This window comes from Cervus elaphus, chromosome 1, assembly GCF_910594005.1.
Source record: "Cervus elaphus chromosome 1, mCerEla1.1, whole genome shotgun sequence".
NCBI lineage: Eukaryota > Metazoa > Chordata > Mammalia > Artiodactyla > Cervidae > Cervus > Cervus elaphus.
In genome coordinates, this window is record NC_057815.1 from 69,824,821 (window position 1) to 69,896,493 (window position 71,673).

General features: G+C 49.6%; 1 protein-coding gene and 1 non-coding gene across 2 annotated transcripts; one reads left to right on the top strand and one right to left on the bottom strand.

Annotated features, from left to right (window-relative positions):
- Nucleotides 1-9,026: 9,026 nt before the first annotated feature.
- On the bottom strand, nt 9,027-50,481 carry LOC122702572 (guanylate cyclase D-like). The gene is given in 22 exon segments (XM_043916143.1): nt 9,027-9,143; nt 13,958-14,043; nt 15,664-15,758; nt 16,817-16,906; nt 16,909-16,914; nt 17,892-18,066; nt 25,281-25,473; nt 25,899-26,062; nt 29,060-29,208; nt 32,924-33,073; nt 33,351-33,525; nt 33,754-33,930; nt 36,406-36,486; nt 37,719-37,847; nt 37,974-38,044; nt 38,716-38,799; nt 42,667-43,021; nt 45,423-45,559; nt 45,562-45,717; nt 49,820-49,846; nt 49,849-49,938; nt 49,941-50,481. Coding segments are annotated over 22 exon segments (3,240 nt in total). The 3' UTR covers nt 9,027-9,034.
- Nucleotides 50,482-69,436: 18,955 nt separating this feature from the next.
- Nucleotides 69,437-69,543, top strand: LOC122703869. Its single transcript, XR_006343636.1, has one exon. It is a non-coding gene; the product is annotated as a U6 spliceosomal RNA (small nuclear RNA).
- The last annotated feature ends 2,130 nt before the right edge of the window (nt 69,544-71,673 follow it).

The following is a 71,673-nucleotide window of genomic DNA, read 5'->3' on the forward strand; positions in this document are numbered from 1 at the left end:
AAAGAGGAACTAAAGAGTCTCTTGATGAGGGTGAAAGAGGAGTGAGAAAAAAGCTGTTCGTGTCAATGTATGACAAAACCCACTGAAAAAATAAATAAATAAATAAATTAAAAAATAAAATAAAATAAAATAACAAACCTCAAAAAAAAATAAAAATAAATAAATAAATAAAACTCAGCAGTCAAAAAACTAAGATCATGGCATCCAGTCCCATCACTTCAGGGCAAATAGAAGGGGAAAAAGTGGAAATAGTGACAGATTTTATTTTCTTGGGCTCCAAAATCACTGCAAACAGTGACTGTAGCTATGAAGTTAAAAGATGCTTGCTCCTTGGAAGAAAAGTTATGACAAACCTAGACAGCATATTAAAAAGCAGAGACATCACTTTGCCGACAAAGGTCCATATAGTCAAAGTTTTGTTTTTTCCAGTCGTCATGTATGCATGTGAGAGTTGGACCATAAAGAAGGTTGATGCTTTTGAACTGTGGTGTTGGCGAAGACTCTTGAGAGTCCCTTGGACAGCAAGGAGATCAAACCAGTCAATACTAAAGGAAATCAACCCTGAATATTCATTGGAAGGACTGGTGATGAAGTTGAATCTCCAATACTTTGGTCACTTGATGCAAAGAACGGACTCTTTAGAAAAGACTCTGATGCTGGGAAGATTGAAGACAGGAGCTGAAGGGGACGACAGAGGATGAGATGGTTGGATGGCATCATCGACTCAGTGGACACGAGTTTGAGCAAACTCCAGTAGATAGTGAAGGACAGGGAAGCCTGGCATGCTGCAGTTCATGGGATGGCAGAGTCGGACTCAACTTAGCAACTAAACGACAACAACTACAGGCCTCCCAGATCCCCGCCAGCCCCTGCCCACCCTTCCTCTAGTCTCCTCCTGGCTGAACCTATCAAGGCTGTTATCTACTCTTGTGACCTCCATTTCCCCCACTCACCTCACTGCTTTCTCCACTGTCTCCAGCCCTATCATTCCACCCAGCTTACCCCCAGCCTCCACATCTGGAACTGATATGGACAGACACTCTTCCATCCCTAGCTCCTTTGGTCACTTGACTTCATTCTTCTCTGCTGCTTGCTGAAGTGGCTCCTTGTAACACCCTCTCCTGGTCCTTTTCCCGCCTCCCCATCACCGCCTCCTGTATCTTTTTGTGGCAACTCATCCCCACCCCCTCCTCCCCCTGGTCTTTAAATGGGTCTCCCTCCTCCTTGGCCTCGCTCATTTCTCTTCTCACCCTTCTCTCAGGAGAGCTTCCTGTCCCAGGGTCTCCTTTTCCTGTTCATCCAGCCAGCGGTTCACCCGCCACATGGTGGCCAGATGGAGTCTCTCTAAAACACAGGTTTGACCAGGTCACTCTGCTGCTTGAAACTCTTTGATGGCCCTGGGGGTCCAAGCATATGTCACATTTCCCGTTTTCCTGTCTCTTTCACTACTCATGAGGCCAGAGTCCCTATCAAGCGGCCACATACATCCTCCGTTGTCCTCTCTCTCCTTTCCGGTTTTCCCAACTGTGTGCAGTCATCCGTCAAACTCACTATCCTCCCCTCTGTCTTCTCCCTTCTCCCTCCCACTTCCATTTCTCCCCTCTGTCTCTGTCTCTATCGAAGAGCTGGCAGAGGGGAGGACTGTAAGAACTAGCTAAGGGGCTCCCATACAAAAAGAAGGGGCTTCCCAGGGGCACAGTGGTAAAGAATCTGCCTGTCAGTAAAGGAGACATGGATTCGATCCCTGGGTTGGGAAGATCCCCTGGAGTAGGAAATGGCAACCCACTCCAGTATTCTCACCTGGAAATTCCATAGACAGAGGAGGAGACTGGCGGGCTACAGTCCATGGGGTCACAAAGAGTCAGGCACGAATGAGCATGCACACGTGCATACAGAAAGAAAAGGGGGGAAAAAAAAGCTAAGCCTGACTGAAAGGGTGCTTCATGTCCGTGAAATACAAGTCCAGGGGCCAAGAGAGGAGATATTGTGGCTGCAGACGTGAGAAACCCATGCTCTCTTGGGTTGCTCACAAGGGGAGCCTTGAAGACAACCTGTCCAGTGCCCAAACTGGCTCTTTAAAAGGCTTCTGGACAGTCAGAGTGAATTCACTCTCCCTCTGCCCCACTCACACTGCAGATTCCAACCTTGACCTCTGTCCACAAAACACTCAGCTCCTCCATCCACCATCCAGACCCCTGGCTGTTGGTCTTGGCTTCACCCGGGTCCCCAACCTCAATGCCTGCCCCTCTGGACCTCACCCCAGGACTCACACCACTTCCTTTGGTTGGTCTCACCCTGCGGCTGGTGACTGAGGCTGTCACTGTGTGTGCGTCACTTTTTTCCATGTAGTGTGTGGCTGCGGCTGACAAGGAAATCAGGATGGCGTGTGTTCCGGGGGCTTTGGAGTTAAGGTCCAGTCCCACCACTGACTTGCTGGGTGACCTTGGGCTGATTTCAGTAGCTTCATTGAAAATATGAGGGGAATGTGTCTACCTTGCATGACTGCCTCAGGTCCTTCTTTACAGTGAAGTATGGCATATTAAAAAGCAGAGACATTACTTTGCCAACAAAGGTCCATCTAGTCAAAGCTATGGTTTTTCTGGTAGTCATGTCTGGATGTGAGAGTTGGACTATAAAGAAAGCTAAGCGCTGAAGAACTGATGCTTTTGAACTGTGGTGTTAGAGAAGACACTTGAGAGTCCCTTGGACAGTAAAGAGATCCAACCAGTCCATTCTAAAGGAAATCAATCCTGAATATTCATTGGAAGGACTGATGCTGAAGCTGAAACTCCAATACTTTGGCCACCTGATGCAAAGAACTGACTCGTTGGAAAAGATCCTGATGCTGGGAAAGATTGAAGGCGGGAGGAGAAGGGGACGACAGAGGATGAGATGGTTGGATGGCATCACTGACTCAATGGACATGAGTTTGAGTAAGCTCTGGGAGTTGGTGATGGACATGGCATGCTACAGTCCATGGGGGTCACAAAGAGTCAGACACTGAGTGACTTAACTGAACTGAGCTGAAAGACCCTCCTATGGGCTGCCTGCAGGGGAGCCTTGAAGACCTGCCCAGTGTTTAGAAGGCCTGAATCAGCCCTTCAAAAAGGCTCCAGGCTCTGGTCCTTTGATTAATCTTGCAGTTGCTCTTTGGGTAATTACCAGTGGAGCAGGAAGCTGAGACTAGGTGCTGGCTGACTGGGAGCAACAGGGAGGGACAGCGGGAAGAGCGGGCAGCTGCCAAGGAGGGGCCTGGGAGAGAGAACTGAGGTTCAGAGGAGTTCATGAAGCTTGGCTGCATGAAGGGTGAGGACATACTCTCTTCTCTGGCTCCCAGGAAATCTCCAGCAAACTCCACATGTCTCATTGCTGCACTGGGAGGTTTGGCCTGATTTTAGGGCTGTATCAAGTACTGAGTGTGGGCTCAAGGTGGACAAGCAGAAGAATAGAGCCTGTGCCCATGACTTAGTTCCCCCCAGGCCAGGCACCTGAAGACAACTCTGGAAATGGGCAAAGTGGTTGTTGTGATGTTCCTCAGACTGGAAGGGTTTTGCCCCTGGACACAGTGGTGACAGGGCAAGGTTACAGAGTTTCCAAACTATTGATCCCCGGTCTTAGGGGCATTATTATAATGACTAATAGGAATGCATTTACAGTAAAGATCCTTTAGGTTGAAACTGGGGGTCTGAGCAGTTTAAGGCGACAAGACAGGACTGGGCATGGGGGTGGGAAAGTCTGGGCATTGGGGGAGATGGTGGGAGGGTCCCCTGGCAGGAGTGCGAGGAAGAGCCCTGGTCATCAGCGGTGGAGGGCATGCTAAGTAGGAAAGCGACATGGTGCAGGCTACAGGGGGTCAACTGGGGTCGGCACGGGCTAGTGGGAATGGAGGCCAGAGGGTGACGGGGAGGCTGCAGCAGTTGCCAAGGACCCAGATGATGGAGCCTAGACTAAGGCAGACTTCATCATGGTAGGTGGGACAGACTTGAGGATTGATTATGAGGGGTGAGGCAAAGGGTCATGGGAAGGACAGGAAAGTGAGGGTGGTCACCTATGGTCCGGGGCAGGGAACAGAGAAGGGTATAGTCAGAGTGATCTGCAGCTCACTGGGGAGCTGCCTGACAGGTGGCCAGGCACTAAGCTGAAGCCCAGAAGGAAGGCCTAAGTCAGCAGTGGAAGAGAACTGGCAGAATTGCCACTCACTCTCATCTGAGGGCGTGGTAGGCTGCATGAGGCCGCGTCCAACAGAGCCCTGGATGAGGTTAGCATCAGCTTTGTGTTATTTAACAAGAAATGCAAATAGCTAGAGACTAGACAAACCTCTGACACATGCCGACTTGGGCCGGGCCTTTCTGATGGTGACAGATGCTGAGATCAGTTGTCCTGTCCATCCGTCATCAGGGAGATCCTCTAGCACGGCTTCTCCGTGTGGTGGGGTCCTGCCCATCACTCCCTCCTGGGCTGGAGGGCTGAGCCTAGGGACCCTGGGCTTGGGGAAGGGCTAGGGATCTTGGGGTTGCAGCAGGGGCTCTGGTTCTTTTGGGAACAGCTTGCCTGCCCCCTAGTGGACTTCTGAAGAGTCTCGAGGACTCAGGGAAACCGGGAAAGGAGTCTACCATCCATGTCTTGACCGGGAGACTGGAGCCCCAAGTAGGAGTGGCTTCTACAAGCAAGTCTGGAGACAGAGCCGGGACAAGAGGCAGCATGGCCGGCCCGCCAGAAAGCACCCGGGCTTTGTCGTCCCACAGTCCCAGATGAACTCAACAGCCACTGTGGTGAAGGCACCCATTTCCTAGGGCTGCAAGGACAGCTCCTTGAGACAGTGCACACACAACATGCCAAGTACACGTGAGGCCCTTCCCTCTGCTCTTGTCACTTCATCCCCCACCCCCTTGTAAGAGTGTAGACTCATCTCTAGTCTTTGAATGAATATGAATTTCCAGGCAGGTGTATTTCCTTAAAGCAATGCTCACCTGCCATCACTGTGGCCTTCTTTACCTCCCCTGCCCTGTTATATCTCTTCTTCCGCTGAAGTCACAGAAAGGGGGCTTCAACCCAGCCCTGCCCTCAGGAAGCCCCCATGTGCAAGGACAGGGCTGGTGACTTGGGGGATGCTAAGAGGGCAGAGGAGGTGCCCTTCCTACAGTACACAGGGGTGGAAGGGAGGGTTTCAGGGAAGGCTTCCTGGAGGAAGTGGCAGAGGAGCAGAGGCATGGAGGGTACAGAGGAGCTGGCCAGACGGGGTGGGAAGCAGAGGGGCTGGGGAAGAGCATTCAGGCCAGAACAGAGGCTGGAGGTAGGGAAGAGAGACAGGGCAGCCAGGGAAGCCACGGGCTGACACACTGCCCATACCTACATAGTGGGGAGGATCCTGCCTAAGCATTAGACTCAGCAAGCCCAGATGCAGACAGAGCAGAGGAGAAACTAGGCAGGAGACTCGGGAGCTGGTATTGCAGGAACAGAGATTGTTCACTGAAACCTCTGGGCTAACTAGTTCATCAGTTTATTCATTCATCGATTCAGCCTCCCAAAGCACACCTCTGCCTGGGCATTAAAGGAAAGCAGTGAACTAGATAAGGTTCCTACTGACGTGAAGGTCAGGCAAGGCAACTACTAATTACACACAGAGGGAAGTTAGGAAAAGGTTCTAGTTCTTTTTTTTGCCAGGCCACGCAGCCTGTGGAAACTTACTTCCCCCACCAGGGTTGAACCTGGACCCTCAACAGTGAGAGCATGGATTCTAACCACTGGATAGCCAGGGGATTCCCCGGAGGTAGCTTTTTAGGTGGACACTGAAGGATGTGTTCACCAAATGTTGAAAAAGAGATAAGGTCATTTAGGTAGAGGAAACAACAAGAGGTGGCATCGTGAAGGGTTTGGGGAAGAGTAAGAGGCCTGACGTGGCCAGAGCATCAGAGTACAGGGAGCTGGTACGGTAAAGACAGCCTGAGGAGAGCCTTGAATGCCAGGCTAAAGCATTTGTTGTTTCCAAGGAGACCATCCCAAATTGTGCCTGCCTGAAGGACCACGAACTGAACCACTCCAGACCAGGCCCCGCAAGGACCTTCCAGAGCCCCGTGGCCCCATCTGTCATATCAAGAACCCCAGTCCCCAGAGAGGCCAGGGGTGTCCCATTGCTGGGAACTGACCCCGAGGGACAGGAGGATGGCCCCAGGGTGGTGGGGGAGAGGAGGGGACTTCAGGGGGACCAGCTGGCACTGATTCATCATGAAAGTCATGACTTGGGGCCCCATCTCTGGGGTTCCATCTGAGCTTATGCACGGAAGCCCCATGCAAATGCTAGGCCAGCTCCTCAAGAGGGGAGGGCCAGCTCTGAGCACCTCCTCAGCCTCACCTCATCCACAGAGAAGACAATTGCTTGCCCCTGAGGCCACCCCTTCTGCATGTTCTCCAGGGACCGTTGCTATCTCTCCTGGCTTCTGTAGCAGCTGTTCTGCCGCCTTGAATCAGGAGACAGAGGTGGCCTGAACAGATCCTTTCACCCCTCTGAGCCTCTGTTTTTACTTCTAGAAAGTGGGTAAACACCTCCTGTCCCAAGAGTGGCTGTGGTTAAGATAATGTGTGTGGAAGCTCCAGGCATAGGGGCTGGCCCACAGCAGGCAGCTCGTGACTGTAAAGTAAATAAGCCCCAAAGCCTCTGGGACAGAGGAAACCAGCCCAGCCCAGGAGGGACCACAGCGCAGGAGCCAGGTGGGTACTGGCTGTCCCCCTGGGTGACCACATCTTCTACTAATGGGGGAGGCTGGGGAGAGATGAGGACCCCAGAGTCACGGGGTCTATTCATAGGCAGTGTGTTGGCTTTAGCACCAGAGTTTCTCCCTGGAGCCCCCAGGTTCTACCCTGGAGCGTCTGAGTAGAGGCCTCCAAGAACAGAGCCACCTTAGCCCTCCTCAGCATGGGCAGCTCTGCTCTTCCCACACTACCATCCTGGAGGGCCCAAGAGCAAGGACACCCACCCAAGGCTGGATCCAGACACCCCCGGACATACACCCACCTACACACAAGGCAACACACACCAGCAGACCCACACATTGTGGGCATGGACACAAATATTGGAAGTTTGGCCGCCATTCCCAGACTTTGGTGCCCAGACAGACAAACGTGGACACGTGATGCACACAGCAAAGGCAGCATGCATGCAGACACACCAAGGCACACACATCATCAGAGTACATGAACACAGATGCACAGCTCACACACACACATCCGTAGACAGGCACACACATGCAGACACAGTCACGTGCATGGAAACACAGTCACCTGCCTGCTCGGGGCCCCCGAGTGCTGACATCCACACAACGTACATGAAGCCACCAGGTCTGTTTGCACAGGTGCACCCTGAGTCACGGCTGCAGCACCCTCCCGGGGACCCCAAGCTTTCACTGCTGCCTCCTTTGACCTTCAGCAGCCTCATAAGGCAGGTGGGGTGATCCCCAATGTGCAGTGAGGAGCTAAGGGCATAGAGGTGCCCACAGACCAGCTTCTGGGAGGAAAGTGGAATGGAATCCTGGTTTGAATTCTGGTCTTGTGTCTCCCCACTGCTAGCCCTCCACTGACCACCTGTGTGCCCATGGGTACGCACAGAGGCTCACACCGAGGGGCCTCATGGCGATTAGGCCAGAAGCTTTTTACATATGAAGAGGCTGAGGCCTGGAGAGAAAACCCACAGGCCTTCTGTGGGCTGTGGAGAGTTCAGTGGAGGAACCCGGCCATGCTTCTGGCCAGGCCACAGGGGCACAGCACGCGGAGACACAGTCATGCACAGAGCCCTGGGCACGTCCCAGGATGGGCACGTGGACACCCTCCCTTCTCAGCCCTCCCGCAGGCTTGCTGGGGCCCAGTTGTGGCATTTCCAGTCCTTTCCATGAATTCTCACAACAACATGGGAGGTGAGGGTGACCCATCCCATCTGGCATTTGAGGAAATTGAGGAGTAAAAAGATTAGGCCCAAAGTCGTGCAGGTCAGGATGGCAGGGGCATCTCCCAAAGCGGAGTCTAATACTTTCCACCACACAGCAGCTCATGGCTCCACACACATCACCCACATCCCTCTCACATCTACACACACACACACACTCACACACACTCGGCACAGCCCCCAGCAGAACATTCTCCCCACTACTCCCAGTTCAGTTTTAGTACCAGCTCCGCCCTCCCAAGGGGTCTCTTGAAGAAGGACGAGTTTGTTCAGGGCTTAACCTGTCCCCTGGCCCCCACCCTCTCCCCTCAGTCAAGGAAATGAATTCCATGTGTGTCTGGTCCGGCTGCTCTGAAATCAGCCTCGGGGGTTTGGAAAGTAACCCTTTGATGTTGGAAGCCAGTTTAATGAGCTAGTTGTGGTTTGGTTTTTTATTTTTTTTTTCCTGTATGACAGAAGTCTCATTTTCCTAAGAGCCCAGGAATTATCACTCTCCTCCTTACCCTTCCCTGAGATCTTGGGAGCCCAAGACCTGGACTCCCAACACAGTGCTCACAGAGGTTAGGCCGGCTAGGGAGGAGAGGCAGGGAAGGAGGCAGCTCGCTCTGAACATTTGCTGTGGACGGAGCCCTGTGTTAGGAACGAGCCTCGTGTGGGCCTTCTCCAAACCCATTTTAGAGATGACAAAGCAGAGGCTCTGAGAAGTGATGTGACAGGAGCAGGATGACCTCCTCTCTCTGGGCCTGGGCACCACGACTGTACGACAGTGACAGCGTTCTCGATGGAAGGAATAGTGAGCTCCATAATGAGCTCTGAGAGTCAGAACCGTTTGTCAAGAACAAGGCACAGCATGAAAGGAAGGGACTATTTCTATTTTTTATTGTTTCTGTGTCAAGAGGCAAGCTTACCCATAGGATTCACAGAGGAAAGCATCAGTGGCTATCGCCCTAGGGCACATATTAGTGAGAACCTGTTAGCTGCCAGAGAACTCAGCAAGGGAGTTCGTTGCAGGGAGTGGAGGAAGGAGAGGGCCTGGGGGTGTCCAAGCACAGGAGTCTCTGGGCTGGTGCTGGCCCCTGCCCATCTCCATCCTGCTCCTCAGGGCCGGGTCAAGGCCCTCCCCGCACCCCAGGGTCCCGCTGTGCTCTGGCGGGCTTTGGCAAAGGCCACCTTGATCTCTTGGTTTATGAGCTCCTGCCAGGCATCCCTAGGGGAAAAGGATAGACAAGAATAGTAAACCCAGCACCCAGAACAACAGTGGTGGGCATTCAGAGCCCACAGCCGATTACAAGGAGCTCCCTCACTGTCCTTGGCATCTCCTGATCCCTGCAGCAGCCCAGCCACAGGCACACCACTGCTGTCCACACTTCAAACTGTAGGGCACGGGGCCCAGGGAGGTGAAGAGCCGCTCACTCATTTACACGTGGGTCCAGAGGCCTCCCAGGAGCTGGGCAGCTCGTCCCAGCCCTGTGCCCTAATGCTTTGGGGTGAGGAGCTCTTTGGCTCTGGGGTTCTAACACAAGTCAGAGCGGGGACACTGGCTCCCCAGCCTGCTCACACTTTCATTTTCTCACCTGCTTCCCACAAATGCCCAGAGGAGTGTGGAATGGGGTCATTGGCTGTGCACAGAGAAGGGAGCAAGGTGGTGAGTGAGAGCCAGGGCCTCACAGCAGCTTGGCAGAGCTAGTTCTGAGCACAGTTGTCAGGGGCAGAGCAGAAAACAGGTCCCGGTATGGAGTGTCTCTGTGGCAGGTGACAGGTGGCCCTTCTGGGGCTCTGCTGCCTAGGTCATGGCTAAACCAAATCATGAGGTGGGGGGTTCCCCATCCCCTGATCTTGACCAGCTTCCCCAAACAGCCCTCAAAATAAAGATAAGTAACTTAAGCCGATACGGCAAATACAGAAAGTAAGGACAAAAGCATTGTTAGAAAACTTGATTTAAAAATCAAACTATTAAAAAAAAATCAAGTTATAGCATACAGTTCAAGCAAAGATTTGGTAACTGCCTCATAAACACAAGTCCAAGACAAGTTCTCACCCAGCTGGTCCTTCCTGCAGAGATTCTGTGTGGCTGTCTAAGCATCTCTCCGTGTGTCTATGGGTCTGTCTGTCTGTGATCTCACCCCCCAGTAAACGGAGGGGCACATGGTGGTGTTTCCGCGTGTATACATGTCTGATGCTCGTGCAGGGTGGAGGGTGTGTGTGCACAGGTGGGTGCACTTGTGTGCTTGAACTCCCGTTCCCCCACCTGCTGTATCCGAATCCGTGGGCCTAAGTGGTGTGGGATTCTTCCCTGCCTCCGAGAGGCCTGGAAGGCTCCCAGGTCAGGTCGAGCTCACTGGGCCTAATCTCTGCTCTCTTTCCTCCCTGAGCCAAGAAGATGAAAACATTGCTGGCACTTTCTAAAGTTTCTGGCCTGGAGTGGAAAAGTCATCAGCTGAGAGAGCTCAGGGTGACACATAGCTGCCAGACATGCTGGCTCCCACTCCCAGGATGAGGCGGCAGGGTCGGGAGAGAGAGATGAGAACTCACCTCCCTGGGAGTCTGTCACCTGCAGACCTGCAGGCGGATCGGCCAGCCAGCCAGACCCTCCTGGGGGAAGTTCCATAAATGCATCAGCAAGGAAAATCAAGGAGTAATAAGTGCTTCAGGGACACAAGTCTGGGAGATGGGGATGGGACGGCAGCAGGGCCCTGATTAGAGTGTGTGATGAGAGCCTCTTCGCGAAGGAGGCAGCAACAGAGCTGAAACCTGCAGTAGAGGAAGGGACCAGGCACAGGGCCCAGCAAGAGTGAAGGCCCTGAGGTGGGAAGCTCAGTCAGTGAGTCTTAAGGGGCATGAGGGAGGCCCCGAGGTGGTAACTCACAGACAAGGTGCTAGAAAACTGAGCCCACGGGGCAGGCCCAGGCCCGACAGAGCAGGGCCTCAGAGGCAGCATGAAAGAATTCAGGTAGGAAGACCCGGAGGGTGTCAAACAGGGAAACGCCACATGTATCATATGTGTGTTGTTATTCAACGATCACTCTGGCTACTGGGCAAAGATGGATAAGGGTGAAAGTTGAGAAGCCCCTGCAGCGGCCAAGAGAGAGGAGGTGATGGAGAAGCCGTCAGCTTAGGGCTGCGATGGAGGCAGGGCGGCGGAACTGGCTGACATCTCCGGGACAGGGTCTGGCTTTCTGACTGTGGATGGCGAGGCCACCCACGAGAAGAGAACTCTGGGGGAGGCCAGGCCTCCGGTGGACCTGGCGGGTCTCAGGTCCTGTGACAGCTCCAGAAGGAACTGTTGAGGGGGCAGCAAGAGCTCCACGGGCCTGGAGCTCAGAGAAGTTTGGGGGCTGAGGCCCAGAGGGAATGGGGGTGTCATCAGTGTCAGGAGAGGAAGGGCCACCTTGAGGAGGAGCTCTGTGCAGCCCTAGCGAGGAAGGGCTGGGGAGAGGAGAGGAGCGGCGGGGAGCCCGGGGAGGAGGAGATGGAGATCGGGGTGCACAGACGGGGCTGCCGAGGAGGCCTTGGAGAACCTTTCTAGGAAGAGGGAGGCGGGGGAAACGCTACTGCGCAGTCAGGTTGGGAACTAAAACTGCCCACGGAGCTAGTGACAGGGGTGCAAGGTCACCAGTGACCTCACAGAGCCTTCTGGGCCGGTGGGTGGAAGTCAGGCTGCGGGGGCCGGGCTGGAGTGGGCGATGAGGAAGTGAGGTCAGCGTCAGCAGACGGGCCTTCTGAGAAAAGTGTCTGCACTTGGAGGCAGAAGCAGGGCTGGCACTGAGGATAGTAAGCTCAGAGGACGGTGGCTCTTGGAGGCTGGAGAGGTGGCTGGAGTAGAGGGCCAGGGGGCTGCAGCCCTTGCCCATGGGAAGGCCCTGGGAAGTCAAGAGCCTACTCCAGGTCCCAGAGCCTGGCTGGGGCCTGGTCCTCACCCAGGAGGCCTCTGCCAGGCTGAAGGACCCAGGGCTCTATGGAGGCTTCTGTGAACTCAAGCTGGTTTTGCACCCAGCAGTCTGGAGTGTCCTCTTTTTTTTTTTTTTTTAAGGTGCACCTGTGTGTGTTCTGGACCCTGAGGGCTTCTCCATAGGTCAGTGTGTGTGTCCCCCTCTTCCTTCCTCGCTGGACCCCAGGGATGGAGATGAATGGGGCACTGCCTGCCCCCGGGCACGGCTCTGCCTGGGCTCTCCGGGGTCCCAAGGCCTGGGGCACCCCAACAGCGGGGGTAGGAAATGGCTACTCTGACTGCCCTCAGCCCCTGTCCACACCAGCCCTTACACTGGAGGATGTGCCGCCGAGGCTGCTTCAGCACTGGTCTTTTTCCAGGAAGCCCGTGTCTGCCCCACATGGGGTTTCTCATCTTCAAGAGATAGCTGGGGGTGGGGGTGGGGGGCACAGCCTGGGGTGGGGCCTGTCCTGGAAATGCTGAGAGGAGCCAATTGGAAGATCTAATGAAGGAAAGGCCCTGCTCAGGAAACTCTAATGTGGTTGTGCTGTGGGCCCCTGATGGGGCTCTGTCCATCCCCAGGCCAGCCGCCCACTGGTGGAATGAGCCCATGGGCCCCTGTGGTCCCTAGGTCCTCCTCATTTCTAGAAAACTAATTCTCAACAAGAGACAGCACCTGTGCCCTCTGGTGTCTGCAGACTGCCTGTGGCTCCAGTGGAAGGGAGTAAGGAACAGCATGTCGCTGTAAAATGTACTTGCTACCCCCCTACCGGGCATCCCCAGTGGCTCAGCAGTAAAGAATCTGCCTGCAATGCAGGAGACTGAAGAGATCCAGGTTCAATCCCTGGGTCAGGAAGATCCCCTGGAGGAGGACATGGCAACCCAATCCAGTATTCTTGCCTGGAGAATCCCATGAACAGAGGAGCCTAGCGGGCTATAGTCCATGGGGTTTCAAAGAGTTGGACATGACTAAAGCAACTTATCACTCACTCACTATCATTTATAGGAAGTGCGGGGGCTTCCCTGTTGGCTCAGATGGCAAAGAATCTGTCTACAATGCAGGAAACCCAGGTTCAATCCTTGGGTGGGAGAGATCCCCTGGAGGAGGGCATGGCAACCCACTCCAGTATTCTTGCCTGGAGAATCGCATGCACAGAGGAGCCTGGTGCAGTCCATAGGGTCGCCAAGAGTCGGACGTGATCGAAGCGACTGAGCACAGCACAGCACAGCACCCTCCTACCTCGCCCGCGTTGCCCTCAGAGAGGGACGTGGGGTCACAGAGGGCAGAGGACAAAGGGGAGAGCCCAACTGCAAGGCAGGCACCAGCTCTCCGAGAATCTGCTTCTTTTGACCTCCTAAAACATGAGGACCTTTGATCTGTAAATTCCTCATCTGCAGAAATAGTCTGAATGGTGACAAACGCCCAGTGATATTTATCAACGTATCACCTCGGGCTTCCTTGGTGGCTCAGATGGTAAAGAGTCTGCCTGCAATGCAGGAGACCCAGGTTCGATCCCTGGGTTGGGAAGATCCTCTGGAAAAGGAAATGGCAACCCACTCCAGTATTCTTGCCTGGAGAATTCCATGGCAGAGGAGCCTGGCTGGCTACAGTCCATGAGGTCGCAAAGAGTGGGACACTGAGCAACTAATACTTTCACTTTCACCTCTAACCGGCTCAGAATGAGAAGAGTCTCCATGCTCAGCGACAAGAGGGAGGTTGAGTCAATCGTGGTGCCCATAGGCTGCAATCCGGATGCTATAAGTAAGAGTGTGTATGTAAAGTGCTCTGAATAATACAGGAGGGCGCTCAGGATGCTCAGCAGAGAACACAGACCAGAATGAGAAGTCATGGAGACAGAATGATCTCATTCATGAAAAACCTCCCAGAAACAGGCTGGCAGGAACCATGCTGAAGTACTAACAGCAGCTGTCTCTCAGGAGCGGAAAGATGGAGATTATTTAGTCATGAAACAATCCTGTATTTTCCAAGTTTGCCACACTAGGCAGGTAATACCTTTATAATTAGAAAAATAACAAGTGTCAAATTTCAAACAAAAGAGACCAAGCTTTGGGGGGAAATTCCTCTTACTCACCCTGGTTTGATGTCCAGAGGTGTGGGGAGGGGTCTGAGGAAGCCAGCCTTCCCCAGCAGCCAGTAGGTCTCCTCGAAGCCCTTCCCCTGGAAGAGAGAGGAAAGGAGCTTAGCAAACCTCCTTAAGCAGAGAGCAAGGACAGAGGCGTGCTCCCCACCACTGGGAGGAGAGCAGCCTAGAGCCTAGAGGCAGACTGGGTCCAAATCCTAGCTCTGCCACTTGCTAGCTGTGTGACTTTGACCAACTTACATCGCCTCTCTGTGCCTCCATTTCCTAAATACTTCAGAGAGTTGTTGTGAGGATTAAATGAATTTATGTTTATCCATTAGAGAAGTAAATAAATAATGAATCTTGAATTCTATGACCAGCAGACATGGAACGCTAAGATCCCAGGATTCTGTGATCTGTGAGTCTCCCAAACAGCCAAAGGTTCCTCTGGTCTTCCCTGGGATGGGGATGCAGCTTCCTGGAGGTTAGGAGCAGAGGGGCCATGAGGGGTACAGGGATCATGGCTGGCTGTCCTAGAAGTTTCATGTCCCACCTGGCCCAGGGATGGGTGTAGCCCCTTGGATCACTCAGGTCAGGCCAAAGAACCTGAGGTTGGCATGCTGCTCTCCCCACTCCCACTCTGCATCCCTGCATGTCATCAGAATCCTCTGTTCCTTGGGACTTCTAGCACCCACTCCCCTGAACAAGACATGCCTGCCCTTACTCCAGCTCACTCTCTCATAACCTCAGCCTCCAGAGCAAAGTGTCCCACCTACACTGGCCCTCTCAGGCTAGGTGACCCTGGGCAAGTTACTGCTCGTCTCTGAGCGGCACTCTCCTGCTCTGACATCACTGTGTGATGAAGTCAGTCCTGTGGGGCACCCGTTGGTGGGGCCCAGTCACAGCCCTGGGCCGTTAAATACCTTGGATGCTTCAGTCACTCTGTAGGCCTGGCTCTACCTGAGGAGCTGGGGAAACGAAAGAGGGTAAGGTAAGAAGAAAAGTCATTCATAGGATAGTCCCATTATTGAATGTGAATATTAAAAAAAAAAAAAAAAGAATACAGAGGTGACAGACCAATCTCTGCCTTTTCAGGACTGAGGGGCAGGGATAACCCAACATCACTCCGTAACAGCAGAGGGTCAGCCATGGGACTGGTGGGTGCACAGAGAAGACAGGATACTTACTGTTGGGGGAAAGGAAGAAGAGTATTCCTGGGTCAGGGCAGGCTTCAGTGAGAGCTGAGGTCTGTGCTAAGGTTCTGAAGGATGAGTAGGAGCCCGACAGTGCTATGGAGAAGGCACAGGCTTTGGAGCCACCAGGTCTAAGATCAACTCTGTGACTTTGGACAACTCTCTTTATATCTCTTATTTAATTTCCTCAACTATACAGTAGGGACATGGATCCTCCTTTCATCATTTCTGTGGTAATAAATATGTTAATATCTGTTGGACATCAGTATGCTGCCCGGGTGGACCATCAGTAGAAGTAACTTCTCTGCCCTGGCACTTTTCCTCATGAGGAGCCAAATGAGGGTGAGTCTCCCAGGAAGAAACGTTTCCGTGGAACTAGGGGAGTAAGGAGGACACGGAAGGTGATCAGCTCCTGGGTCGGCCTTGCTTCAGCGACATCAGTCAGGTGAGAATCTCTCCCACTGCCCACAGAAACTGGACCCCTGGAGACATTTCCAATCAATCCCAGGAAAGAAAGTCTCTCACCTTTATCTCAGTCTGGCCTCTGATGTCAATTTTGTAGCCTTCATCCAGGCTGAGCAGTGTGTGGACTGTGCTTCTGCTGACACGAATTCTGTATGCTGAGGAGAAAGGCGATAGTCAAGTTACTACCTGATGACTGCGTACCTAGTGTTTGGTAAAATCACTGAGGGTCTGTAACAGTCCCCAGTTCCAGCCAGCAAGGCACACAGTTCTGATTCATGCAATGCCCTTTGCCTGGCCCTCTTGTCCCCCAGTAGATTGTTGGGCACTAAAGCAGCAGTCTCAAGGAAAAGTAAATTACATGGATTGAGTGTTAAGAAGAACACAAGATGAAGTCAGAACTGCAGGGACATAATCTCTACTTGTAGGAAAGTCTTTGAAGGCTGATGAGTGCAGATAAGCAGTTATTTTACTTTTAAGGGCAGGACTCCCCACTAAGGCCACCACATCTGGTTAAGCAAGATGTGTCTGGAGCGACATCAGAGAGCACACAGTCTCTGCAGCCAGAGCGGAGGCTCAGCTTTTGCACTGCTGTAATCAAGCCATCAGAGTGGCTCCTGCTGCCAGCAAGTGGCTAAAATGGCATTTTAAAAAATCAAAAGGGGTCCACTCACTCTGTGTGAGTGTGTGTGTGTGTGTGTGTGTATGCTCAGTTGTTTCTGACTCTATGTGACCTGTGGACTGTAGCCCACCTGTTCTTCTGTCCATGGGATTTCCCAGGTAAGAATCCTGGAGTGGGTTACCATTTCCTTCTCCAGGGGATCTTCTCCTGTGGTGCAGGCAGATTGTTTACCACTGAGCTACCTGGGAAGCCCATTCATTTTAAAGATGGGGAAACCAAGACCTAGAGGAAGAGCATTTTGGCTCAAGGACACTGTGCACCCTGGGTCCAGCTGAGGACCCAGGTTTCCTGCCCCTCAAGTCATTGTTTTTCCTGCTAATTCTCTCATGAGATCATCACAAAAGCCCTGTGCTAAGTTATATTAAAAAAAAAAACGACACACATCATCTCCTTATGCTGTAGTGGCTTTGCTGGTAACTAGAGTACGCTGCCACCAGCTGGTGGCTTGGTTACTAAGCACTGTTTCAAACAGCCAGGCTGTAGTAGGAGTTATTGAGTTCCTCCCTGGGCAGGATAGAAGTATGAGACATTCACGCGGTCCTGTAGACTCCATCTGGGATGCGGTGTTAACAGTGTCCCCAAAGAGGCAATACCGAGGCATTGTGAGACCCGCAACCCCCGCACGCAGGGCCCTGAAACTCAAATGTGCCCAGTGAGCTCCTGGACCCAAGAGAAGTCCCTACAACAGTCTTGTCCTTCTCACCCTTACCCCTAAACTTCTGTCCCCACCCTACATTTTGGGCTCCAGCTAGAGGGTAAGGATGAAGCTGTATGGCATCTCCAACAACACCCTGAGAGGAGATGACATCTGTTCCTGGCTCTGGCTTGTGGGTAGGAGGGCACAGAAAAATCTAGGCTCTGCTTTTAGGGAGCCCTCAGCCTGGTAGGGGGAGACGTGTAAACTACAATCAATGTCATGAAGAGGGAAGCACCAGACCTGTGCCAGTCCAGAAGGGGGATTCTGACCCAGCCCTGAGGACTTCCTGGAGGAGGCAGTATATAACTGTGTCTTGAAGGATAAGAAAATGAGTGAGCAGGGAACGGCAGGTGCAAAAGCCACAGAAGCACAGAGCCCATAGGCCTGTGGGAAACTGCAAGTGGCTGAGTATGGATGGAATACCAAGTGGGAGATGAGGCTGCAGAGATTAGCAAGTGTCTTGGAGGCCATGTTGGGCTGGGAAGTTTGGACTTTATGGGGTAGGGGCGTGAAAAAGATATACTATAGTAGAGACACTGAGGCATCTCCTAGTCCCCACCCCACAGATATTTAGTTGTCTGCCTGACCACAGAAGGTCTCTGTCCTGCCTCTTCTATCAGCTTCTCAGCAGGGACTTAAACGTCCTTGACAGATGCTGAGATAAATATATATATATATGTGTATATATATGTGTATATATATATATATTTATATATATATATATGCACGAATCTAAGCAAAACAGATTCTTTGATTTATAATATCTTAGAAGCTTAAAATAATAGAAGAACATTGCAAAAAAATTATATTATGGAGTTTTAGAATCTCAGAATTTCAGAACCCTTTGGGTTGGGTTGCCCCAGCCAGCACCCCAGGCAGGACTGGGAGGCTCTCACAGTCCCATGTGCATACCTGAGTGCAGGCCAGCCCTGATAGGAACGGGCACAGTGGGCGCATGCCTCATTCGGAAGTCACCCACAGAGCTGAGGATGTCTAGGGCCATGTTGGTAATCTCGGCCGCATGCTGGCTCCCGTTGCGCCTGGGCAGTCCCGAGGCCACCATGTAGGCATCCCCAATGGTCTCCACCTAGAAGTCACAGCCTTCATGCTCCAGTACAAGCACTCCCCTCCCTGGACTGACCCACATCCCACACAAGGCCACCTCTCAGGCACCCCTGGCCCACCCCTCGAGTCTCTGGCCCACAGTGGCATCTTTCCCAGCCTCTCTAGCAAAGATTAAATCTGCATGTTTCAGATCACCTTTATCTGAATTGGAGGTGACCGTGCCTGTCTCATCTCCTTTGAGCCCAGGCCATGAGCATCTTGGCAACAGAGCTGGGAGCCCCAGCTGCACAATGCTGAGCAGCAGATCAGGGCTTCATCTGGAGAGGAGCACGTGTATATTGGATACATAGCCTACTTCTCCAACCTTTGATTTTCCAAGGTGTAATCCAAGAATGTAGAGTTTGAAATCCGATAGATGGATATAAACCCTGGGTCTGCCATTTACCTTGGTCTGGCCACTTCACCTGTGCAAGCCCCTGTTCCTCTTATATGAAATGCATATTAAAGTTAAAGTAGTAAAGAGCCAGTTTCATTATAGATGTTCAATAAGCAGAGACTTCAGTCTTTACCATCATCACCATCACCATCATCTCCTGCACTAACAGTTTTGGAGACAATAGAATCCCAGAGTCTTAGAACCAGGAGGGACTTTAAAAGACCATCCATATGCTTTCCAGTGGCTGTCTAGTCCTGTTCATGTCTCCTCCTTGACATGGCTGCTTCTCCCTCTAGGCAGCTCTGATTTACAAAAGTTGAGTTGAAAGCAACCTGCCTTTCACCTGCTGGCTCCAGCTCTACCTTCTGAACTCATGCCACAAACCTTTCCTATTCTCAAGCTCATTCTCTATTCTGAAGACACCATTCCAGTTCCTGGGGACACAGATATGTGTCATGGCCTTCTCCCGTGTCACAGGCCAAGCCAGCCAAGGTTGAAGATAGCGACTCTACTTCTCGAGTCTTCCCATTTGCAGGTTAAAGAGCCCCACTCCTGCACTGCCCCTCCTTCAGTGGGCACCTGCCAGCATCACTGGGCCTGAAGAGCAGAGCCTTCTCTCTAGCCAAGCATGTGCACTTTCCCTTAGCACCTGGGACATGGAACAACAGACTGGTTCCAAATTGGGAAAGGAGTACATCAAGGCTGTACATTGTCACCCTACTTATTTAACTTATATGCAGAGTACATCATGTGAAATGCTGGGCTGGATGAAGCACAAGCTGGAATCAAGATTGCTGGAGAAATGTCAATAACCCCAGATATGTAGATGACACCACTCTTATGGCAGAAAGTGAAGAAGAACTAAAGAGCCGCTTGATGAAACTGAAAGAGGAGAGTGTAAAAGTTGGCTTAAAACTCAACATTCATAAAACTAAGATCATGGCATCCAGTCCCATCACTTCATGGCAAATAGATGGGGAAACAATGAAAACAGTGAGAGGCTTTATTTTGGGGGGCTCCAAAATCACTGCAGATGGTGATTGCAGCCATGAAATTAAAAGACACTCCTTGGAAGGAAAGTTATGACCAACCTAGACAGCATATTGAAAAGCAGAGACATTACTTTGTCAACAAAGATCCACCTAATCAAAGCTATGGTTTTTTCGGTAGTCATGTATGGATATGAGAGTTGGACTATAAAGAAAGCTGAGCGCCAAAGAATTGATGCTTTTGAACTGTGGTGTTGGAGAAGATTCTTGAGAGTCCCTTGGATTGCAAAGAGATCCAACCAGTCCATCCTAAAGGAAATCAGTCCTGAATATTCTTTGGAAGGACTGATGTTGAAGCTGAAACTCTAATACTTTGGGCACCTGATGCAAAGAACTGACTCATTTGAAAAGACCCTGATGCTGGGAAAGAGTGAAGGTGGGAGGAGAAGGGGATGACAGAGGATGAGATGGTTGGATGGCATCACTGACTCAACGGACATGAGTTTGAGTAAACTCCAGGAGTTGGTGATAGACAGGGAGGCCTGGTGTGCTTCAGTCCATGGGGTCACAAAGAGTCTGACAAGACTGAACGACTGAACTGAACTGAACTGAGACAGTGATAATAATGATGATGCTTCTCATGTCCACAGGGAGTGCTGTAACTGAATACATCTCCTTCCCCATCATTAGCTGTGGACTGTGCCCTCCTAGCTCTGTCCCCCAACTCTCCCTCTCCCTCACTCGGGATATCCCTGCCCCAGTACCCAGAAGTGATCTGGCCTAATCACAACCTATTGAGCTCAGATACTTAAATTTGCTCCCTATAGCCAATGGCTTAAAATTCACTCCCCATGGAGCTAGCGATCAGGGACTCCCATGATTTGTAGAATTTCCTGACTTACTCCTAACAATTGCTCCTGGTTTTCCATGCTTCAGCCAAATGGGAACCTTTCTGCTCTCCACAGAGACACTCAGTGCTTGCTCACCTCCAGGCCCCTGGTAGCCCCTGAAATGTTCTCTATCTGTTGAGATCTCTATCTGTTGAGATTTGGGCCCTCCATCAGCCCAGTTCACATCATATTGAGACCATAAAATCTCCCTCATCATCAGCTGGGAAACACGTTTCCTTCCTCAAGGCTGTGCCCTCCACCTCCCTTCCATCATTCACTGTCACCCACATAGCACTCACTTGAGGGCTGGCGTGAATGCGGCAGGGACAGGACACAGCTGCCTTCCTACTGTGTACATTTCCACAGAGGAGAGACGGCCCACCACACAGCCCAAAGGGAAGAATATGAGCAAGCCCTGGCTTTCCCTCTGCCCACACTCTTCTTCTTCACAAGAAGATGAATGCATTATCTGACTGGCAAGATGGGAAGACGCACTAAGTAAGTGCTCCTTTAAATACTTATATGGCAGTCATTACATGCCAGACACAATTCCAAACACTTTACAGATATTAATGCTTTCAATCTTCACAAGAATTCTGTGAGGCAGATACTATCGCCATTTTGCATACAGAAAACTGGGCCAGAGAGATTAAGTCACTCGCCAACATCACACAACACAGATGTGAACTTGTTCAGTGCAAGTTTTCCAGAGTCCATATGCTATGCTGCCTCTTGATGCACATGGCTTGGGCCCTTTCTCTCTCTCTTGTGGGGAGAATCTGCCTGCTATGTGGGGTTCCCTCTTTCCTGCTCTGCACGTTGTTAGCATCTATGTCTAGGCCAAGTCCTGCCTCCCAGAGGCAGCCCAAGAGTCCTACTGCTCGTTGGCCCCACTCCCAGCCCGCCAGTTGTGCAGGTACAATTCAGGAACAGTACACTGGCTCTAGGGACCCAGCACTGCCTCAGATGGGTGACCCAAGGTCCAAACTGGCACAGAGGAGCCGTAGAAAGCCCCGAGGTGACCACACATCCAAACTACATTCTCTAAGCCGCTAAGCTGAATTCTAGCCCTCCACCTACCTGCCACCTGAGCTAGAAGGGAGAGTTTGATGTAATTAATAACCATCTTACAACCCTAGCAGCAGAAAGGTGACCAGGCACAGGCTCTGCTCTCTAGGAGCTCAGACTCCCAAAGACGATCACCAGAGACTTTTGTCGCAGGGGGCGCTCAGCTGCAACTGAGAGATGCAGCTCCTTGTACGCAGGTGTGGTCCTTTAGCAGAAGAGAGAACGCAGCCAGAGGAGAGGTGGGTGCAAAGGCTTCCATACTAACAGACACAGAGGTGAATTGCTATGTGACCTTGGATGAGTCACCTACCTCTCTGAGCCTGTATCCTCACCTGTACAGTAGAGATAATAATCCATCCCTCTGAGGGACACTTCGAACGTTAAATGAGATATCCTGTGACAATCCCTAAGCCAGGTCAGTCCTCTGTAGACGCTTAACTGGTGTGTCTGCGTGAGTTCAGTTGCTCAGTCATGTCTGACTCTTTGCGACTCCATGGATTGTAGTCCACCTATCTCCTCTGCCCATGGAATTTTCTAGGCAAGAATACTGGAGTGGGTTGCCATGCCCTCCTCCACAAGATCTTCCCAATCCAGGGTTAGAATCCGCATCTCTTGCATGCCCTGCATTGGCAGGCAGATTCCTTACCACTAGCGCCACCTCCCCCTATTCTGTACTTTCAGGACAAGGCCTCAATGCCAGTACATGCTGTGCCCATCATCCTGTTGGCGTGAACGACAGCACTTCCTCTCACATTCTGCTCAATCTGCAGGACCACCCGAAGCCAGAGTCACTCTCACCTCTGTTTTACAAATGGAAGTTTGAGGCTCAGAAAGGTGAAGTGAGGTGCCTAGAGTGGCTCAGCCATGTGGGTGGGGCCAGGCTCACCCTCTGGGCTGAGGACTGGAGTAAAAGCCCTCTCCTCCCCACCCCCCTCCATACCTCCGCAAGCAACCCTCCGCCACCCCCCAGCACCCCCCAACCCGGCAGCCCGCACGGCCCTGCTGTGGAGTTCTGTCCATGAGACTGCTCTCTCAGTACCTGCTGGGAGGGAATCGCAGACCCCTGGGGAACCAGGAAATGATCGCCTGGCTGCCTCCCAGCCCAGACCGGATTAAAGAGCAGTAACCAGATCCTGCTGGAATGGAGGGGAACCCAAGGCGGCTGAGTGAGCGATGAGAGACGCGCCTGCACTTGGGAAGGACCCAGCCTCCCGTTTCCCCACATCTGGATGGGTGTGCAGGCCTTGTTTTATTTCATTCCGCTCTGCCAGAAAGATGCAGACCTCCTGGCCAGAGTTCAGAGCAGATCAGAAAGCGTGATTCAGAGCTGAGAGGGACACATGTGTGAGAAAAGACTAGCAGGAAAGGAAGAGACAAGGCCAGGGGTGACTCAGGGCACATCAAAGCTGCAGGGCTCAGCAAGACGAGATGAGGAATCTTTTCCTAAGCTCTGGAGACAAGAGGGGAACACAGCCAGCATGACAGAGAATGCCTCAGGCTGTGGGATAGGGCAGGAACGTGGGGTCCTGAATGGGAAACAGGAGGGAAGCTGTGTGCTAGGAATGTCAGCGGCTCAGGTCTCTGCTGGTCACTGTGGGGCAGTGAACAGATCTGGGCATTGGTCGTGGACTTGCAGGCTCCTGTCCTGGCTCTGTCACCTATCAGCTGTGTGATCTCGGGCAAGTCATTTTCCTTTCTGGGCCTTAGTGAGCTCCTCATTTAGCCAACACATATTTTCTGAGAACCCACCACACGTTGGACACTGCCAAGCACTGGGGACAGAGTGGTTTAAGTTGGAACCAACATGTCCAGGGGTTGTTATGAGAGCATCACACAAGAGCTCCTAACCATGTGTGGGAGGGCAGGCAAGCTAACCTGACACCAGGAGGGTGACCAGGAGGGAGCCGAAGAAGAGGTTGAGCAGGGTTCCAGGAGGAGGGAACAGCATGTGTGAAGACCTCGTGGCTAGAGAGAGCAAGACAGCAAAGCCTGTGTGAAGAATGCAGAGGGTGCAGAGGCAGAGCAAAAGAATCACTGGGGAAGGAGACGGGGCCCACTCCTGGAGGGCTGGCTGTGAACCTGTGGCTTTATCCTGAGGAGGTCTGGGTCCTGGAAGGACCATGAGCCCTGAGGAAGCTGGGTTTCAGGACCAGAATGTCCAAGTTCAAGTCTCAGCTGCACGTCCTGCTGAGACCAGCTGCTCAACTCCTTATTTCTTCATCTGTAAATTAGGGGTGCTAGTACCTACCTCACAGCTTCTTATGTTGTTATGATGACCAAATGGTACAATACAAATAAGGCATCTAAACTGCATACCAGTGTGTGGTATACAGTAAGCACTCAATAAATACTGGTGAATACTACTGCCTGGATACTGTGTGTAGTACTATCAGCAGGTTACCTGGCACCTCAGAAACTCACCTCTGAAGCTTCCCGCCCATGTACCCTTCCCTTCCTGGCTTCAGCTGAGCCCAGGGCCTGGTCATCTCCAGCCCCAGTCTTCCTGGAGGGCTGTGGCAGGAAGGGGGCTGGCAGGTCACAAATGAAGGCGAAGGGCAGGGGAGCCAGTGTATGGCTGTCTCCTGGGAGCTCCTCCGCACCTCCTCCACTATGTCTGAGGCTGATCTGGGACCCCCAACAATGGGATCAGAATAGGGGAAGGGTTGGGGTGGGAAGGCCCCTATGGCAGGCAGAGAGGGCAGAAGGCTATTCACTTTCACAGGCTCACAGCTTTACACAGAATTTCTACCAGGGGGAGACAATCTGCCCATCGTCTATGAACCCACTGGGACAGGAATCATCATTCCTGTTTTATATTAACAGGTAAGGAAACAGAGGCCCAGAGAGTGGAAACCAAAAGGACACAGAAGCTGGTGTCCAGGGTGGGACTCAAACCCAGGATTGAGAGGTACATAGGGACTAGATCATGGAGAGGGTTGATGGCTCTGCCAAGGCCCCTGCTGCCCCCCATCCATTGTCTCCCACCCACTTCCACTGATGGCCCACTTCATGTCCAGCCATCAAAGCCCATTTAGCATTTCTTACACTTCTCGGGCCACCCTCTCAAGCCTCAAAGTTTAGTACATTATTAGCCCATTGCTTGCCCGGGGCAACCACACCCAGGATGGACAATACTAGGAAGACAGCATCTCTTCCAGGAAGCCTTCCTTGCTCTTTACTCTACACATGTACTCCTAGCTGGATTAGAGGCCCTCTCAGCCTCCTCTGCCTCCCCAGATCATCAATTTCATAGTGGGTTGTCTTCCTCTTTTACCGACAGCACTGAGAGCTTCCTGTGGGCAGACACAGAAGCTGATTCATCTGTCGACCCTCACCTGGAACAAGTAGAATTTATTTTCCTACCTCTTGAATCTGGGCTGGGCTTTTGACTTATTTTGACCAATAGAATATGTCAGAAATAATAATGTGCCCAATTTCAGCTTAGACTTCAAGAGACTTCTGGACTTCTGTCTTCTCTCTCATAACCCCGGCACACCTTTTAAATAATACCAACTCATCTGCTGGAGGGTGCGGTACCATGTGGACCAGAACTGAGTTGTCTCAGCGAAGGCTCCAGAGTCCAGCCAAAATCAGCAGAGCTTCCTCTCACCTACACTGACCACAGATGTATGAGTGAGCCCAGCCGAATCCAGAGAATTTTCTAGCTGGACCTATAGGCTTGTGAGCAAGAAGAGAGGTGTATTGTTTTACACTATTGGGTTTGGGAGTTGTTTGTTACACAACAATAGCTTACTGATAAAAGGTGCATAAGTAAATGACTGGAAATATAGGTATGATGCAAACACAGTGTAGAAGAGAGAGAGATGGAATGCCTGCCTCCTAGTCCTCTTACCTTATACACGTCATGGTTGCCCAGAACCTCATCAGACAGTGTGTAGAGGTCATTGAGCAAGCCTACCATCTCAATGGGCTCACTCAGGGCTGCAACAGTGGTAAAGCCCAAAATGTCACTGAAGTATATGGTAACCTGATCAAAGTACTCTGGCTCCACGGCTACCCCCATTTTCAGAGCTTCAGTCACAGACCTGAAGGGATAGGAAGGGCCAGAGTCACAAGGTGGGAGGACCCTCTTTCCACAGTTGGAAGTGAGCGAGGGATATCTGTGGGAAAGTCCTGGGATGAGTGTCAGGGGTCTGGGATAGGTCTACTGTGTGCTGGTTCCCCTCCAGCGAATACCTGCCCCTCTCTGGACATTACTTCCTCTGAAGTCAGATGGGGGACTCTGCACCTTGTCCTTGTTCTCAAAGGAAAGAGGCAGCAGAAATTCAATACTCATGTGGACAGCACAGTGCCTAATGCATGCAAGGGCTCTATGAAAATATGATGGATAAACAACAAATGAATTGAATCAATTCATGGAGCCCAGCTTTACTGAGCACCTGCTATGTCCCAGCTCCCAGGTCCCATGCTCAGAGGCACTGAGGCTAGAGGCAGAATCAAGTCCACTCACAGGGGGAGCATCTGAGAGAGCAACCTTTCTGTCCTCTGTCTCTCCAGCTCTAGCTCCTCAGTCCGCTCCTAGATCAGGTCCTCCAGGTTTTGGGAATACCTCTCCAGCATCCGTAGCATAGAGTCAGCAACACTGGTCTTCTTGCCTTGGTTGATGCTTTTGAACTGAAAATGGAATGAAAAATCCCAATTTATCCATGAAGATCAGCATAGCACTTGGCCCTCAGGTTGAGAATCTAGGCCACGAGAATGAACCAGATATAGTCCCTGCCAGGAAGAGTTGGATGGTGGAGAGCAGGTAGGTAATAGGCAAGGGGTAGCAGCTCTGACAAGGGAAAGCAGAGACAGCAGGGAGGAAAAATGGGTTAGTTCTCTGTGAGGCAGACAGGCATGGGGAGGACATTGCAAAGAACCCATGCCCAGCGTTATATCACCATTAACAAACACTTTGGTTCTTACAAAAACACTGTGGAATAGGCATTTTTTGTTCTCAAAGATAAGTTGGTTGGGTGAATGGATAGATGGGTAGATACACAGAAGCATTTTATGTAGATTGTTCATGTATATAATCTATTTCTACCTCTTTATTTCTCTCTTTGTTCAAAAAATTTTTTTACAAAACAAAATTATAAATATGTAAGGGTACTGAGACCAAAAGAAAGTAAAAGCTAAAGAAGTTAATCCAGGAGTGAGGTCTATATGTAAAATGCAGGCTACGATTCGGTCACAATTTTGGATATGAGCTCCCTAGCAACAAAGCAAAGAGGGAAACAGCGATTACATAATATATGGAGTCCATGAGACATTGAAGCATTAAACTAGTTTCCCAGAAGGAACACAATTACTGCTGGTGCTGAACAGAGATAAGTACCTCTCCTAGGTCTTTGTAAGATGATGTTATAAATTGTACCTTCAACAAGAACCTTAGAGGAAACCTTGTTTCCTAAGGAGACTTGCTAGAACTTTTCCCAGTGTGGTTTGTACCTTACCAAAGGGCAATCAGTAGGAAAACCAAATTAATGATGATCAAAGTGGAGGAGTTTATTCCTGTCTAAATCCAGCATCTTGACCTGTGTGTGTGTGTGTGTGTGTGTGTGTAGGTGTTTATATCCAACCTTCATTAATACTGCTTTTCTCAGGCAAATGTCTGTAAGGTGGGGAGTGTCAGCAGCCCCTGAAGAGCACATATTTTATACTGTGCATTAGAAGCAGAGGCACAAGCTTTAGGTCAGTTGCCATGGGTGTGACAGCTGCTGACCCTGAGACAGCAACATGGACAAGAAGCTGACTGTAAGATCAACTCTGCAAGGAGGGATCCCACTTTATAATGAAGAAACAAAGGATCTGAGAAGTACAACTTGCTGAGAACAACATAATGGTGGAACTGAGTTTCAAACAGAGATCTATTATATATTAATTGTATCACCAGCCACCCCACAGAATTATTTTATCATTTGGAGTGTGTTTTCCATTGTTTCCCTTGCATTGCCCAGGAACAAAATCATAGGATATGCAAACACAATTATTTTTTTCTTTGTTGTTGTCGTTTAGTTTCTCAGTCATGTTGGGTTCTTGCGACCCCATGGACTGTAACCTGCCAGGCTCCTCTGCCCATGGGACTTCCCAGGCAAGAATACTGGAGTGGGTTGCCATTTCCTTCTCCAAGGGATCTTCTTGACCCAGGGATCGAACCCGAGTCTCCTGCATTGGCAGGCGGATTCTTTACCACTAAATCACCAGCGAAGCCCATTTTCTTCTTCTTTTACAACATTCATTTTCTTGCTTAATTGCATTGGATGATACTCCCAGAACAATCTCACATGAACATAGTTTCAGTCTTTCAACTTCAGGGTCAGTGCTCTTTCTCCTCATTCTCTCCTCAGAAAAATACTTTTTTTTTGCTTAGTTATTTCACTTGATGGTCACACCAGTGTGTCCAGTCGGACCAGAGTTAGTCCTTTTAGACATCACCTAAGGAGATCTGAGGCTCAACAGTGGAATTGATTTGGCCAAGGTGAAGTAGTAGGTAAGTGGAAGCATAGATCTGAATGCAGGCTCTCTGACTCTTAGCCTCCCCACAGTGTGATAAAGTTCTCATCTTCTGCATGTGGAGTATATCATGTGCCAGTCTCTGCCTTCTCTGCCACTGAACCTGAAGCAGGCTTTCCCCACAGTCACTCCTCACTCAGGGTAAGATCCTTCTTCCTTGCCTTGCTAGCCATGGCAATCTCTAACCCCTGGAAAGATTCTAGGCTGGTGTTTTAAGAACTGTCTTTCTGGCCTAGCTCTGCCACCCACCTTCAGAGTGGCCACTGAGAGCTCATTCACTCTGAGGTCCAGATTTCCCATAGGATGCCTGTATGTTTCTCCTGTCTTCCTAACTCTCGCTCCCTCATCACCTGTCTGGATGCCCCTCTGTCTCACTGAACCTCTCCTTGGCAAAATTCCACTGTGGCTGGGGAGTGGAGGGCAGGAAACAGGAGGCACAAAAGCTGTCACCTCAGGCTTGATGAGTTGGCCCTGTGAGAGCCATTAGCCGGCTCAGTCAGGTCCACACACACAACCTCCGCCCAGCAACTCGTCCAGGCTTGCCTCACCCCTCCCGGTGCAGTCCCCAAGGCCGGCCGGGGGTGGGAGGGGCAGTCCCCCTCATACCTTCCGCTCCCTGATGCAGGAACCAGGGCTGCCTCCATGACCACAAATGGCCCCTCTGCTCTGGTGCCAAGAGGCCTGGCACAGGGTCAGGGTTCCTAGCATCAATGCTGCAGAGGCAAACCACGGTCTGTGTTCCAGCCCCATCTTTCACTTCCTTGGTTACCTTTGGCAAGTCCCATCACCTCGCCGTGCCTCAGTTTCTCTCTTGTAAAGCCCAGATAATAGCAATGCTTCCTTGGAGGGCTATCAGGAGGGTTAAATATAAGCACAGGCCTTAGCATGGAGCTTGGCACTCAGGAATGAAGTGTCTATGAACCCGGAGTTCTGAGAAAGATTCCCTCAGATGGTAGACCTCAGGTTCCACCCTCAGGGGTGATGATGCTGGCCCATTGCCCCCTCTATGCACAGGATTTCCAGGACCCCGGCATGGGGGGTCCCCACTGGGCAAAGTGAGGTGAACTGATTTGCTGTTTCTTGTGAGCAGCCAGCTCCTCTGGTGGCACTGACCTGGCTGTAGATCTGGTCCAGATTGGGTCTGTCCTCTGGAGCCTCCTTCCAGCACTGCTTCATCAGCTGGATGCACTCGGGTGGCCCACGGTCAGGGGACACCAGGGGCTGGCACCGGGGAGGGGGAGATACCACCTTCCTGATGATTTCTGCAATAAACACAGACCAGCCAGTGGGGCTGAGGTCCCAAGGACAGCTGGAGCTAAGGCATGGGCCTGGGATCCTGAGATGGAGAGCAGGGTGGGCCTGTGGGGTGTGGACACCAGGCCATGAGAGTGTTCCTTGGCCTCTTGTTCTCTGCTCCAGGGCATTCTGGCCAGTGGTCCAGGATTGCTGTTTTCCTGGGCCCATTCCACAGTGTGGTGGGGGAAAGGGTCTCAGCTTGGAGAATGGAGCTTGAATTCTGGATCCACCACCACGTCTCTATGAGATGGTGAACAACACAGCCATCTCTCTGAGCCTTGGTCTCCCCGTCTATGAAGTGAGCTTAATAAACTGCCTTCCCGAGATGAGTGCTGAGGAAGGAAATGACAGATGCTAGATATTGGGGTGCTAGGTTCACCCCAGCCCGTGAACCCTGCACAACTTGCCGCTGCGCTGTTGCCAGCAATATCTAAGAATGTGCTCACGACCTGGGCACTGCAGCTGTCTGGCAGCCCCACCACCCGGAGGCCATCTGGTGTCGACTCTGCACAACTGTGAGGCAAGACTCTCTGCTTTGCCTGTTTGCCATCGTCACGACTCTTTTCCCAGGACAATCCCTTCTGTGAATCTTCCTGTCCCTGTGCCACATGATAAAGACCACAGACTAAGTCAAGCTCTCACGGATCAGCGATCCAGCTCTGTCTCTGCCACTTGCTATCACTCCGTGCCTTGATTTTCCTGCCTCAGGCAGCCCTGGGATGCCTCAGGGAGCTGAGAGATTCATGGGCACCCCGAGAGAAGGTGAGGCTGGGTACAAAGCTCAGGCCTTCAGCGGCACCGGAGGAGATGTCAAGATTATCCTTCTAATCCTCGGCAAGCTATGCTATGTCTCTGAACCTGAGTCTCCCTCACCGGGCTGTTAGGGGTGGAACAGGGTCATTTCTGAGGAGGGTTGGGACCCTGCCCAGAGGAGGCGAAGAGGTGGGTTCCTTGGAGAGAAAGTTCCTTGGAGAGTCAAGAGAAGCTTCTCTCTGGACTTCCCTTTGCTGGCCTCCTTGTTGGGGGAAGCCCATGATTCATTGTTCCATTGTACAGACAAGGAAACTGAGGTTCCGAGGAGGTGGTAACATCGGTCAACTGAGCCACAGGGCCAGTAAAAAGTAGATGCTAGAACTGGGCCTAATAGCCTCCCAGCCTGCACTTTTTTCTCTGCCCAGAGGTTCCCAGTCTACAGGCATCAGACCCTGAGGGCCTCTGAGTAGAGGATCAAGGAAGCTGTATATGCTCATAAAGGAGTGTGCACAGATGGAACCCATAATGTATCACACACACACATGTCCAGCTCTTTTTCAAAAGCATTCGAATGGTGTTGTGATGAATGAAATACAGATCTATTTCAAAGTGTTGCTGATTTCAGAGCAGATTTTTGTCTCTGGGCATTTTCTCAGTCACCAGATATTAAAAGTCAGATAGTAGCATGTGAGTCTCCTAACTGTTTTGTCATTAAAGTTGAGTTCTCACAGGCAGTCATTTTGGGAACCCCTAGCCCAGGCCAGGCCAGATCTTGTGTTCCCTCCCCAGGCTGAGCCCACTGTCCACATCCAGCCCATCACTGGGATGGATCAGTCCTGCTGGCCGCTGGCCAAAAGGCCGTACATCCAGCTCCATGGAAAAGATGCTCCCTGGATGACTCCAGGAGATTTTAGGGCAACACCACGAGCCTGCTGGGATCCCAGACCCACAGCTTCCTGCTGGGGAGTCCTGCCCCTCTCTGAGCCTCACCACATTCATCTCTGAAAAGAGTGCACTAACCACCTCACGGCATTGTCCAATGGCATAACACATATGAGAGTGCTTAGGAAACCACAAGTGACCCCCCACACACAGGATCTTAAAAAGATGCTATTTCTGGGACTTCCTTGGTGGTCCAGTGGTTAAGAATTTGCCTGCCAATGCAGGGGATAGGGGTTCCATCCCTGGTCAGGGAAGATTCCACATGCTGCAGAGCAACTAAGCCCAAATGCCATGACTGCTAAGTCCAAATTCTAGAGCCCATGAGTCACAATTACTGAGCCCGTGCTCCGCCGCAAGAGAAGCCACTGCAATTAGAAGCCCATGCACTACCACAAAGAGTAGTCCCCCACTCACTGCAGCTACTGCAAGCCCATTCATAGCAATGAAGACCCAGCACAGCCAAAAATAAATAAAATTTAAAAATTAATTAAATTTTTTTTCAAAGATGCTTTTTCTAAGAGCAAGGAGGTCCCCTTCTAAGTAGGAGACTGGAAAGAACCTGGGATATTCCCCACTCGCACACCCCTAAAACCACCCAGGGTCTATCATGTGCAAGGCTCTTGTCTAAAGCATTTCACTGAATCCTCACAAATACTCTTGGAGCCAGGCAGCATGGTCCCTATTTTACAAATGAAAAAAACTGAAGCTCAGAGTCTGAAAGAGATTTACTCAGAGTCATGAGGTGAATTGGTATAGAGCTGTGCTCAAGTCCATGTCCCCCAAAGGCTGCTCTGGACATTTCACTCCCTGAGACCAGGAAAAGTGAGCCAGGAAGTAGCAGGTCCGGGATTGACAGCCCAATGCAGGGGCGACCCTGGGGTCCCTGAAGTCTGAAGAGCACTGGCCTGAAGGCCCCTGCATGGCAGCATGACTCACAGACCCCATCTGGCTGTTTGCCTCTCCCACCCCCGCAGCAGGCAGATGTCAGCAAGTTGAGGAGGGGGGCAGCCAAGGAGAGGTGAACAAATGGTGTGACCAAGCCCTCCCCCTTCCCACTCCTCCACCCCATAAATTTGGGGTCTGGAATGCTCATGATTCATGGAGCCATACTTTGGTGGAGAAAGGAAGTGAGGCCAGGCCTCCCTGTGAGTTACAATTCTCCATCTGGGGTGGGAGGGAAGTGGGCTCCATCACTGCATTACTGCCTGTGCTGAGGGCTGAAATGCAGGGTATCCGTGGGACAGGTCCCCGGGATTGGACAGAGGCAGCTGGGGGTGGAGGGGCGGGGCACAGGCTACTGAAAGAGCAGCGCAGAGTCCAGGGAGCCCTGACAGAGAACAGAGAAGCAGAGGTGTTGTTTCTGAAGTTGGGCCCTGGCACTGGGGTCTGAAGAGAAAAAAATGTGTAAGACCAGGTGATGATGGGGAAGGTGTGAGTGATTACCCCAGAAGCACCAAAATGTGCTTCAAGGAGCCCCACTCAGGCAGAAGACCAAGTCCCCAAACACCCAGCAGACAGGTGACATCAGACAGGCATTGGATGCCTGACACATTTTAAAATTTGATCCCCACTCTAAAGGTGGGAAAACTGAGGCTGAGAGAGGGTAAGCAATTAGTGTAAGGTCATGCAGTAAGTGATCCAGGGGAAGAACAGAGGTCTCCATAGACACAAAGTCTGTGCTGGGCAGCTGGATGGTTAGGGCATAACCACCTCTGGACATGGCAATAACATTGGGAGAGGAAGAAAGGGGTTGGGCTTTTACCCAGAAACCAATGTTTTTGGTTCTAGAGATGGTGAGCTGCCATTTTGGTAGTTGCTAAAGGCTGCTTGGCTTAAGCCAAAGAAACCCATTTCTCATCATCAAATCAGGCACGTGTGTCTCTGTGGTTATTTTCAGGCCCTGATTTCCTCATGCTCACAGAGCTACCCAACTACGTGGGGACTCTGCCAGAGACAGGCTGAGGAAGGAGGAGGAGGATAATGTACCTTCTGCTGGGAGCCCCGGGGAACCGTAGGGCGGGCCTCCGGTCAGCACCTCCTGCAGGATAATGCCGATGCTGAAGGTGTCTCCTCTGAGGGTGCCCCGCCCGGGTGCTCCAGGCCCCCACAGCAGCTCCGGAGCCATCCGCAGCAGCTCTGCAATCACAAGGCAGGGCCACATGGCCGTCACTGGCGGACCACCCAAGCTGGCCAAGCTGGGTGGGTGCTTCATACAAGTTGTGTCATTGCCCTGTCCCTACAGTCCCAGAGGAGGGAGGTGCTTCTGCCCTCCTCCATTCACAGGTAAGGGTCCTGGGGCTCAGAGAGAAAAAGCCGTCCACTCCAGGTCACACCACAGGAAGTGCTGGAGGACTGGACATCTGTCCCTCTCCTCTTCCCTCCAAAAGTCTGGTTTAAACAGAGGCCTCAGCACCTTCTGGCAGCCCCCTGCCCACCCCTGAGCTGACCTTCTGGGGCTGGCTCTGAGCATCCAGGAGCTCCGCATAACCATGGTCAGCGACCTTCAGCACAAAGCTCCCATCCACCACGCAGTTTCGGGACTTGAGGTGGCCATGAGGGAAACACCGATGGTGTAGATACTGCACCCCCTAGTAGAGTGGAATCATGAGGGCCTGTGGTGAATGAGAAGGACTTCTGCTTCTCTCAGAATTCCCACAGACCCCAGGAAATCTCCCTGCCTCCCTTCACCCTTTGCCGCACTGTTCAGATTTTTCTCAATAAGACAAAGTGGAAAATGAGGCCTGGGAAATGAGCCTCTCTTGTCTCCCTTCCCTCCCTGTTGCCCTCACAGCTCCAGGCCTGGGAAGGGTTCTCACATGGATCAAATCCAGCATCAGGGAGGCCTTGAAGGTCCAGTCCAGCCGCAGAGCCTCATTCCTTAGCAGGTCCTCCAGGCTGCTCCTAGCACAGTGCTCCAACACCAGAGCACTAACCCCACCGGCCACGAAGAAGCCCAGGAAGGTGGTGATGTTCTTATGCCACAGCTCCCGCATCTGCCAGCACAAAGGCACCTTAGCAGCCCCTGGGGACTCTCAAAAGTTGGACGTCTGGCCCCCTGTACTTAGAACCCAGCACAAGGCTGAACACAGAGAGGCATCAGAAACATTGGATGGATGTGATGGGTGGACGGATGGATGAATGGATGGGGTAGATAAAGGATGAGTGGATGGATGGATATATGAGTGGATGGATGGATGGATGGATGATGGATGAATGACAAATGTGTGGATGGATGATGGATGGAGAGAAGGACAGATGGGTGAGCCAGTGAAATGAGGGCATGGAAGCATCATGGATGAATAAGTCACTACACTGTAGCCAACACCACAGAATATGCATCTACACCTATTCTCCACCTAAGTGACACCATGGATGCGGAAACTGTAAAATCTCTCTCCAAGACTCAGAGACAGATGAGGAGTAGATCAGAAGGGATCAGGGACAAGCAGAAAGTAGCCCAGCAGGTCAGAGAACTTGGACCCCACCAGCGATGCTAGCATTTGCCCAAAGGAAAGAGGGGAACATTGTCTGGCATGGCTTTCCTCTGAAATACAGTTCAGGGGTCAACTAAGTGAGGGAAACCTACATACTCTCCCCACTTCCTTAGAGAGCTGCATGCTTATTAGTATATGTGGTGAGGTAAGAATGGCCTCAAATCCTTTAACCCTGCTGCCATCAAGAGGTTGGGCTGCTGACCCCTCCCTTTGAATCTGAGCAGGCCAGTAGAACATGGCAGAAGTGAACTTGTGTGTTCTGGGTCTAGGTCTTAAGAGACTGACATCTTCCATTTCCTGTTTCTTGGAGCCCTCTTTGTTGGAGGCCTGAATGGTCATAAGAATTCCCTCCATCCCAAGTCACCACACTGGTGAGATCACATGGAGAGGCCCTGAGATTATACTGAGTGGAAAAGCAGGTTCTGTTGAGTACACTTTTCCAACCGCCCAGCCAAGGCATCAAGCAGGCAAGTAAAGTCATTTGAGGCCCTCTGGACAAGGGGTCAGCAAACTTTTCTGTTAAAATCCAGATAGTAAATATTTAGGTTTTGAAGGCCTAGCAGTTTCTGTTACAAATACTTCTGGCATTGCAGTGTAAAGGCAGTCACAGACGGTTACATACACGAACTTGTGTTCCAATCAAATTTTTTCTACACAAACAAGAAGTGGGCTTGTTTGACCTGAGAACCAACTACTGACAGTCCATTTAAAGCTGAAAACCACCGAGTAACCCCCAATCAAGGCCAAGTGGAACAGAAGAACTGCTTGGCTGAGCCCTGTTCAAATTTCCTACCACAAAATTGTAAGATATTATAAAATGGTTGTTTTAAGCCACTAATTTTGGGATAAGTTTTTACACAGTCATAGATAACCAAAACAGAATATTAAATGTTCTGAGAAGTCCTGTGCCTAAGCCAAGCAATTTCTAAACTCATTTGACCACACATAGGACCTTCTCTTTTAAGAAACATCTACACGCCTCAGTTGTAAGATGCCCACTGCGGAATGTCTAACCTAATCGTTCATCACTTAATCTTTCTGAATCTGATTTCAGATGACATGATGTTGGAAGTAATAATAAAATTCACCATTTGCTAAAGGCACTTTTCTTGCCAGAGACAGTTCTAGGTTATTTTATATACTCTCTCTGTGAACACTAAGTCACTTCAGTTGTGTCCAACTCTTTGTGACCCCAAGGACTGTAGCCTGCCAGGCTCCACTGTCCATGGATTCTCCAGGCAAGAATATTGGAGTGGGTTGCCATTCCCTTCTCCAGGGGATCTTCTCGACCCAGGGATTGAACCCAGGTCTCCTACATTGCAGACAGATTCTTTACTGTCTGAATCAGCAGGGAAGCCCTCCTAATTCCCATTTCATTAGCTCCATTTTACAGGAAAACTAAGTGTCCTAGGGAGGCAGAATTCCATCTGGGATCTTCCTGACTCAAATCTTAATGCTCTGCCCTCCATCCCACAGTGCTTCTCAAGATGGTGATAATCTCAGAGGTGAAGGGGCTTATGTGAGTAGTGATGACAAGTGGCTGGAAGTTCCCCGAGAGAAGGGATCCTATCTCTCTTCTCCACTGCTGTGTTCCCAAAACCCAGAGCATAGAAGATGCTCAGAAAACAGTGGATGAATGAATGGGTGTGTGGAGGGATGAAGGGTACAAGATGAGGTCTTTCAGCGGTGCTGATCGTACCCTGTGATGATAGTGGTGGAGATGTCTGTGCCCCTGGTAGTCTCGGTGATGATCATATGGGCTGGGGGGGGGGGGGTGACATGGGGGATGCTGGTGTGGGATGGTGACAGTGATGGTGCATATCTGTCATGACAATGGGCCAGTGATCATGGTAATACTAAGCCCTTCCTTTTTGGAGGCTAGAAGCTTCTGCATTGAGTAGGGGCCAATCCAGATCTGTAGGGGTCTCCTGATAGCACCCCTCCACAGCCCACCCTCCATGCCCTCTGCCCTACCTTTCTCAGGACACTAAGGCAGCTTGGCCACAGCTCAGGGGCTGTTTCACCTTCAAATCTCTTCAGCCACACCCACTCTCCCTGTTTAAGAAAAGACGGCAAGAGTTTACCCGCTGCTGGTCCCCAACTGGAGTCAACTCCTCCACCTCTCTCAGCCTCAGCTTCTTCCCCATACGTGTGCTCTTTCTGTGTGCTCCAAGCCAGGAAGAACCTGGCCATTGGAAACAAAGAGTTAGACTTTGTCTCCTTCAGCTGACAGACCTGAGATCCACCACTTTCTAACTCTGTGACCTTGGACAAGGGACTTCAGTTCTCTGAGCCTCATGTCCCAGTTCTGTAAAGCCAGGATGATATCCTCACCCACATGGAGAAGGCTAACAAGAAAGCATGTTAGCTCCTGGCCTCGGGCACCTACAACATCCCAAACCCAGCGAAGTGAGGGGGGCTCTGTGACCCAGAGACCCTAGGGGAGGAGAGAGGGGAGGGTGAGAGAGACAGAGGCCTCAAGCTGGGGCTCAGCCCTTGCCCAGAGCTTTCTGTAACCTTCGCCCTCTCTCCTCTCATCACTGGTGGATTCCTGCCTCCTCAGCCTGGCCCAAAGTGCTTTCAGCGGAGTAGACAAAACATGTTTTGTATATCTTTAAAGCCTCCTTTCAGCAGAAGAGAAAAAAAGATGGGATTCTTCAAAGGAGAAGGTGGAAAGAAGGAGCATGAGCCTCATGTGGCTTCCCATAGAAACCATTAACCTGGTGCATCGACCATGAGACGCACAACAGGAGACTCAGAGATCAGTCAGTTGCTGGATTTGAGATGCCAGCTCTGGAGACATCACAGTGTCCTCAGCAACTTTAGTATCTGACTGGTCTCACCTCTGTCCTGTCAGCCGGTGACCCAGGCTCTGTCCAGAAGCTGTCCTGGGCCTGGGTGCTGCCCCACACTCAGGGCCTTGGGGACTCCAGACCTCACCACCCCTTTCCAAAGCCAGCAATAGAGTGACCTAGGTTGGCCCAGTGCTGAGAGGTCCCGGGCTGGACTCACACCAGCAATGCCCGGGTCCAAGTGGCCGGGGACCGGTTTTTTCCCAAGTCAGATCACAAAACATGGGTGACTGTGAGTTGGGAGTCCTGCTTCCCACTTCTAGCCCTGCCACCGACTTGCTGTGGGGCCCAGAAAAGTCACTGTCTGTCCCTCAGCCTCGGTTTCCTCTGCCATAGCAGGAGGGGGGCATACAGAGACGCTCTGGGTTCCCTCAGCTTCTCCCAAACTGACAAGAGCTCTCAAAACCTGGGCCTGGGGGGGGCAGGGGCCCTCACCTGGTACAGAGCCATGTTGGCGGGCTCCTGGGGGGCCGGTAGGCTCCTTGCTGACCCCTGGGCCACAGACCTCAGGCTCCCGCTGTCTGCCACACTTCTTGATCCACTCACACTGTCCACGTGCAGCTTCTGGAGGTGGTAGGTGTGGTCAAGAGCTAGACTAGCTCTGTCCACGCTCTGCCCACCACCCCCAGCCTGGCGTCTGCCCCCCGCAAGCCTGTGCCTGCCATCGCAGCCTGGTGCCTGCCCACCCACCTGTCTGCTCAGGGGCCGCTGGATGAAGGTGAGCTCCTAGGCCATCAGCAGGATCCGGTGGGGGCCTGCAGCTGCCGGATGCTCCATTTGGAGGTGAGCAAAGTGAAGGACAGAGAAGATGGAGTTGTCACCACCACCACCCACCCACATGGCTCCTCAGAGATGCCTCTGACCCAGAGCTCTCCTGGTCCTCCCCGTTTTCCTGCCTGTCTCCCCCATCAGTCCCCGCTGGGCCAAGAGGGCACCACTGAGCACTGCCCCTCAGAGCCCCTTGGTCTGGCTCAGGGCTGGATGGACCCCAGGCCTGATGTGTCTTCTGGTCCCCAGCCTCGGTGTTTCCAACTCGCCTGGGGGCAGAGGGCTGTCCCTCTTGGATGTTGCTGAGGTTCAGGGGGCACAGAGGACTTCAGACCCAGGAATGATTGTTTTCAAAGCTGAGGAGCTCTGGGGTCATCCTGACCAAGCCCTCAATGCACAGGTGTGTAGACTGAGCTTCAGGAAGGACGGAGTCTTGTCCGGGCTTCTTCCTCAGGTCTCTAAGGACCTCCCAAGAGGCATGCCCACCTTGACAGGGCCCTGACCCAGGCTCTAGGATGGACAGGAGGGCAGAAGGGCAGTCTTGAGGTTGGGATGGAGGGTGGGAAAGCTCCCTGCAGATGCTAGGGCTGTATACACAGCAGGGAGGCCCAGCAGGGTGGGGGGCACAGAGGGCAGAGCAAGGCTCAGGAGACCAGGATCTCACCTGATGAGGCAAATGAGGGCCCCGCCGGCCAGCACCAGGACACAGGCCAGGGCCAGAGCGAGGAGGCCTCGGGGGGCTGCTCACCTGTGCAGAAAGCAGGGGCGGCATGAGTCCCCGCGGTAATTAACAACCACACAGGAGCTCGGCCCCTGCACTCCGCTCCCGCACCTGTTGGCACATGGGGACACAAAGTCCTGCCCAGTGCCACCTCTACCAGGGGAAGGCACAGAATGGCCCCGGACTGTGGACTGGTCATCATACACACATCTGATTCCCAGCGCTGCTCTTAGGGTTCTCACTTCAGGCTCCTGGTCTCAGGGGCCCCACAGACCCTGCACAGACCCCGTGACTGTCCTAACCACACTCTGGCCCTTATCTGCCAGCATGCCAGCATATCAGCCCACTAGACTGAGAGCGGCTGGACAGCAAGACCTGTTTCTTATTCAACTCGGGGCCCCTGGGCACCTTAAACAGGGGCTAGACAGGCAAGATGCTGAATAAAAATGGTAGATCCCTATCAATGATTATTCTACTTCTTTTTTTTTTCTTATTTTTTATTTTGTCATACATTGATATGAATCAGCCATAGATTTACACGTATTCCCCATCGCGATCCCCCCTCCCACCTCCCTCTCCCCCCACCATGGGCTGCTCATTACCTATTTCAGCAGTCAATTTCAGTGTCATTCACTTTGACTGTTAGAAGAGCCTGAATCTTACACTGAATCTTAATCTCTCTAGCTGTCATATCAGGATTGGGTGTGTAAAGTCTTCTTGGGACTGCTGGGCAAGATGGGGGGAGGGCCATTTGGGCAACTCCAGCATCAGCCTGGGCTGGCAAGGTGGCAAAATGCCAGGCCCTATTCTGGAGAGAGGACAATGATCTCCTCTGTCACACAAGTTGGGGGACCATCTCTTCTTCCTTCTTTGCCTCCCTCCCTTCCTTCCTTTTGCTGAAGGACAGCACTGTCCATCTGCCCTCTGATGAGCCTCCTTCAATTTTAGTCCTGATAATAATAACAGCAGCAAATAGCTTGTAGCACTTATTATTCTGTTGCTTAGTCGCTAAGTTTTGTCCAACACTTTTGCAACCCAATGGACTGTAGCCTGTCAGGCTCTTCTGTCCATGGGATTCTCCAGGCAAGAATACTGAAGTGGGTTGCCATTTCCTTGTCCAGGAGAATCTTCCTGACCCAGGGATTGAACCCAAGTCTCCAGTATTAACAGGTGGATTCTTTACCACTGAGCCACCAGGGAAGCCCATTTATGGTACTCCTGTTTATCATATTGCACTAAACACCTGTTCTAAGGATGTCACATATCTCAACCCAGTTATTCTGCACAGTGACCTCTGGAAGTAGGTATGATCATGATCATGATTCCATGGAAGAGGAAACAGAAAGACAGGCAACTGTCTCTGAGTGGCAGAGACTAGGTTCCCAACCACCGCCCGCCCTGCCCCTCACCCAGGAAGGAAGCTTGACTCCTGATCTGGAGGAGATAAGAGAGGAAGCATAGACAGGAAAGCAGTCCAGGTCCAGGGAGCAGCAAACACAAAGAAACAGGAGCGTGGCTGGTGTGTTCAATGGGAGGAAGACAGAGGGAGCTGAGGGTGGCAAGGGTTCTGGCCATACTCTAGGTGAGGCGAGCCTCTGCAGGCTCTGAGCAGGGGAAAGCCAGATCTATTAAAATATGTTCCAAGGATCCTCCAACTGCCATGGTGAGGTCCAGCGACAAGGGTAGAAGCACAGAGGCCTGTTGGGAGGCTGCTGTGGTAATCCAGCAAGAGATAATGGGGTCTGGACCAGGAAGGAGGCAGGGGAGTGGTGAGCAGGGCTCTGCTTCTGGACAAATTCTAAAGATGGAGTCCCCAGGGTTTTCTGATAGGTTGGGCCTTGGGTGTGGGGAGACAAGGGTACCTGAGCCTTAGGGAGGATGGGGTTGCCATTATCTGCAGTGGGAAATGCTGGGGAGGAAAATGGGAGGAGGCTGGGGGCAGGTCAGGAGTTCAGTTTCAGACAGTGTCAAGTTGAAGACACCATCTAGGCATCCAAGTAAGAGGGGCTGCTGAGCAGTGGCAGAAGCCTGAATGAAGCATCGAGCTTCATTCAGAAGCTGATAGAGCTTTTATCATAGAACCGATGTTCTTGAAGACCAGCCCCAGGCTACACTCTCTGGGGGTTTCTGTCTGGTGGCAGAGAGAGGGACAGCAGAGATAACACCACACAGTGTGGTCAAAACTGTGACAGGGGCAGCCAGAGGCTGATGGAGATCTTCATAAACACCTCCACCAGCTCTGGCTCACAGACTTTACCCTCTGACAGGAGTTTGCTCATTCATTCAATAAATCCCTCAGCAAACATTTCTAGAGCACTGTGTGATGAGTTCAGTGCCGAGAACTGAAGATACAACCGCAGATAAGATTCAGAGTCACTGCCAGCACCATGATGGAGCTCACCGTGTACTGGGGTTGGAGGGCAGGTGCTCTAAGCCAGTGCAGGGACAATGTTTCATTCATTCCTCCTTCCCCGGGGCTGAAAACAGTGCATCATGCCCAGTAAACCCTCAGTCAATATTTGTAGATGAAAAGAGAGCCAAAGAAACAACTGGGTGAAAGTTTCTTTGTATGACCTCCTATTATTAGTCTGGGCACAGGTGGCACTGGTCTTCCCCAACACAGGACACATACCCTAAGAAGCTATGCCCCTAGAGACTGTGTGGAGCACAGTGGTAGCACCACCCTCCCATGGTTCAGATTGGAGAGTTATTCTGGAAGGAAAAAAAGGATTTAGCCAGGCAAGGCCAGAGCACTCCAGGATGAGGAAAACACACGTGCTAAGGGAGGCTAGAAAGGGTGGCATGTGTTTGGGGAAAGACAAAGAGGAACAGTATCAGAAGATGGGGCAGGAAGGATAGCAGGGTCTGGGTTATGGGATAGGGGAGTGGATGCTGAAGGCTTAGGGCAGGCAGGGATGAAAGCAAGCCTGGCCAGATCTGAATTTACCCCCCAACAGCAGTCACTGCAAGTAGGTGTGCATCAGGAAATGTGGGTGCACTTGGTATACATGTAGGAGTGAGCTCATCTCTACGTACATGCTTGTATGTCAGTGAAATTTCATCAGGGATCAAAGTCTGGGTGGATGAATGTCAGAAAAGAGAATGTATGAGTCTCATGTCTCATACTGGAGAAGGCAATGGCACCCCACTCCAGTACTCTTGCCTGGAAAATCCCAAGGACAGAGGAGCCTGGTGGGCTGCAGTCCATGGGGTCGCTAAGAGTCAGATACAACTGAGCGAATTCACTTTCACTTTTCACTTTCATGCATTGGAGACGGAAATGGCAACCCACTCCAGTGTTTCTGCCTGGAGAATCCCAGGGACAGGGGAGCCTGGTGGGCTGCCGTCTATGGGGTTGCATAGAGTCAGACACGACTGAAGCGACTTAGCAGCAGCAGCAGCATGTCTCATACTCCCCAGTGGTCATAAGGTAAAGGGAATCTTGCCCTTGCAGTAGATAGACTTGGGGCCTCCTGTGTAACTGTAGGCAAGTTACCTAAACTTTCTGAGCTTCAGTTCTCCATTGGGGCCCATAGAGGATAGTATCCTTATCACAAAGCTGTTTAGGAAGTTTAGCGAAGTTCAGGAGAGCCGAGAGGTGGAAATGTGCTCTACAAATGGGTTAGCTTGCTGGGCTGAGGGAAGGCCTTCCTAGGCTTCCCTGGAGCTTCACAACCCTTGGTGCAGTCTAGTGGAGGGTCAAGTCTCTTCCTTGCTCTGCTCTTCTATAATTGTCCACATGGAGAGCCTTAATGAATGATGGATGGATGGATGAGTGAATGAATGATGGATGGATAAATTGATGGATGGAGAGATGGATGGATGAATGAATGGATGGATAGATGGATGGGTGGATGGGTGGATGGACAGATGAATCAATAAATGATGAATTACCTCTTATGCATAGTGTATTAGGGTCAAACCAGCAGTTGGAGTCACGAGCTGGAGGGACTCCTCCTGGAAAGTGGATAGCCCTATTCAGGGGCTGTACTTGCCATGTGTCTGCGTCCAGGGTGTGGGTGGGAACCAGCTGGCTTCCCCGACCATCTGTGTCCAAAATGACGTACTGAGCCAGCCTCCTTCCCTTCTTATCTGTCCGGATCCTCTGGTTAAAGCCAGCCACATCCAGAGACCCTGTGTTGTCCCCCAAGTGGGCCCCTGAGAGTCCTGCCCCATGGCTCTCAGAGAGGTTCAGGGCTTGGGCCAGCAGGACAACAGCATCATAGATGGTTCCAAAGAGCAGGGACACCTGAGGAAGAGAGAGTCTTTTAGCTCCATAACCCCATCATAGGCTCCCAGACATTTCTGAGTCCTGGCCCTCCTGCCCTCAGCAACTGTTTGAATTACCATCCCCTTTCCCCATCCACAACACAGTCCTCTCTTTAGTCCCACCATTACCTCAGTCCCCACTCAGAAGCTTCACTGTCTCCATGGCTACCACCATCATGCCGGCCACCACCACCACCCTCACCACTTACCTAATACTTCTAAAACAAAACTCCCAATTCTGTAAGGTTCTTCACGGTTCTACTGCACCAAACCCCATTCCTCCCAAATCTGAAGAACTGGAACTACCACCTGTCCAGTCTCAAGCCTAGGCTTGATTCCCAATTCCTGTCTCTCTCCAGTTCACCATCAAATCTTTTTAGGTTTATATCAGAATTTGTTCCCAATCTAACTGACTTTTCATCACCTTTACTCCTGCCACCTGGGTCCAAACCCCCTTCACTGTTTACCTGAACCATACAGGAGCCTCCTAAGGGCCTCCCAAGGCCTCCCTGCTTCATCCAGCCCTCTTTAGACCACTCGCCACAAAGCAACCAAACCATGTTTTTAAAACAACATAAATCATTTCTTATTTAAACCTTGCTGGTTGTCTCCCATTTCACTTATGATAACTTCAGATGCCTTACCCGGTTTTCAAAGCCTCACATGATTGGGCCCCAGGCTCATCTCGGAGCCCTCGCCCCATCACTCATGACAGTCCTGCCACCCCACACTCCCGCAGCTGTTCCTCTGGCCACTGATGTTCACTCTGCCTCTGGGCCTTTGCACTTGCTGTTTCCCCTGCTTGGTTGCTCACCATTCATATCTTCACCCAACTGCCTCCTTATCATTCAAAACTCAGCTCGAGTGCCACCTCCTCCAAGTGAACTTCTCTGCCTGTCCTGTCTCTTGTTGGCACTGCTCCATCCCAATTACTCTCTGTTGCTTTATCCTGTTTTACTTTTTTGATGACACAGTCACTACTTGAATTTGTCTATTAAGTTGTTTGGTTATTGTCAGTCTCACCCTAATAGAATGGGAGCTTCTTGAAGGCCAAGTCTGTCTACCCATCCCCATATCCTTGATGCCTGGCACAGAGCCAAGTGAAAGGGACTCAACCCACATTTGTCAGATGAATGACTACTTGAATGACCCTCCATCATCATTATGGAGGTTCCATGATGGTTCCATGATGATGATTCCATCATCATCCACATTCCCATCACCAGCTCCAGACACTGCTGTCTTCTTACCACCAGGAAGTAGCCATCCTGGGAGAGACTCAGGCAGCTGAGTCCTATGAAGCAAAACTGAGCCGGCAGCCGCATCCCCAACCACCCATGTTGTGTGTGTGTGTGCTCACACACATATTCACACACATATATGCTCTCACACATACACACACACACGCTCACACACAAACATACACACACACTGCTCATACACACATGCATGCTCACACACGTGCATGCTCTCACACACACATGCTCACACACACACATGCTCACACACACACACACCCAGAAACAGATCTGTAGATCTTCAGATCCACAGCAGTGACTTCAGAAAACCTTCCCGCTCTCCCACACTTCCATCACTCCCTCTTTCTGACCTCCACAGTGTGTTAGAGAAATGTGGGGAAAGGAGAGGAAGAATGTGTGTGAGAGAAAGAGCAGAAGGGTTGGAGATGGGAATCAGAGGAACTGAGTTGAAGACAGAAAAATGGAGGCAAAAGAGACACAAGAGAAGGAGAATCAACAAAGTGGCCAAGAGAGTGAGAGACATGAGAAAGAAGTGAGATGGACAGACAGACACACACACACACACACGCTCACACACACACTCAAGCTCACACACACACACGCTCACACACATACATATGCTGTTACACACACACACATACTCACACACACATGCTCACACACACACGGCTCACACACACACATGCTCACACACACACATACTCACACACACACTGCTCATACACACATATATGCTCACAGACACACATGCTCACACACACATGCTCACATGCACACGCTCACATACACACATGCTCACACACATATTCACACACATATATGCTCTCACACATACTCACACACACACACGCTCACACACAAACATACACACACACTGCTCATACACACATGCATGCTCACACACGTGCATGCTCTCACACACACATGCTCACACACACACATGCTCACACACACACACATCTATAAGAGATAGAAAGAGACAGACAGACCAAGACACTGTCAGATAAGGCACAGGCCATGTGCCCACAGTGGAGAAGGAACCGGTTGCCAGGGGGGTGAGGAACGCTCACACCTGCCTGCACCCTTGCCCCTTGGGTCCCGTGAGGGTCTGCGCTGACCTACCTGCTCTGGCTCCAGGTGCACACTCACCTCTCCATCAGCCCTGGCAGCTTCAAAGCCCATGTCTCTGAGGCTGAACTCCAAGCTGATGGTCAGCACTGCATCGTATGCCTCCCACAGGGGCCCGCTGGTGCCCAGGCCCGATAGGAGCAGTTACGGTAGGGCAAGGCGAAGAGCAGCGTGTCATAGGGCAGGAAGACCAGCCTCCCATCTGTCAGGCCCTGGGCCCATGCCTTGCTCAGCAGGGCGGTCTGCTCGGAGCCACCCAGGAGTGCTGAGGGCATGCACAGCACCACAACTGGGGGAGAGGCCGGGGCTCACCCTCCAGGCCTTCCCCAGGCTTCTGTGGCCCTGGAGAGCAACTGCAACTTGCGGTCCACCCGGCCCCCTTTGCTGTCCCTCTCTTCCTCCCACCCCCTCAGTCTGGTGCTTAGTTGCACAGTCATGTCCAACTCTGCGACTTTATGGACTGCAGCCCGCCAGGCTCTTCTGTCCATGGGATTCTCCAGGCAAGAATACCGGAGTGAGTTGCCATGCCCTCCTCCAGGGGAATCTTCCCAACCCAGGGATCGAGCCCAGGTCTCCTACATTGCAGGCAGATTCTTTACCATCTGAGCTACCCGGGAAGCCTCAGTCTGAGGGAAAGAGGAATTTCCCCTTTATCTGATGCTCTCGCAACAATCACAGCCAAGGCTGATAAATCCGGGTTTAACCTGGTGAAAAAAAAATCCCCTCAGCTGAGGACAAATTTATATTAATATGTCCCTTCCAATCTTCCCACCAAGTAATTCTGACCAAATTTTCACCCTTCCTGTGCCCCACTGGCTCTGAAAATTGCTAATATTTACTGACATCTTGTTATGTGTTGTCCTAAAGTACTTTAACAAACATTTACGTGTTCAGTTAACAACAATATGAAGAAGTATATTCAGGACTTCCCTGGTGGTCCAGTGCCTAAGACTCTGTGGTCCCAGTGCAGGCGACCCAAGTTCTTATAGGCCACAACTAAAGATCCTGCATGCCACAACTAAGACCCAGCACAGCCAAATAAATAAATAAAAATAAATATTAAAGAAAAGAAGTATGTTCATCATTATCTCTACTTTCAGATGAGTAAACCAAGGCACAGAGAGGTTAAGGAGTTGCCCCAGGATACACAGCTACCAGGGTGAGAGAACCAGTCCTGGAACTCAGGAAGGCTGGCTCCCAACTTGTAATCTTTTTATAGTTTAACATTTAAAAAAATTTTAGATAATTCATATATCATAAAATTCACCTTTTAAAAAGGGTATAACTCAATAGTTTTATATACAAGGTTATGAAACTACTACCACTATTTAATTCTAGAACCTTTTCATCACCCCAGAAAGAAATCCTATACCCAATACTGGTCACTCCCTATTTCTCTTCCCTCCTAACCCCAGGCAACCACTAATCTACTTTCTATCTCTATGAATATGCCTCTTCTGGACATTTCATGTAAATAGAATTGTACAATATGCAGCCTTTTAAGTCTGGCCTCTTTCAGTTAGCATAATGTTTTCTAGGCTCACCCATGTAATAGCCTATGTCAGTACTTTATTCATTTTTACCATTGCACAATATTCCATTGTATAAACAGTTTGTTTATCCATTTATCATTGGCTTGTAACCTCAACTGTGGTTCTGAGAGGCATCCTCGAGGTCTGAGCAGACATGAATACATTCCCCTTGGCCTGTGTAACAGAAATGAAGCCCATGATCATAAAGCAGGTAATTCCATCCCCAAGCACCCAGGACAGAAGAGAATCCTGCCCAAAATAAGGGCCCCATGTAGCTACCCAAGTAAAGGTTTTTGTATCTTGGGTTCCTGACAAGGGTTATAACCCCTGCCAAAAAAGGGCCACCACTTGTTTTGGCTAGGGCCAGGTTCCTACTGAAATTGCTTCTCCAGAAAAATCCAGGAATATGGAGCCATCAAGAAAGGCCAAGGTTCTCCATGCTAAGGAGGGATTCTTATCCAGGAATAGGGGGCCTTTGTGTAGAAGACGGAGCCAGGAACCCTGGACTCTGCTGACTCCTGGGTGGCCATGATATGTGGACTATGGCCTCAAGCCACCCCTCTCTGGCCCCCAAATAGTGGGTAGGGCCCTGGGAGAAATATCCACCAAGACTGAATGGAAACAAAACCGGGACTATCTTGGTCCCCTCTCCTCCTCCCTGCTTCTCCTTTCAGCTTCTCCTTTCTCTTGAGGCACTTTTCTTCATGTGGCCACAAGGGAGAGCTACTCCACACAACAGGTTAAAAAGGTTGAAAAGATCAAAGTCCACATTGATTACAGTCAAACCCTTTATCTGCAATAGTCCATCTCATCTTCACAACCCCATGAAGTAAGGGCTTTCATTAAGGTCATGTCCCTGACAAGGAAACCAGTGCACAGAGAGGTTTAGTGACTTGCCTGAGGCCACACAGCTGGTAGGAAACGGGTCCAGGAGCGGGATCTCGGTAATCTGATTTCAGAGAATGTGCCCCTAACCACTCTGCCTTCTGGTCACCACCATGGCTGGAACTCAACCCCTACAACAGGAGTGGAGCAAGAGTCTACTGAGGCTTCCCCATCCACTTCCACCGTGCTCCAGCCACACAGAAAAGAACATGTTCATCCTCGTAATCCTGCTACCAGGCTCCCTCCATTCCTTTGCTTTAGCTGACCTCTCTGTCAGTAGTTCCTCCCCCTGGTTTCCATCTGCCATCAGCTTCCATTTTCAGGCCCTCCCCTGGCGTCACCTCCTCTGCAGATCATGCCCCGCAGGCTCTGGGCCATATCCGCATCTATCTCCCGCCAGACTCAGCTCGCCCTGCTGGTGCCCGGCCAGCTCCTCTCTGTGTCCCCAGAGCCCAGCGAGGATTATGCACAGGATAGTGCTCAGTGACTGTGTTTGAGTGAAGTGGGTACAGAGCCCTCGAGCCTGCGAAATAGGTCTCATTAGCCCATTTCCCCTCTTGTCAAACTGGGCTCAGAGAAGCCTGTCTTGAGGGGCGGCGGGCACATCTGGGCCAGGCCTCCCCCTCCACTCAGCTCTAACTCACTGCAGGTCTCACGAGCTCAGAGGCTGCCCACCCTGGCCCTCCTCGCTGGCACCGGCCTCGCATTCCAAAAAGATAGAACACAGCGCCTGGTCTTTGTGGCTCTCAAACTGTTGCCAGCGCCACAGAGAGAAGCACATTTTAGCTTGGTGTGCTCTCAAAGCTGGGAATAGGAAAGGAGTAGCTCAGGAAACTGGAAGTTTCGCAGAGTGACACTTTCCCCAGCTGTCTGCCCTCCATCCTCACGTTCACCACTTTATCCTGTCCTAGTCAGTTCCATTCTTGTCCCTCTCTTTCTGTTTCAGTCGCTTCCTTTTTTTTTTTTTTTTTTTGTAATGTTTGTCTTTTTTTTTTAGATTTTAATTAATTTCTATTAGATTCATTTTGTACAATATATTTTTTAAAATTATTTTTTTTATTTTTTGGTGATGCCACGTGACCTGCGGTACTAGGGATCAATCCTTCATCCCCTGCATTGGAAGCACAATTCCTAACCACTGGACCACAAGGGAAGTCTCCGGCAATGCTAGGCTTGATTCACTAAACTGGTTTCTTGACCAAATGGCCATGACCCACAGCTTGGAAAAGCTCTAGTTCAGATGAACACTAAGCATCTTCTGTCTTTCAGAGGCTACCACTCCCCTACACCCCACCCCACCATGGCTCTCTGTGCCCAGCTACTTACTTAAAGACAGGCCAAGTGCCACCTCCTCCAAGAAGCCTCCTTCCTCCAGGGCCCAGCCCCATACTCCTGTTGTTCGCCAAGCCTCCACTCCCTGGGGTGTCCGTGACGTCTATCATAATCTCCTGCTTATACACCTGTGTCTCCATCACTCAGTCGTCCCCTAGAGAAGCCACTGTCTATCCCATTCTTCAGGCAACCCGGCTCCCAGCAGAGCAGGGACTTGATGAATGCAGGAAGTCTTCCATCAGTCAACAAATCCATGAAGGTTCTGACTCTAATTTCAAGAAACTAAGAATGGCTTTAACACCCTTCCTGGGGCTCAGGTCCTACTACACTCTCTTTTTCTTCGTTCTACCAGGGAAGAACCAAGAAAGCCCTTGGCTCCCACTCCACAAGTGACACATACACTGGAACTCAAACTCCAGCTGTGCTGCTTGCCAACTGTGTGACTTGGGTCTGCTACATACCTTTTCTGAGCTGCAAAGTGCAGACAGCAGCAGAACTTTTAATAGCTCACAGGGCTGCTCTGGGGTTAAATGTGAGCCTGTTGTCAAGGGCTCAGCCTAGTGTCTGATACAAGAAAACTCCCCATCACCAGCCATGTGAAGTCTGGGCTAGGGTAGGAGGAAGGCACCCACATACACTTACTTTTCAGGCCATCCACACTGCAAAGGGCTTCAGGACCTCCGTGGCCCCCTGCTCCCCAGGTCCCAGAGAGGTCACCAGCCCCACAGGGAGCCCATGTGTCCTGAGAGTCATGGCCAGGCAGTAGCCAGCCAGAAGTCCTGGTGGGAGAACACAATGGCCACGTGAGCCCAGTCAAAGTGTCTCATGACAGACAGCAGCACGCAGACTGCCGAAGGCAAGGTGGGCACCAGCTCACCTCCTCCCCCTGCATCCCCACATGCCCAGGAAAAGAGGGTCTTGCCCTGGCCTTGGGCCAGCACAGCTGCAGCTGGGCAGTAACCAGGATTGACGGGGCCCACGAAAGCAGCCACGGTGTACTTGTGGGCCAGGAATGTGGCCAGGGCACTAGGGCTGTCACAGCCTGTGGGAAGAACCACGGAAGCCAGGCGTGAGCCCAGCATTAGTGAGGGGTTCTGGGTGGCTTGGTCTACAGCCAGCTGGGCAGCCACACTGGGGTGGGCCTGGGCAAAGATGGAGTCACAGTCCCAGGGACCCAGCACCCCCAGAGTGAAGGTCTCTGTGCCCCAGGCCAGATCAGGGAGGGAGCCAGCCCACAGGAGAGCACCCCAAAGCAGCAGAGAGAGAAGTGGCGGGGAAGGGACTGTGCTCGGATGGCTGAGCATGGACCCCCATAGGCCCGGGCGGAGTTGGCAGGCCTTTCCTTGCAGCAGTGTCTGGGACCGATCTTCAGGATATAAGCCCTCCCACAGTCCTGGGAAACAGGGGTAAAGACAAGGCTTGCTTTCCAGCATTCCTGGCCGGTGCTTCCTGCATGACTTTGAGGCAGACACCCCTCCTGCCCCCAGAACCTCAGCCTCTTCATTGACTAAAAAAATGAGGGATTCAGATCCTTGATGCCCAAAGACCCCCAGATCTGGGGACCTAAACCTCCTTCCCAGAACTGGCTCACAGCCTGTGATGCTCCCACTCAGTCCTAGACTGGAGTGTGGACTCTGGAGTCAGAGCCAGCCAGACCCGCTCACTGCTTCCCATCCTTGTGGCCCTAGGCCAATCTCTGAAGTTCCTGAGGTTTATTTTTCTCTTCTGTAGAATGCAGATGATGGAACCTACCTTGTGGAGTTATTGTGATGGTTAAATGACACACGGTGAAGCACGTAGCACAGTCCCTGGTACTTCTATGTTCAATAAATCTTACCTCTTTCAACCTATTATTATTTCTTCCTTCACCCGTCCTCCAAAGTGGGCCAAGTTCTCCCTCTGAACCTCCCCTGCCTCTCACTTCTCAAACCCAGCACCATCCAGAGCACTTAACTCTGCAGGACTCTGAGGGCCACACGGCACAAGCAGTGCCTGGGTCTGGGTAGCATCCCCTTGTGTGTTTGTGGCTCGAGGGGCTACAGTGGGGATGGTCATTGCAGTGAGTAGATAAGTGAGTAGGCACTTATTAGATGGAATAGTTATCATTATCACCACCACTGTCATCACTGTCGTTGGATCTCTGAGGGAGGCAAATGTACCATGGGGTAGAGACAGATGGATAGGGGAGTGAAGGCCTGTGTTGCAGTCCTGCCCCTGCCCCATTCATAACCTCAGCCTCCCCATCTGTAGAAGAAGACAGCTTTCCAGGCTGGCCAGCTCTGAGCCCTCCTGGCTTGTGATGCTACATTTCTTCATCTCAGAGGCCGGTGACTCGGGGAGGGCTGCTCGTCCACCAGTCTCTGATGGACCCTCTGTACACTCCCTCCTCTTCTGCGGTGATGCTCTAAGTGGTCTCTCTCCTAGCATCCTGCCCCAAGGGATGAACCCCTCGGAGCAGCTGGGTTTGTCCTGGGCTCACAAACAGTGAATCACTTCCGGGTGGGAACATAGGCATATGCTTCCAATACTGATGACAGACACCTCTCCCTTCAACCTCTACCTCCCGAAGCACCTGTGATCCACTGCTTTACCTGGTGCTTCTAGAGGCCCTGAGGAGAGATCACTCATCTTCCTTTTGGGGTGAGGGGTGGGGGGACTGACTCTGGGCAGGGCAGCAACTTGCCCAAGTTCTCACCAAAAGTTAAGGCTGAGTGGAGACGAGCCAGGCTCCCACCTCCCAGTCAAAGACAAAAATCACCTCTTTTATTGAACACTTAGAACATCAGAGCTGAAGAATCCTGGAGATCTAAGCATCTGAAGCAGCTCCTCTGTGCACAGACAGGAAACTGGCTACAGAAGGGGTGTGGACTTCTCCATCCCATAAAGCAGCAGCAGGCTCCCCTGGCCTCTCGGCCCTGCTGGTCCTGCTCAGTGTCATGGAAATCCTGCAGCCAGTGGCCTGCAGGGGGTCACTGAAGGCTCAGGTCCTTAGCGAGGCCAGCTTCTGACCACGGCAGAGGCTGAATTTAGCCCCAGCTCCGCCTCTGACTCATGAGACAGAATTCACATCCTTTTCTGTACCATCTGTACAGGGAGGGCTTAGTTAAATATTTAGGTCTCCAAAGATCCTTCATCTCCAATGTTTTAGTTGTCAATAGAAACCAGGAAACAGGTGACTTTCATCTCTGAAGGTGGCCGCATCCCCTCTCCAGCCCTTACCCCTGGAGTGTGTGAGCTGCCAGTGCTCCCACCTCTAACACAATAGGTTCATATGCCACCCTCCTAGGGGAGACCATTTGTAGTTTTAGTCTCAAGGAGGTGGACACCAAGGATTAGCCACAGACAGTGTGGCTCATAGGGCCAAGCGTATGAAGCTAGTCGACTCCGTACTACCATAACCTAAAAAGATGAAGATGCCTTTAGCTACATTAACAGACAAGTGACCAAGTGACCAAGATATTCCAGGGAACGGGGGTGGATGATTCCTGTCAGAGCCAGGGCTTCTTAGACCCCAATATCCAAAGGTCACCCTCCTGCCTCCCAACCTGGTCTTTCTTGCCCTCATTCAGGGAAACTTCCCCAAAGACCCACCTGCCGTGCTGTGCTGTTGGGCACGGCTCACTGTCTCTTTGCAGATCCTAAGGCTCTTGCATGAGGTCCTCAGATGTCAAGCTCTCCAAGAGGCTCTGCCCTGGGACACCTCCCCCCCAATCCCCTCCATTCCCACCTTGGCCTGCACGGTCACACAGTCACCACTCCTGCTTCCTGTCATCTTTCCAAGACTTCTGCCAGTGGAGAGGGCCTCGTATATGGTTCATTCCCTCCTGTCCCCTCTCAGGGGCTTGAAGAAGCCACTTGGAAAATTCGATCTGTTCAGGCCCTGGGGCTCTGGGGAGCCAAGCACAGACAGGAAGGAAGGAATGCAGGAGAGAGGACCTGAGGGAGGGAGGCAGGGAAGGAGGCAAGGAGGGAGGGAGGATGTCTTCAGCACTCCGGACAGCTCCACACCTGGCCGGGACTCCCAGGAGGGAAAAAGGATGGGCGAGCACTACAGAAACTGGTCTTATTGAGCATCTACCATGTGCCAAACCCTGTACTGGGCACTATTTATACAACCTACTCAGACAGGTATTGTCATTATTATTCCCACTTTGTATACAAGGAAAGGACAGCCTGGAGAGGTTAAGTAATTTGATCAAGGGCACAGAGTTAGTAAGAGGTAGTGTTGCCTATGGGTCCAGGTTTCTGCTTATCACACCACATGGATTCTTTGGAAATTATAATAGAGGTTTTTCTATCTTCTCTTTTAATGTGGACCTTATGAGGAGATTCTTTACCAACTGAGCTATCAGAGAAGTCCTTGAGAATCTCCAAATAAGGTCTACATTAAAAGAAAAGATAGAAAAACCTCTATTATAATTCGGGGCTTCCTTCATAGCTCAGTTGGTAAAGAATCCACCTGCAAGGCAGGAGGCCCGGGTTCAATTCCTGGGTCAGGAAGATCCCCTGGAGAAGGGAAAAGCTACCCACTCCAGTATTCTAGCCTGGATCATTCCATGGACTGTATAGTCCATGGGGTCTCAAAGAGTCGGACACAACTGAACGATTTTCACTTTCACTTATGTGGAGATAGACACCAGAGTCCAATGGACTTTTAGCCCTTCCTCTGCCACCTGCTTTCTTCTACCAAGGCAAAGTGGACCTTTATTAAGTACACCAAATATCTACCTCATGCTAGGGATTGAACATACCCCATAACAACCTCTCTGGGCTGTATATGGTGGGATGCTCAGTAATGTTGATTTCCCTGGTGCTTATCTGCTGGGGTTCAGCCTCGGCAGGATCCAGGGGGTACCCTCAGGATGAATGGCGTCAGAGAGAGAAGACACGTGAGAGCAGCCTTGGTAAGGCCAAGTCTGTGTTTTACTTTTTGACAACAGTTTTTATACCCTCACTCAGAACGTATCCAAGGTACAAGATGCTTACTCATGCTTACACAGGATTAATATTACATCAGTTTGTTTTTTAGGAAGAGCAGGATGTTTTTTGCTCTAATTCTATAGTAAATCTTAGCACATTATCTTCTGGCCTTGGGGCCCATTAACATTTTATGCAGGTCAGGTGGATGTAAACCTATTTTCCGTATCTGTGGTGACCTTAACTGAAAGGTAGCATTCTCATAGGGCAACAGTACAGAGTAGAAGCATAACCTTGTTAACACAAAAATTAATCCTTCTGCAGAAGTTGTCAGTTGCGTTTATCTAAGATTACCCCACATTGACTCTGCGACTTTGGTGAGGCAGCCCCTGCCTAGCACTCCTGGCTAATAATTAACAACCGTTTCATTGTTACCACACTAGGGCTAAGCTCTTATTTTTCTAGATCTATAACTATATTAACAATGGTTTCTATAACACAATCTTAGCACATTAAGAGCAAAAACACAGCAAGCAAATGTTAACCCAATAACCACCTTTAGAATAATTTTTCTTATGTTTTCCAATAGGACTCCTTCACCCCCCAAAAAGGCTCTATGTCATTAGGGCCTTTATATGATCAGGTTCTTTATGCTGTTTTATGATTAGGGTATTATGAGCAGTCATGCATATTAGTACCAAGGGCGTAGACGCATTTGCCAAACAAACTAAAGTACCAGCAAAGGAGTTTAAATTAAAACACTCCTTTCCCCCTGGATAATCTCATAAAATACCACCACCCGGGGAACTTATCGATTAAAGTTCTAAATTGATTCTTATTTGGGAAGAGATCGGGGAAGGCCTTCTGCCTGTGTCACAGAAATTAGGAAGTAGTCTATTGAAGCAAGCATCAGAAAGGCAGATATCATCTTTAAGGTGAGCGCCGGGGGCAGCTTTTCGGAATCCCTGAAAACCTGATCTGCCTTGCCTGTCAGGTTTTCTCCTCATGACCTTGTCATGGGTGGGATCTCGTGAGCTGGCCTTTTCGAAACCCCTGAAAACCTGATCCGCCTTGCCCATCAGGTTTTCTCCCTCATGACCTTGTCATGGGTAGGATCTCGTGTGTTGGCTCTCGGCACTCATCCATTCTTTTTTCCTCTCGAGAGTCCCAGAAATCATTGTCTCTGTGGTTACGTGCTGCCATCCACCTGGCCTCCCATTATCCATCCCCCCCATCCCATGGCCGTCTCTGGCCTACAAAGGACAACAAACATAGAGGTCTTCAAGGATGGCGAGGTCCCCACTCCTGTGAATGCATTCCTTAATTCTTGAGTAAAGAGAGTGTCCTCCATGGAGAAGAATGACAATCCACTCCAGTATTCTTGCCTGGGAAATCCCATGGACAGAGGAGCTGGCGAGCTACAGTCCATGGGGTCACAAAAGAGTTGTACACAACCTAGCGACTAAACAACAACAATGCTGAAATATTTAGGAGTGAAGTGTACTGATAATGAAAATTTCTTTGAAATGTATTAGAAAATTAAATGGACTAGTAGAAAGATGGATGATTAGTGATAAAGAATAGTAAAGAACAGTAAAATGATCATGGATAGAATCTCAATGATAAGCATATAGATGTTCACTGAAAAATTCTTTCAAAGTGATATCTGAAAACTTTAAAAGTAAAACCTTGGGAGGAAACAAGAAAGAGAAGCAAGCTGGATATTGCCTAGATAAAACATGATTAACCATTTTAACATATACAGTTAGATGGCATCTAGTGCATTCAAAATGTACAGCCACCCCTCTCTCTAGTTTCAAAACTTCATCACCGGTGGGATTTTGATAGAGTTACATCTATTCCTAAGTGTTTTAACCTTTTTAATGCTATTGTAAATGGAATTGTTTTCTCAATTACCTTTCTGGTTTGTTCATTGCTAGTATATAGAAATGCAACTGATTTTTGTTTGTTGATTTTGCCTTGGAACGTCACTGAATCATTTATTAGCTCTAACTTTGTGTGTGGGGGGGTAATCGTTAGGGTTGTCTACATATGAGATCATATCATCTCTGAATAGAGATAATTTTACTTCTTCCTTTCTAGTTTGAATGTCTTATTTCTTTTTCTTGCCTACTCGCTCTGGCTAGAACCGCCAAGATATTATTGACTAGAAGTGGCAAAATGGGCATTGTTCCTAATTCTATAGGGGGAAAGCTTTCAGTCTTTCACTATTGAACATGTTTGCTGTTAGTTATGGGTTTTTTATATATGGCCTTTATCATAGTAAGCTTCCTTCTATTTCTAGCGTTAAGTGTTTTTATCATGAAAGGATGTGGGATTTTGTCATATTCTTTTATTGCATCAACTGAGATGATTTTGGTTTTATTTTTTCCCCTTAATTCTATGGTGATACATCATGATGATTAATTTTTGTCTGTTGACCCACTCTTTAATACCAGGAATAAATCCCACTTGGTCATAGTGTATAACACTTTTAAAGGGTTTGCTTTTAATACAAGCCTTGGGTTGCTCATATTTTATTCAGGATTATGATGTCAATATTCATAAAGGTATTTGTAATTGTCTTGTAATGTCGTTGCCTGACTTTGGTATCAGTGTAAAGTTTTCAAAATATATTCGGGATGCAAATTCCTACTCAGATCTATGAATTGCAAATATTTCTCCCTTTTTGTGGATTGTTTTCTCACTGTCTTCACAGTGTCCTTTGAAGCACAAAGTGGTTTTTAGTATTTTTTTTGGCCAAGCCGCCTGGCATGTGGGATCTTAGCTCCCCAACCAGGGACAGAACCCAGGCCACAGCAGTGAAAGCACAAGTCCAAGCCACTGGCCCACCAGAAAACACCTCCAAAAGTTTTGATTCTGATGGAATCAATTTATCAATTTTTTTCTTTTTTCACTTGTGCTTTTGGCGTCATAGCTTAGTCTGTTCAGTTCAGTTGCTCAGTCATGTCTGACTCTTTGCGACCCCATGAATCACAGCACGCCAGGCCTCCCTGTCCATCACCAACTCCCAGAGTTTGCTCAAACTCATGTCCATCAAGTCGGTAATGCCATCCAACCATCTCATCCTCTGTCGTCCCCTTCTCCTCCTGCCCCCAATCCCTCCCAGCATCAGGGTCTTTTCCAATGAGTCAACTCTTCGCATGAGGTCGCCAAAGTATTGGAGTTTCAGCTTCAGCATCAGTCCTTCCAATGAACACCCAGGACTGATCTCCTTTAGGATAGACTGGTTGGATCTCCTTGCAGTCCAAGGGACTCTCAAGAGTCTTCTCCAACACCACAGTTCAAAAGCATCAATTCTTCAGCATTCAGCTTTCTTCACAGTCCAACTCTCACATCCATACATGACCACTGGAAAAACCATAGCCTTGACAAGACAGACCTTTGTTGACAAAGTCATGTCTCTGCTTTTTAATATGCTGTCTAGGTTGGTCATAACTTTCCTTCCAAGGAGTAAGCGTCTTTTAATTTCATGGATGCAATCACCATCTGCAGTGATTTTGGAGCCCAAAAAAATAGTCATAGCTTAGTAACCATTGCCTAATCCAAGATCACAAACAATTATGCTTATGTTTTAAGTTTTATAGCTTTAGATTTTACATTTAGTTCTGTAGTTCATTTCATTTTGAAATAATTTTTTATATAATTAAAGGTAGAGGTCCAACTTCTTTCTTAAAAATAAGAGAGAGAGAGTGTCCTCTGGCTTCTCCTAGGTGTATGAGCAGGTTGCATATAATAGATCTACTCCAACGTGCCCAGTTTCCTGAGGCCTCAGACTTTCCTACACAGTACTCCAAGGAAGTTCTGGCTTCCTTCAGTGAGGCCATCATTGTTTCCAGGCTTCAGCTAGTCAAATGACTAAAACCACTCCTGGGTGATAAAGTCAAAATATTAAACTCCATATCCTAGGCTAGAGCACCCATGTCCGTGAGTGTGGCCCAGTCAAATCCTAATCTTCCCCTTGGTCTAATGCCTTTGGAATCCACTCCCGCAGGCTCTGGCTGATACAGACTGACAGACTCTTAGAAGTATTTCACTATCTAGATGATCTTCTCATAGTTCAGGTTTCGCACTTCACCTCCAGGCTATACTGTAACTGAGCACTGGTCATGGGCTTGTAGGCAAAGAAGCTGATGAGTGTTCTGTAGAGCATAGATATTAACTTACAGAGTTACTGCTCCCAGAGTGACCACCGAAAGGCTGCTGGTGAAGGAGGTTTAGGGGAGTCAGCAGATCAAAATTCTCAGCCCCATCCATGTCTCCCCAAGTCTCCACCGTATGTCTTGGAGTCCCAATCCTTCCCTATTAGTGTCCCTTCTTCAATATAAGAGATTTGGGGCAGAAATTCAGCAACCTTGCAACTTTTGCCATCAGACCCCAAGTTTGGTTCTCAGTTAGACCTTCCCAGCATTCAAAGGACATGAGGAAAAAAAAGAAAAGAAAAGAAAAAAACAAAGGACACAAGGGACTCCTTCAAGTTCTCGTGGACAGCTTCTGTTGTTCACACACGTTTTTCAATTTTATGATCATAATTTTTAATTTATTGCATATATATGTGTGTGTGTGTGTGTGTATACATACACATACATTCTCTCTCTCTGTCTCTCTCTCTCTTTCTCTCGCAGGCTATAGGAAGAAGCCAAGTGCCTCCACTGTCTTTATAATCATTACTGTTGCCACCGAGCAAAGCACCACAGCCATTTGATGTACCAGAGTACGGCCTTCCAACCTGCCCTGCATCCCACGCTGCTACCCGTTGATCAGCTGAGTAACTGCTAACTGTGCTACTACTAGATGCCATGAAGTACTTGCATCCTGCTTCCCCCAGCAGGAGATTATCCCCATGTTGCTCAAATACAGGACCAACCCAATTCCAGAATCCTATTTGGAGGATCAGGTTCCTAAGGCCACTCCTCGTAGCAGACAGAGTCCCAGCAGGAAACTGAGGGCAGACTCAAATTACAGTAACTCTGGAGGAGGGGGGAAGCTGGGAAGTTTGAGGGGGTTGTTTACAAAGGCCTGTCCTAAAGGTGGGAGCAGCGGTATCTAAGAATATTGTAGCAACTTGAGAGTAATGATAGCAGAACTATTGCCTCCCCAGGCCCAAAGAGATGAGGAAAAGAGTATTCTGGAGCCCAGAAGGCAGCTGGCTGTCTTGAAAGACGAAAGGACACATCCAGACTATGGGGTCCCTACAAGGAGGAATCCAGGGAAGTAGAAACCCCATCCCATGTGTCTTACTCTCTGACTGCTGCTAGGGCTTCTCTGGGGCCAAACCCAACCAGAATCCTGGCTCTCTCCAGGGATGCTAGATGTTTCTCTGCCCCCCAGAGAAACAGAAGCTCCTAGTGAAGAAGGAGATTTAAGTTGGTTCTGTTCCACCTCTCAGACAGGACAGGAACTCCACGTACCTCCAACCACGTTTGCACACCTCCAGTCGTTATTGGCCACTCACTGCTCCCTGGGCCGCTGCTGTGAGCCACTCAGCTGCTAAATCTCCTGTCCTGTTGCATTGAGAAACCCATGTCCCTCTGACTTCCACTTCCCTGTTCTACACTCTCTGCCAACAGGGCAAGCCTGCTCCCTCTGGTGGTCATCAAACCCAGGCAGTCAAGTTGTTCAGTAGATAAGTTCTGTCTGACTCTGTGATTCCTTGAACTGCAGCATAACAGTCTTCCTTGTCCTTCACTATCTCCTGGAGACAGTCAAGGGGCATCATCAAACACAAAATACTGGTAAATATCATTCACAGAGCTTTTGCAACAACTTAAGATAGTCATAATAGCAAGCACATTATGCTCAGGACCATTATAGGTGTCTGGCATGTAATGATTCATTTCATCATCATGTTCCTAAGAAATAGGACAGGCCTTCCTTGTCTTGTTCATTTCTGGGCCCTTAAGACCCTCCCCAGCACTTATTAGACACACAATAAGTATGTGCTGTATTACTATCTCCATTTTGCTGCTGCAGGTCACAAAGCTCAAAGGGGCAGAGCTGGGATTTAGAACCAGGTGATGAAGCTCCAGACCTTCTGTCCTCAACCCTAGTATGTGCAGCTTTTTTTTTTTTTAATATGATGTCAAGGATTTCCTCATCTTTACTTTTCCCAAGAAAGCATCTCCAAATCCTTTCACATTTCTCCCATAGGCAATGACAAGAAATGACATAAAGGGCACTTAGGTGGCACTGTGGTATATTCTCACCTCATTTAAGCCTCTTTATAACTTCACAGTGTAAAGCTTGAAGGGGCAGATGCCCCTTCAGTCTAATTTGTTGCTGCAGCCCCAAAGCCAAGACTGGCACAGAGCATATGCACATTGAATATCAGTTGGGTGAGTTAACTTTACAGAGAAGGAATTGAGGTTCATAAAGCTTAATATACCTTCTGAGGGTGATGCTTCCAGACATTGGTGAAACTGAGATGGTTGGGGGTGGGTACGTGGGTGGATGGGTGAATGAAAAAAATAAATGCCCTTTTGGAAAAGATGTTAATGTAACAGTGTGGACTTGGGCTGGTCTTCTGGTCTTTACCCAGCAGAGGGCACCAAGGCTCCAATAACTGGCCTAGACAATACTTGGGCCACCTGGTGCGAAGAACTGACTCTTTAGAAAAGACCCTGATGCTGGGAAAGATTGAAGGCAAGAGGAGAAGGGGACAACAGAGGATGAGGTGGTTGGATGACATCACTGACTCCATGGACATGAATTTGAGCAAGCTCCAGGAGTTGGTGATGGACAGGGAAGCCTGGCATGCTGCAGTCCATGAGGTCACAAAGAGTCGGATATGACTGAACGACTGGACTGAACTGAACTGAGAGCTTCCAGGCAATAAAAAGCCTCTTGTGGGGTCGGCGGGGGTGGACTGTAGCCAACCCTGGTCGTGGTCTGTACATCTTGGCAGCTCTGGCAGGTGAAAGAATAGAGATACAGAAGACCAGGTCAGAGACCATGGGGTTCAGGGTGAGGCACTAGGCGCTCAGGCTTAGAGACAAATGCTCACACCTGCAGCCAGTAATAGCGGGCTTGGGGAGAACACTTCACAAAGAGCCCAGTTGCCTTTTGTGAAAATGGGAAATAAGTGTACCTTTCAGATTTGTCATGAGGATTAAATGAGGTATAGCAGAGAGTGCTCAGTATGCTGGACGCCCGCAACACTTACAAAGCATGTATTCATTGCCCAGAGTGGTTGTTTCACTTACCCAAGTCCACCCAGCAAGTACAAAATGGGAAACAAACATGATCTTTAAGGACCTTGGGCTTCCCTGGTGGCTCAGAAAGTAAAGAATGTGCCTGCAGTGCAGGAGACCCAGATTCAATCCCGGGTCAGGAAGATCCCCTGGAGGAGGACATGGCAACCCACTCCAGTATTCTTGCCTGGAGAATCCCACGGACAGTGGACACCGGCAGACTATAGTCCGTGGGTTCACAAAGAGTCTGATATGACTGAGCAACTAACACCAAGGACCCTAATGTGACTAGAGAAATTTCTGTTAGGATCAATGTCGTTCTGGGGGATGGAGACAGTTCTAGTTGAGAATGGAAGACTTGAGGGCGGAAGCAGCTCTGAGGCTGAGGAAGATTCTCAGAGACAAGGGCTGAGTTAAGTGAACTCATACTGCCACCTGGGGTGGATACCAAATAACCACTTACCAGCCTGCCCAGGAACTCCTGGTGCACCTCTGTCATGTAGGAAATTAGCATTTTAATGTGGAACTTGACTTGCATCTCCTCAGGCTGCTGGGTGTAAATGTGCCATCTGTTTCAGAAGGCTGAATTTTTCCCTAGGCATTTATTTTATGTGTTGTTGTCATCTGTGATCCTTGCCAGGGATTTATCGCAGGGGCCAGGCCTGGCTTGAATTACCCTGGAATGAGCTTGTCGGCTGGCGGCAACCTGCAGAAAGCCAAGACCTTCAAAAAATGAACAGAAAACCAATGTCGTGTTTCATTGGAGCAAGTGGAGAGTCCTGCATGGAGCACAAAAGAGTGAGAGGTCTTTGATCATGAACTGGTCCCCTGACCCTGACCCTAAGGAGGAAGGTCTAAAGCAGTGCTCCTGTTTTAGAAAGTGACTTGTAAAGGGTGGGCTTCCTTGAGACTGGGCAAGGACCCCAAGGAAAAGAGGGGGTGCTTTATTTGCCCTTTTCCTTCCCATAAAACAATATCTAGAACCTGCCAAGGTGCTGCAGGCCAGTGTAGACTTGACTGGGACCATACTGAGACAGTCAATTCCTAGGTAGGTTGATAAGAAGTCCGGAGTCCCAAGGAGGAAAGGGGGGTCTGGAATTCTTAAGGAGGAGAAAAAGACAAATATTTGTTTCTACATTGCTTTGTCTTAGTCAGTATAGGAATGTATCTTGCTATACATTGAGGACATGTTTCTCCTTCTTAAAACCCTTCTGACTAATCCTATCATCTTAAAATGTAAATTGTGGGAGTGGGTCTGGTAAGACCTTTACAACCTTTTGATTTACTGTACTAACCAATTGAAAAAGTATATAATGCCCTTGCTAAGACTAGCAAGGGGGGCACTCTCCGTCCCCCTTCTGATGTCTATGACAGAAATTTTCTCTGTCATATTTTACTTTAATAAAACTCTGCTACACAAAAACTCTTGAGTGATCAAGACTGCTCCCTAGTCCCAAAGCAAAATCTTCTTCAGAGATCACGAATCCAACATCATTCACTGTAAGCTGTCAATACCCACCCTGGTCTAAACCCACTTCTGCAGCCTCCATAGCTGCTCGCCAGGATAAGTGACAGGCTCTGCCACCTGAGTGTCTGCCTCTTCCACCAGCAACTCATGGCCCCACTCCTCGTCCTGGTTCATGCAGGATCTTTTGCATTTGTTCTTGATAAAGCTCCTCTCATTCATGAATTCATCTTGTTCAGATTCACCCCTTCATCCTTCTGTGACTTCAACTTTTTCTGAGCCCTTACTCTATGTCAGCTCTGTCCTTGGTACCAAGGGGAACTAGGCTACTAAGTTAGGGCCCTTGCTGTAACGTAGTGGGGAAGGCAGAGGTTTGCAACCTAGTGGAGGATGTGTGTGGAGATGGGTATGGCAACCCATTCCATTATTCTTGCCTAGAGGATCCCATGGGCAGAGGAGCCTGGTGGGCCACAGTCCATGGGGTCCCATAGAATCAGAGACGACTGAAGCAACTGAGCATGCATGCATGCAAAGGGTGTGTCCTAGGGAAGAACAAATCTGACTCCATATTAGATCTGTATCTTTGACCTGAACCTTGTATTCCATCGCTTTTGCTTCAAATGAATATAGCCTGAAATAAGCATGACAGCCCATTCTTAAGGCTCTGACTTTTAAAGGTATAACTCTTTCCCATTCACGTAGAAACAGAAAGTTGTAGTACAGAGAATAATGTTTGTCTTGTTGTGGTTTACAGGAACATTATGTCCTGACCTACACGGACAGCTGTGAACAAAGAATTCTGGCACCAAGAAGTTTGCAACAACCAACCATGCCCCTCCCTCACCTTGCCTTTAAAAGTGCTTTGCTGAAACCTTTCAGGGAGTTCAGTGTCTTGGGGGGTTCTCCTTGTATGGCCCTGCAATGTACTTTTCCCTCCTCCCAACTCTGAAGTTTCGGGTTGTTTGGCCTCACTGTGCTTCAGGCACACAAACTTGTGTTTGGTAACAAGTGGAGGCACAAAAGGAGGTGGAAACAACCCTCTCTGGTATGGATCCTATGGTCTGGTGAATCTCAGCCCCCCTGTCACACGTGTGCAGGTTGACCCCAATCTCCAGCAAAATGATTGAGCAAGACAGAGGCAACAGAGGGCGGGGTGGCAGAGAGGTATCAACTGATGAAGAGCCAGCAGCAAATAGCAAAGGGTAGATGGGAGAAGCCAGAAAACGTGAGCAGCAGCCTGATGAAAAACTGAGCCACGCTTGTCAGATGCCCTGGCAGCAAGCATCCTGAGAGTCTGCCGTCTGAAGTGCTGTCAAAGTCTTCTGCATGGCCCCAAGACCCCAGACAGGGCCAGCTGGGTGCAGTGTCTGCAGAGCTAGCCACATTCTGGGAGTGGGGCTGAATGCGCAGGGCTGACACCAGGCCTTGGAGGCTGCCTCCATGCCGAGGGTCCTGGTAGTGAGTCGGGGGAGGAGGCGGCCCCTCCTTGTGCTACCAGACCACCAGCCAGCACCTCCAAACAGGCAGCCTGCCACTTCCGACTCTGACATTTGAGGCCACCCTGTGGGGACGTCTTGCTTTCTTTAAGATTGTGCTATTAATATGGGCTGCCCCTCAACTCTTTCTGCCATGCGCCCTCCCCACAAAATGCAGACCTCGAGCCTCTGGTCAGAAATCTGGCTATAACATGACACCTCCTGGGATAGAAGATCTGAAACTATTGTGCCTTTTCCAGAGCTGGAACCAGCTGCCAGTGGTCTGCTCCGGCAGGATCTCTCAGCTCCTCCTCCCACTGTCAAATTTTCATCATCGGGTTGTTACAGTGGGTGGAAGACATTGTAGACAGGTCAGACTCATGCTGGGCTTAAAACTCTGCCTCTGAACTGACCTGCGATCTTGGGAACCAGTCTCCTCATCTATGGAATGAAGGACGATTGTGCCTGCCCCCCAAAATTGCTGTGAGGCTTATGTGGGGTGACTGGTATGCCTAGCAAGGGTTGGGTGGTGGGAGGTGTCCAGCAAATGTCTGTTAGGTAGGAGTAATGGAAAGCATGGGGCCAGACTGCAAGGTGCAGAACCCGTGGGTCTGATAGGATGGAAGCCAGATCCTAAACCCTGGATGGGTCAGAACTCTCTCTCCCTACAGAGCCTTGATCTGTGTCTCCCTGGGGAACATTCCAAAGGCTGAAAACTTGCAAATAAGGCCAGAGTGAAACTGCTAAGAGTGTTTCCGGGGCTCGGAGGAGCACTTGTCCTTTCTGATAAGAGTTCAAAGAGAGGCAAAGTGATAGATAAGAAGTGATTGATTAGAATAAGATGCTTGTGAGGCTTACAAATGGGCAGACAAGTGGGTACCACACCCTGAGAACTTAGTGGGCTACAGTTCTATAATCAAAGGAAAAGTGGAGAGGGAGGAAAGACCACCTTCTTCCTCATTTTTGAGTAGACGTCACATTTCCATCTTCAGTTCCTTGTCTGGACTATCATGGCACTGTGGAAAAATTACTTTAGATCTCAATACAATGAAAGTCTTTAAAATTTCACCTTTCCATAAATTACTGTTTTTTATGTGTGCAGAGAGCACATCCTGGGGTCATTAACTTACTGAGCTCACTGGGCAGGATGTGGGTCTCACACCACCATTATTTTATCGTTTTGAGGCATGTCTCCTACTTCTGCTGCATGGTTCTGTTGCTAAGCAAGCCTGCTTGGTTTTGTGGTTAAGCAAACCTGCTTTCTCGAGTGATCAATAACTTACTTTGGTCTCCCAATGCCCAGTAAAGTTCCCTCTCCATTTACAGTCCCCTAAATGGGGTTTCTGAGCTATTGATTATCCAATTCTATCCCTATCAAGAGTAGACTCCAAGGAGAGGGACACTCTTTAGGCAAACCTGAATGCCCGCTCAGTGAGAGATGACTGCCTGTGCTTATGCCCCAGGTGTGTGTGTGTGTGTGAGTGTGTGTGTGTGTGTGTGTGTGTGAGTGTGCATGCATGTGCATGCACTTGCATAAACACGAGATGGGACTGCTCATGCAGTCGATACCTACTCTCCAGGTTTGGGCCGTGGCAGGACCTGACACCGCACCTGAGCGCTGTGCCTGACTTTGGGAGCCTCCCTTCAAACAGAGGCAGCCAGCTGGACCCAATGTGCCTGCTGGGGCCAGCCTCACAGCTGCTGCTTCCACTACAGGGAGGCGCCTGGCTCCAGTAGGGACCTCGTGGCATCAGCTCCCAGGTCCCAGCCCCAGGCCAGGACATGAATGGGAAAAGGGATTCTGGGTGGAGATAGGAGGGGAGGTGGACCCAGAAACACTGGTCTAGGGATAGGCTGAGAAAACAACACTGGGCAGGAAGTCATGGAGCGGTGATCAAGCAGCGATGGGGTAAGAAGGAGAAACAGTTCAGAACAAAGTTGTCATGGACAGGGAAGAGGTAGAACGCCAGGGAGAAGGGAGAGAGGGAATGGAGACCACAGCGTTGAAAGCAATAGAAACAGAGGAAGGGAGAGAGGGAGAAAGTCACAAAGAAATTCAAGAAAGAAAAATTAAGGTAGGAAGTAGATGTTCAGAGATGGAAATAAAGTCATAGAAAGAGGAAGTAGATAAACCAAAAGAATCAGAGGCGAATAGGGAAATAGTGTGTCACAAATAAACAAGGAGCAAAGAGTGGTGGCAAATGAAACAATGTGTGCCAGAGATGGGGTAAGGAGGGGGAGAGCTGGGAAGGATCTTAAGACCTACCACATTCAACCCTCACCCCTGTTTTCCAGATGAGAAAACTGAGGCCCAGCACATCAGTGGCAGAATCAGGTTTCAAATATATAGGTGACAGAGATAGTGAAAGGGGAAAGAAACCTAAAGAAAAGCAGAGAGCCCAGCAGAAAGCCCCAAAGAGAGAGGATCAAGCAGAGAAGGGGAGAAGATCTGGTGCCTGGGGAGACCTGAGCACCCAAAGCAATGAATACCTGGCCTCTCCTTCAGTTGAGGGGTTGGTATTGGCCCACAGACCCAAGGACTTCCTACCTGACCCAGGTCGCAGCTGAAGGCAGAGAAACGTGGTGGGGGTGGTGTGGGCTGAACAAACACTAACACGGTGAATCCACTTCCACACCTTCTCATCTAGCCCAGTGATTTGGCTCCTCAGACCTCTTCAGAGTAAACCAATAAATCTGAAGGAAGCACCCTGCAGGTGGGCACATGGGCAGGCCTATGGAACATCAGCTGACAACCAAGAAGGACATGGAATAATCGTGAACAATCGATACCAGAGGCCACCTTTTCTCAGGGACCAGTCAGAGCAGGAGCATAAGAACAGTAACACTGAGGGTGCTTAACAGAGAACCATAGTTTTCATGATTGTGTAACTTCACTAGTGAATGCTGCTTACAAAGGTGCAGAAGTATAACACAATTTAAGAAAAATGGTCTCAAATCCGTAGGCCAGCAATGAATTCTGAGGGTCCAAGAATTCTCTGAAACTTTTTAACCATGTGTTTTCCTTGTTGCTGCTGTTCAGTCACCCAGTCGTGTCAGACTCTTCGCAACCCCATGGACTGCAGCACTCCAGGCCTCCCTGCCCCTCACCGTCTCCCGAAGTTTGCCCAAGTTCATGTCCATTGCATTGGTGATGCCATCCAGCCATCTCATCCTCTGGCACGCCCTCTTCTCCTTCTGCCCTCAATCTTTCCCTTACTTGACATTACTTTTAAAATTATCTTCCCAGTTACAAAAGCAAACGATTTCCTTTTCAGTGACAATTCAAAGTTAAAAGAGGTTTTCATAGAATAAGATTTGAATGTATTGGTCAGTGTTAAGGGCCGACCATTGAGTGGGTCAGCTCAACAAGTATTGACCTTGACTTCCCCTTTGCCAGGCCTGGAGCCCACGTGGCGGCTGGCCTAGCCCAGGGTATTAGAGGACAGAAAGGGTTAGGAAGTTACCCACATGAAGGAGCAGGGCAGCGCCTGTGATGAGAGACCGGTTATATATGATCAACTAAGTAAATATATTCAGCATAATGAAAGCCAGTTTTCTCACTGTGGGATGAGGCAGTTACAAATATGGAAAGAGAAAAATAGAATATTCTGTGTGGTATTGTAGCAAAATTTGAGGTAGTGAGATGAACGCCTGGTGTTCCGGATAGATAATGCTCTCTAGCTCTCTCCACTGAGAGGAGATGGGAGCAGTAGCATTTCTATAGCACTGAGAGCACCTTTAACACTTAGCTTCTAAAAGGAACCAGGGCTCCTTGTAGAAAAGGCTGATTCCAAGCCTGGGACAAAGAAGGAACAAGACGAGCCCGGAACAGCTTGTTATTCTGGAAAGTAGGGATGTGCTCAAAGAATGATGGAGATATATCAAAAGGACACGGAAGTCACTGGTCAAATCTGGAATACTCTGCATGTCAAAATAAGTCATAAGAATAACAGATTATAATTCACTGAATAAAATAAGAAACCAGAAGTCTAGTTTGGGAGAGAGGGAAAGGAGGAGGAGGGAGAGAGAATTTGATGCCGAATGGGATACTGATATAGTTTCATAATACCTCCCCACAAAATACTTTTTCATCACAAATGGAAAGGGAATCACTTTCTGCAGTAATTTTCCTGTGGAGAAACTTGAAGCACCATCAGAATGATCAAAGTGAACATCACCAGTAATGGAGTAAATGAAATCCACCTGATGGAAGGCACTGAAAAGAATGCAGCGTCACTTCTGTGATGTTCCTGCTCAAAATTCTAACCACGAGGGATCATCAGATGAACCCAAGTTGAAGGGCATCCATCCTACAGAATAACTGGCCTGTAATCCTCAGAATATCAAGATCATGAAAGTCAAGGAAGAGCTGGGGGTCCATTTAACCCCAAAGGAGACAAAGAGTCACAGCACAGCACAGGAGTTTGAACTGGATCCCTTGGCTCTAAAGGACATTATTGGTACAATTAGGACTTACCTTGTGGTCCAGTGGTTAAGAATCCACCTGCCGAAGCAGGGGACATAAATTCAGCCTCTGGCCCAGAGGATTCCACATGCTGGAGAGGGAGGGGACAGGGGACAACTAAGCCCACACGCTGCAACTAGAGCCCACGTGCCCTAGAGCCTGAGCACCATAGCAAGAGAAGCCACCGCAACAAGAAGCCAGTGCACGGCAACTAGAGAGTCACCCCTGATCCTGCCAACTAGAGAAAGCCTGAATGCAGTAACCAAGATCCTACACAGCCAAAAACACATAAATAAATAAAAGTTAAATATAAAAAATAAAATAAAGGACATTATTGGGACAATTAGAGAAGGATTAATCGGGTCTAAGGAGTATAGTAATGCATACATTTCCTGATTTTGATGACCTTATAGTGGTTATGTAGGAAAATGTCCTTATTTGTAGGAAACATGAAAATATTCTTTCAGGAGAAAATAAATTATGGGTACTATCAACTTTCCTGTAAATGTGAGATTGTTTAAAATTTGTTTTTAAATCTTCCTACTATGAAACTCCCAAATAGAGAGTTTTTCTTATGAACAATGCCAAATTTTCAAGGAATAAATAACCCCGAATAAATTCAATACTTCCATACCAAAATCAAAGTTGATGTGATAAAGGAAAATTGTAAGCTTATAAAATATACAAACATGTATGTAAAAATCCTAAATAAAAAAATACAAGCTAGTGCTCGCTTCGGCAGCACATATACTAAAATTGGAACGATACAGAGAAGATTAGCATGGCCCCTGCGCAAGGATGACACGCAAATTCGTGAAGCGTTCCATATTTTTAAAACAGAAAAAGAGACACAGAAATACAGAACAGACTTTTGAACTTTGTGGGAGAATGTGAGGGTGGGATATTTCAAAAGAACAGCATGTATACTATCTATGGTGAAACAGATCACCAGCCCAGGTGGGATGCATGAGACAAGTGCTCCGGCCTGGTGCACTGGGAAGACCCAGAGGAATCGGGTGGAGAGGGAGGTGGGAGGGGGGATCGGGATTGGGAATACATGTAAATCCATGGCTGATTCATATCAATGTATGACAAAACCCACTGGGAAAAAAGAATAAAAATAAAAATAAAAAAATACAAGCTAAATCTAAGGCAACAGATTGCAGGCCTTTCTTGAAAGCCAACTGTCCTACCCCATGGTGGGTCCTGGTGGGTCCCTGGTGGGTCCTCCACTCCCTAAAAGGCAGGAGAGCCCTTTGAGAGGTGATGCAGCCCGGGCCACTGAAGACTTCCCAGAGCAGGTGGCCAAACCACCCCTGAATTGACTATTCCAGGTTGGTATATGAGAAAGACATGAATTCCTCTTATGTTTAGGATGCTGTTATTTGGAAGTTTCTGTCATTTACAGTTAAATCTTAACTAATATTGAGCAACAAATAGCAGATTAAAGAAGAAAAGACATATTTTCATTAGGTAGACTTAAAGAAAAAGGATTAAGTAAAAGTCAATGTTTGTTCATAGTTTAAAAAAAAAAAACTTAAAGCTGACTCAGAACAGACAAAAAACCTCCTAAAGCTAATAAAGAATACCTATACAACCCACACAAGCAAATATTATAGTCAGCAGTGAATTGTTTTTTAAAACATCCTCTTTAAAATTAGGAACAGAACAAGGATTCCTGCTGTCACAATTTCTATTGAATTCAGTTTTGGAGCCCCAAGGTAAGGCAATACAATAAAGAGAAGAGATGAGAAGTATAAAGTTATGAAAGGAAGCAAGTAGGGAATTCCCTGGTGGTTTGGTAGTTAGGCCTCCACACTCTCACTGCTGAGGGCTCTGGTTCCATCCCTGGTTGGGGAACTAAGATCCCACAAACTGTGTGGTGCAGCCAAAAAAAACAAAGAAAGGAGGGAAAAAACAAAATTCTCTTTGTTTACTGATGATATTATTTTCTACATGGAATCTACAAACATCCTTGAAACATAATTAATATAGTTTAGCAAATGGGAGAATATAAGATAAATACATTCAAAGCAACTGCAGTTGGTTTGAATATACTGGCAACATAAAATTAAAAAATGTAATTTTTGAAAAAGATGCATTTATAAACAACAAAGCAAAATTTTATGTGTACCTTGAAATAAATTTAACAGAAGACATCCAGCTCTTTTGTGAAGAAATATTTTATTGAAAAATTTTGTTGAAAAACATTTTAAGAGACTTCTTAAACGTGAGGGATAGTAAAGAATCATGGATAAAAAATCATCATTAATTATCAGTGTCAATTATCTCCAAATTAATTCATAGATTCCTATCATTCCTATCAAAATCCCAGCAGACCTTTTGGAGAATTTTGCGAGTTGATTTCATTGTGTTTTTTTTAATAGGTAAGCAAAAAAGCCAAAATACTTCACCACCCCCAACCCTGGCAAAATAAAATCAGATGAGGAGCCTGCCCTACTGGCTATTAAGACATCATAAAACCATAGAAATTAAGAAAGTGTGGGTGTTGATACAGGCGGTAAACAACTAGAGCAATGAAACAGAATAGAGACCCCAGAAATAGGTCCTTGAAAACACAGAAACTTAATCTATGACAGCTGCATTGCAGACAAAGAAAGGACTATTCACAGAGTGGTGTCGACCCTGCTGGTTAACTTTCTGCAAAAAGGAAGTGTGAGCTGCACCTCACACCATACACCAAAATGAATTCCAGATGGATTAAGAACCTAAATTCGAGAGCCAACTTTTCTGTTAATTTTTGGAAAACATATAGGAACATTGCTTTATGAACTTAAGAGAAGGACTTTTTAAATAAGATGTTAAAAATCCCAACATAAATGGAAAAGTGCAATAAATTTTATTGCTCTGGAATTTAGAACTTATGCTCCTCAAAAGATACCATAAAGAAAGTGAAAAAAAGAAAAAAGAAAGTGAACATGAGTTGCAAAGTGGGTGTGGCA